General features: G+C 44.8%; 1 protein-coding gene and 1 long non-coding RNA gene across 13 annotated transcripts; one reads left to right on the forward strand and one right to left on the reverse strand.

Annotated features, from left to right (window-relative positions):
- Positions 1–21,263: 21,263 nt before the first annotated feature.
- On the reverse strand, positions 21,264–21,878 carry LOC128803611 (uncharacterized). The gene is made up of 2 exons (XR_008435775.1): positions 21,723–21,878; positions 21,264–21,591 (listed from the first exon to the last, which is right to left on the reverse strand). It is a non-coding gene; the product is annotated as an uncharacterized LOC128803611 (long non-coding RNA).
- A 685-nt stretch (positions 21,879–22,563) lies between these two features.
- TSKU (tsukushi, small leucine rich proteoglycan) lies at positions 22,564–59,585 on the forward strand. Of its 12 annotated transcripts, XM_053971159.1 has the most exons (4): positions 22,564–22,888; positions 32,356–32,543; positions 46,945–47,030; positions 58,348–59,585. In XM_053971159.1, the coding sequence occupies exon 4, from the start codon at positions 58,355–58,357 to the stop codon at positions 59,411–59,413; it is 1,059 nt and encodes a 352-aa protein (XP_053827134.1). In that variant the 5' UTR covers positions 22,564–22,888; positions 32,356–32,543; positions 46,945–47,030; positions 58,348–58,354; the 3' UTR covers positions 59,414–59,585. The 12 variants fall into 12 exon arrangements, 6 of the variants coding, with proteins under 6 accessions (XP_053827134.1, XP_053827139.1, XP_053827135.1 ...); XR_008435858.1 differs by lacking the exons at positions 46,945–47,030; positions 58,348–59,585 and adding an exon at positions 32,602–32,746 and having other exon boundaries at positions 32,356–32,482; XR_008435856.1 differs by lacking the exons at positions 32,356–32,543; positions 46,945–47,030; positions 58,348–59,585 and adding exons at positions 25,900–26,885; positions 28,339–28,567.
- Positions 59,586–71,623: the final 12,038 nt, after the last annotated feature.

The raw sequence follows: 71,623 nt of genomic DNA on the forward strand, positions 1-71,623 counted from the left end.
CTAAAATCAGTGTAGAAATAGTCTTGACTATTTAAAACATTTGGTAATGTGGAAATAAATGGATGGTAGGAACTGCAGGGGAGAAGGGTCTCAAGCTGGTATCAAGTGCAGTGAAGGGCACCAAAGGAGAAGGGTATAGAACAGAATGAAAAATAACAGCACACAGCAGGCACATGGGCAGTTCTGATTTAGGTCCTTTGATGAATGAGGCAGTGGTGGAGCTATCTGAGGAGAGGAAGGACTTTCTCTCAGTCTGTCTTTCAGTGAAGAGAGGGAAAGGATGGACGGGGAAAGGAGCACAGCTCTGCAAAATGCTAATGAGGCAGAGGTGATACTGTTTTATATAGGGTTGAATGTGCTCAAGTGACCGACCAGGGATAATTACCCAAAATTATTTTCAGAAAATGCCACTGAGACACTTCTGGCTCTGCACGGAGCACACAGCACAACACATCTTTTTGCAGGGAGATTGACACAAGGATGATGGATGTCAACAGTGAAAAAAATTCCCTTTAAGGGAGGGATGGTAATTAACTTTGGAAACAAGGATTGGGTCTGAAACAAGGGAATGTTGTGTATAGGGCTGGAATCAAAAGGAGATGGGTGAGATGGGTATGCAATACTCATGGCTATGTCTCTCTGTCCCAAAGCCTGCCATGCGATGCAGAGTTTACAGTCACGTCTTAGGAAATTCATGAAGTCCCATTTCTGACCCTAGCAATGAATGTGGATGGTCAGAGGTCTTAGTCCTTAGCTTCAAGTTCAAGCCCTAAAGCTGCAAATAACTCAAAGGGAAGGGAGGCTTAGCATGGCAAGGGAGAAATTGCTGTGCATCAGTTAGAGGAACCGTGTCTAGGCCTTCTTGAGCATGTGCTTTACAGTTAACACCTGCCTCATTAAAACACACAAATACAGAGATAAGGAAAATACATCATGCCTTTCCACTTTGCCAGAAGCCCATCCAGACAAACTGGCACTCTAGTGGGTATCCCAGGCTTTCTTGTATATTTAGTCATATCTAGAAGTGCCAGCACAGAGTTGATGCCTGTGTTAGGAGGAAAGAAAACTCCTTCACCTTTACCACACCTTATCAACAGCTGCAAGTTGTTTTTGAGACTTGACTTCAGCTGCAGCACCACCCTTATTTCAAACCCAAATAATTTTGCTTCCAAGTCCAATTTGTTAAACTAAACAACAGCAGAATCCACACACTTACTGGGAGGTCCTTCACAAAACACAAACATTCATCCAAATAAGTAAGAATAAGCTAATATCTTGCCCTACCACCTCAGAAAAAAAGAAACTCATTGTTCCCATTAAACTTCAAGGCGTGTGCTTTGCTGTGATGCAATATCATGGGGGGAGAGAAAACAAAGACTTATTGGGCAAAACCATACAGTATTTCACTTCAGGATTCATGTTTTAACATCTTGTAAATCAAAAATATCTTCATTGTTTTTAGTGTGTTTTGGAACCAGAGTTTTCCTTTGCCTTCTGTTTTCAACCCAAATTGATTTTGAAGCCAGAACTACAAAGAAGTACTAATGCTGGGCTTCGTTTCTGAAAGGTGATTGCATCTTTGCTCTGCTGATGCCATTTCCTGTTCGAGATTCCTGGCTGGTTTTGGTGGCAGCCCTGACATTCGTGGTGGTGGGTGGACATAAGGAAGACGCTATTCCCATTGTAACAAGCTGTGATTACTGCCTACCCTGACAGCCCTATTCAGTGCATCTATTGTCAACTCAGCTCATGTTCCTGCATGAATTGCCCTCTGAAGAGGTCCCTTTCTCTCCACTTGTGATCCTTATGACCTAAGCATACAAACTGAAGTCCTAGAGCTGAGAGCAGAAAGGTTCCTACAAGAGGTTTTGTGTCTCTGCCTGCATGTCTTGGAGGCATTTGCTTGGTTAATGCACCTGGAGATTTCTCCTTGATTTCTGCAATCTCTGTCAGTTATTTGAACAAATGTCAGGCTATGATTCATGTCCCCTAAGTCTACACATTTACCAAAAGATATGCATTTGGTCTACATGTTCTCTCTATAGGTAAGGGGAAAAGATGTCCAGAGGTTCATACACCTAATCCACTTGGAACACATACACCAGCGTAATTTGAGTCAAGCTGCACCACTGCCTTTCCTTTCCATGCACTAGAAAAGTAGCCTCAGACACTTTGACTACTGGCTTCCAAAGACAAAGGTATTTTCTATTCTGTTATTGTACATTTCCACAGAGATCTAGAAAGCTATTGCACTACCTTTCCATCTAATTCTCCTTTCCAATTATTCTGTGTACTAATGTAGATAGATAGGCTTTATTTTTAATGGTGAGCCAAAAAAAAAAAAAAAAAAAAGGAAACACTTCCAGGTAACAGCAGGACTTTTGGTTTAGAAATATGAAAAAATATTATAGATTTTCAGGGTTTAGAACAATGCTTCAGCTAAGCTTACTTTTTTGTCAGCTTTCTGTTGTGTAGTTCATAATTTGGAAATTATCTGCCCTTAGAGAGAGGGTGACCAGACTACAGTAAAATCACAGAATTACAGTTCAATTCTCTTTAATTCATTTTAATTCAATCTGAAGGCTGAAGCAGTTTATGTCAGTTAGGAAAAGGTCCTGGCTCAGATACCTTCTTTAGAAATGCATGACTAAACTATCCCAAAGCAAGCTCTTCAGAAGAAGCTCCAAAGAAATATGGCTGAGTTTGAATGCCCTGGACAAATCTGCAAACAGGGATGTCAGGAGGGCAATGGAGTCAAGGTCTACAGAGCTGTCAGCAGAACCTCCCAGCAGTGACCAGAAAGCCAAATTCCAATCTGACATTTTGGCACTTCTGTGTGGAGCTCATCTCAGATGGATGAAGCTGGGATTTCAGACTTCAAGGCACAGCTGTCATGTGTCTGAAGAAATTGTGAGTAGGAATTGATTCATATACAATCATCTATCTCTGGACACCTAGCCTCAAGGGGATGGAAGCAGAATTCTCCATTAGTTTGGATTATTCTGGGAACTTGGAGTGACTCCAACATTACTGGTGTAAAAGACATGAGACTCTAGTCAGATTCTCATAGTTTCTCAAGAGGAATAATTTGCTTTACCAAAGTGGTGAAGAAATGAGACCCATCTCCTTAAGAGATTCCCCATCTATGTGACCCCCTAAGTTCAACACCATGTTCAGTGCAAGGTCCAAAATTCCTCCACCCTCCTCTTCATGCAGAGCCAAAGCCCACCACATGCTCTACACCATGCAGCAGGGGCAGCTGCACTCTTCTGCTCACCCCTGGACTTCCTCTCTGGATCCTACACCATGAAGTTCTTTAGTTGTCCACTTCCTATTCATTTCAAACTCTTACATCCAACAGGTTGAGGAAGGTGATTTTTCCCCCTCTACTGCACTCCATTAAGAACCCACATGGAGTACTGTGTCCAGATCTGAGGTCCTCAGCAGAGGAAAGATGTGGACCTGTTGGAGCGAGTCCAAAGGAGGCCACAAAGATGCTCAGAGGTCTGGAGACAAGCTGAGAGTTGGGGTTGATCAGACTGGAGAAGAGAAAGCTCCAGGGAGACTTTCTTGTGGCCTTTCAGTACTTGAAGGGGGCCGGTAAGAAAGACGGGGCAGCCTTTTAAGCAGGGACTGCTGTGGTAAGACAAGAGGAAATGGTTTTAAACTGAAGGAGTGTCGATTTAAATTGAATATGAGAAAGAAGTTTTTTATTATGAGGGTGGTGAGGCACTGGCACAGGTTGCCCAGTAAAGTTGTGGGTGGCCTATCCCTGAAACTGTTGGCCAGGTTGCATGGGAATTTGGGCAACTCAATCCAGTTAAAGATGTCCCTGCTCATTCTAGAGGTGTTGGACTAGATACCCTTTCAAGGTCCCTTTGAAGCCAAACTATCTATTCCATGATTCTGAACTGGATATTTCTCTGTTCCTGGAAACTGTCTGAGACCTCCCACCTTCACGGTACCCAGGACCAAACCAACTCCCTACAAAGCTGCAAAAACACCCCAATGCTTTATTTTTAGCTGAATAGTAAGCTTTTCCAGGCAGCCCTCCTTACAACACCTACCTTCTGTGGATAGGCAGGCATACCACACAGAGCAAGGACTTCTCATGCATTTGAAAGAAGAATGAACAAGGGCCACACACATTTTCCATTGAACTCTACAGCATCCAGGTATGAAAGGGACAGAGCTTAGGGCCCTGGACTCTCTATGTGGCCAGCGCTGAATGGATGGAACTGGCAAAGCTGGATTTCACCAGGGCAGACACTTGCTAGCAGCAGTTACTTTTGTTTATCAAGTTCCTTGTAATTGTGTGAATTAGAGACTGGATCATTTGCTTCACAATGAACCAGAATGCTGATTTATTTAATGAATGTAAATGGTCTTTCGTTAGCTAATTAAATTAGGGAAATGAGAACTGTTGGCAATAAAATGGATAGCAAGGAGTGAAAAACCTTCTGTACCCCAGTGACAGCTGTAATATAGGTCTTTCCATGGCCAAGCCCCTCTGTAAAAGCTTCAAACCAAGTTTCTATCCTTGAGGGCAGCCTTTTACTACATTATCTGTGGTCAGACAGGGTTCATTGGAGGTCTGTAAAGGTCCTGAGCCAAGAGAAATGGTGCACCGTGCTTCACTTTGTAATTACACCTGGTGCACCCAGACTAAGATGAGTGGTCTCCTTGAGTTTATCAGTGTAAATACAAGCATTTGCATAATAAGTGCAAATAACTATTTACAGTAATTTTCACTTTTATCTACCATGACTCAGTTCCTCAGTGGTTTGGAAATTCCCTGGGTTGAAAACTCTGCTGTTCCAAACCACCTGCTTATGAAAACACTCTATGGTCCTTCTGCAGTCAAGTCCAGTATCCAGTAAATCCAGTCCTCACCTTGTAACTCCTAAGCCAGAGCCAAAAATAATTACCTTTACACAAGGGCTCAGGCTGGTGATTCCCAGCCATGCACTTCAGAACTGTAAAAGACCAGGTACCATACCAAGAACAGATTCTCTGTGTGTTGCAGCAGTCCTCATGTGTTAGGACAACACTGTGGAGGAATTTGAGGTGTCAAAGTCACCAAAACTTCCCACGTAAATAATATCTGGGAAAATTTCACCTTTGCTGTGCTGAATTACCAGTTAACTCCTTACTCCATATAAATTTCTCACATCAGGAGCTTCTTCTCCCACCTAACAGAACCACAGCAATGGGAGACACCTTCAATTTGGCTCCTTGTGGCCAAATGTTGGACAATAAATCTTACCCATGCCTTCAGAGGAGGCATGGGTATGTTTAAGATAATAGAGCTCATCGAGGAATGGTATTAATTTCCTGCCAAAGAACATAACTAAAAGGCAAAGTGCGTTTTGACAGGTTTATAATCCACCCATGTATTGCCATCCATGTAGGTCATACATTAATCTGGCCATATCTTACTCAAAACTCCTCTTAATATGCAACTTTTAACTTTTAAGAGCCTTTTCGTACACTACTAGAAAGTAAAACAATAGCAGAAATGGCACAAATCACTGTCCATCCAGAACACCTACAAAAAGATTCTTATTCTCAGGAAGTAAATCAAATATAAGACTTCAAGCATTAGGGAAATAAATTCCATCAATTAAACCATGTAAATGACCAAATTCTTAAAATCAAATTAAGCCAGCATAAATAAATAATCACAAAAGGCCAGTCCTTGGCCATAGGCTATGGAGAAAGTCACCACATTTGTAACTGTTATTAATAGGAATAAGTCTAAAAATCTAGATACAGGCTTCAATTTTCAGGTCTATATATCTACATGGGAGGCAATAATTGGAAAGCAGAGATGATTAATATGCCTAATTAATTGCACTATCAGAAGACAGGCAATGCAATTACAGAGTCTTTCAGACATGTGTGATCCTACACTCCATCACAAACCAAATAAAACAAACACAAACAGAATTAATCAAAAAGAAATTGGAACACTGAATTTAAGTAAACATATGCAAAACGTCAAAGACACCTTCATTCTGGATTGCTTTCACTATCAGCAAGAGAGTATAAAATTAAAAAGGTGAAGGAGATAAATTATGCATTCCTAGCCAAATTAAGGGACTTTCCCAGCACAGGCTCTTGCAGCTTCCTTTGGTCTGCAGCCTGGTGGTGTGGAGGGAATACAAAGTGGATAAAGCCATTTTCAGGGCAGGATGCAAAGAGCTTGTGGGTGTTGCCACTGGCCATGACTAATCAGGACTTTATCTCTTCCCAAAGCCAGCTTCTCAAAGACCTTTGGGCTGTGGTTGACCTCATTCAGTTATCCAAGACAGTAATCTATTCCTTTTGAAAAGGGGTTGCTGTCCTTCATCATCCCCTATCCCTCATCGCCCTTGCTCCTCACCCAGAGGGGAGGACTTCTCTCAGCAGCCAATGCATTCCCTCAGCTTTGTTTTTGTTGATAAAGCAGATGCAACTCCTCTCTCTCCACCTCTTCCCCATCCAAATGGACTTTCCCCAGCTGGCTGCATGGTACTATTTTGAGTCATTCCCCTGTGACAGGCTGGGGGTTGTATGTTAAACCTGTGAACTGATATGAGTTTAAAATAATATTGCCAAAAAAAAAAAAAAAAAAAAAAAAAAAGAAAAAAAAAAAAAGAAAAAAAAAGAAAAGCACTTTAAGAGGGTGAGAAGCAGCCCATAGAAGGGAATGGAATCCAGAGGAAAGGTGACAGCTGTTGAAGCTGGGTTTGGCTCCATAGTAAGTGCCTTTGAATCTTTGAAGTTCAGCCAAGTTAATGAGAGTGAGGGGTTGCATGTGGAGTATGGGCTTCCCATGCCCTCTGTACACCCATCTCCCACCTCTGCAGGATTTCTTGAGAGGGCACAATGAAACAGAGAGCAAAGCCAAAACCTCTTAGCTATGAGAAGCACATCTTCATAAGAAGACATCACACCAGGAAGCCCTACTTGGTGAGAAAAAGCAGCACAAATAGGTGACTTGATGGGAACTGCTGCCTCCTTCTTTGACAGAAGCTTGTGGTATCTATTTCTGTCCCAGTACACAGCCTTTTGCTCCTTATTAATTCATGTTACCTTTCCTTCTCCTCTCTTCACTGGACCCTGACCATGAAAATACTATGCTTTCCAAGAATATTACAACATTTTTAACTTTTTTTTTCGCCTCTAGGGTTTATTTAGTTGACCAATGTACATATTCCATCCTGTGGTCACAAGCAGTGGCAGCAGCTCTCAACCAGGTTCTGGTACTTCTATTTGTATGCTATTTCTTCACAGCGGGAGTTGAGTGTCAGTTCACAAACCTAACTTAAAAAGGGATAGGAAAAGCAAGAAAGAGCTGCTCAAATGCTCCACTTTCTCTGAGAGCCTTTTTGCAAAGGAATATTTCCACTGTCCGGACAACCTGATGGCTTTCCCAGAACATGGGAAGTTCATGGGAACAAGCAAGTGCAATATGTTGAATTTTTCATGTGGAAACCAGTTCAGCCCTTTCTGTGAAGCCCAGAAACCACAGAAGCAAGAGCACCAAAGTGACCATCAGAGTGATTTGATACATCAGGGACACCTTCCACAAGACCAGACTGGTCAAAGCCCCATCCATCCTGGTCTTGAACACTTCCAGGGACAGGGTAGCCACAGAGTAGTGTAGCATGCTTGAAGTGTAAGGTATTAAGAGTGGGAGTAAATCACAGCATCTGATTTCCCCTCTCCTATGAGAGGCACAAATCCCAAAGGGCACTCCAGGAGGGACTCATCCTGAAAGCCCTTGAGAGTCACTTATATTTGCTTCCACATCTTCATGTTCTCCAAATTCTGAAATGAATTCCAGAGTGCAGGTCTGGATTCCAGTGCAGTATAGTTTTCATGACAAAACCACAGAATTTGGGGATTTGGAGCAATCAATATCTGTGAAAAGCAACGGTTGCTGCTAAATGTTATGGGTGGGATTCAGGACAAGCCATGAATTCCCTTCATGTTGATTGATCCGTGTGTGTTTATGCAAAATAAATGGTCAGCAGGAAGGACTGCATGAGTTGCTAGTTGGAGTGAGCACTTTGTACTTAAGGTGAAAGGGACATGATCAGATCAGCCATTCCAGCCACCCAGTGGGGCTTTCAGACACTGATGTCAAAGCCCAAAAGAACAAGGACATACCTCCATGTGCCTGGTTCCTCCCCAGACACCTGTGATGTCCCTCAAGCTACCTGGTGGTACCTAAGCTGGATGCAGGACATGATGCTCTAGAGCTCTCTGTGCCTTTGGTGTAGAGTGGTTGGTGCAGCTCCTTGGGCAGCAAGGTGCCCAGTGCACCCAAAAATCTTTGGTTCTGTTTCCAGCATATCTGGCAGGATCCTGGAAAGCCAGACATGCCACTACTAGCCAAACATTTCCTTTATCACCAACAACTTTCTCAACAACCTTACCTACTGAGACAATGCCAAGAATCATAGAATCATTTAGGTTGGAAAAGACCTCGAAGATCACTGAGTCCATCTATTAACCTAAGACCACCAATGCCACCACTAAGCCATGTCCCCAAGCACAACATCTACTATGATTTTTGAGTGCTTTCAGGGATGGTGATTCCACCATTTCCTCTGCAGGAGGGAAGCTACTCTGTGGACCTCTGGGAGATTAGGAAACAACAACCTGATTCAGTCAGCCCTGACTCCTGAGACAATATATGTCCTACAGCAGAATCCTTGGGCAACTATGCTGTATCACAGAAGGGGAAGCCTTTTGCCAGTGTCACTGGCATTCATGAAATTCCTTAAATGCTTTGAAATGCCTTAGATACTTGCATATTGCTTCCATGCCTTGTTCAGCTGCACAGTAAACAGGAAGATGGGCTCCTGTTGATATCTGGGCTTGATCTGGAAGGATATTGCAGTAATAATCATCCAGGGCACTGGACCAAAATATTGTGCTAAGCCAAGCAAATTGGGACTTTTCCCATTCCAATCATTCGGCTGAATCAGCCCATTTCCCTGACCATAGTGTTTTTATCAGATGCTGTGCAGGGACAGTTGTGCCAACATTGCTGATTTGGAAGAACTCTTCCCTTCATCCCCCTGTCCCATTCCACACACTTCTTCTAACAGCAATCCAAGTCAAAGAACTCTGGGCCCTCAGAAAGAATGGGATATTTTCTGAAAAAGGGAAATAGATGTGCTAAAAGGAGGTTGACTGGGTTAAATATTGTGCATGAAGTGATGGTACAAGTGAGGCTGAGGAAAAGGAAGGGAAATAAGAGACATTTGCATGGAAGGAAAGTGTTCACTGCCAGCAGAAATATGTCAAAGGAGCCCTTTGTTTAAAGGCATGAAGAGGCTATGCAGTCATAAGACCCCTGTTACTAAAGAGAATTTGTTTTATTTTGTTTTTATTTTGTTTTCAGGGTTGGTTAAAACCAACAAGGAAGGGTTTAGCATGAAAAAGAAGGTTTTCTGCTGGTTTTTTCAAGACCTTTCTGGAGCTGAGCCATGCTTTGTTGTGCTCAGTTTTCCCCATGAGTGCACGCTTTTCTTTACAGGAATATAGCACTTCCTGAACTCCCACCATTCCCATAATGTTCTCACAGTCACGTTCCCCTTTTCGTGTTTTTGGATCTCTCACTTGGAGAGTAGCAATCAATGGCAGGGAGGGTCACACGTTTCTAGGCTTGAGTCCAAGTTTCCAGCAAATGACTTGAACAGAGGTGGAGCAGTTAGGAAAGGTCCCTCGGAGAGTGATGCTTCAACAACAACAGCATTTTGCTGGGAAATCAAAGGTGTGAGACTCAAGTTGAAATACAGTCTAGTGAACCCCACTGAGCACGTACTTAGCTGTGAAGCAAGGGAGCCAAAGGTGTTATGTTGCCTATCCAGCATCTCCAGATGCACTTGGCTACTGTTTTTCCTTAAGGACATATCCTTGGAAGTTGTATTTGAGAAAGACATATGAGAGCACAAGTGAGGTCTGCTGATCTAATAGGAATGGATGCACTAACCTGAAGGTAGAGACAGAAATAACAAAGAAGTGGTTAACTGTTGGAACACATGAACGTTTTCTTTTGGAAATTTAAAGTTGATATTTTCTCTGAAAATTTGCTTAGGCCAATTACAATTTACTGGGCTCAGTTCAGAAGTAAGGCAGGATATACCATTGCCTAAGGAATTCCTCTGAGATGAGCAGCACAGGAACAGGCAGCTCAGGACAGTGGTGGAGTCACTAGTCCTTAAAGGGCATGAAGATGTGACATTTGGGGACATGGTTTAGTGGTGGTCTTAACAGTGTTCAGTTAATGGTTGGACTCCATCTTCTTAGAAGTATTTTCCAACATTAATGGTTCTGTGTTTCCATGAACAGGTAGAAAACCAGGGTTTAATTTCTTTTCTCTGGTGTTTCACAATAAAGAACTAGGGAAGTGCCTGATCTCACTTACCCAAAGGATGGGAACTGCCAGAGGATGGGAATGGATCTAGATGTCTAGCTGATCCTGAGTGAAGATGATCATGAGGATAAAAGGAGCACCACAGTCAGTTCTTTATTGAAGATAATACAGGATCCATGCTGCTGGTTTGGTTTTTTTTTTTTTTTTGGTTTTTTTTTTGTTTGTTTGTTTGTTTTTCTTTTTTTTTGTTTTCTTTTTTAAAAAAAGAAGGCAGTTAAGTTGCCAATCTTTTAACATAAATTTCATCTGACCATGCCAAGCAGCCATCACGGTTAAAACCTAATACAGCTCCAAGTTCTTCCCACTGTACTTGCAACAAGCAACTCTCTCACATCCCAGGGATGTGGCTACTCTGAGCCAGCACAATTCACAGTCAGTCAGGGTTTGATTTTGCAAATCCTTCTATAACCAAAGCTTTCACACACAATGAATCCTTTGACCTCTCAGGGCTTGATGACGTGTGTCCCGGGAATTTTGATGCCTCAGTCCCTGACCTGCCAAAAGTATGGGAAAGCAAATGCTGCCCTCAAGGGCATTTCTATATAGGAAGACCAAGGGACCTTGAATGCTAGAAGAGGCCCACGATTTTAACGCTGTGAATGAAGTCTCTGTCGACCATCAGCAAAGAGCACTCTGACACTTCAGGGCTTTGCTGTCGTCAGTGTAAAATTAACAGCTTCGTCAGACAGATAGCGTATATTTGTCCCTTTTCATTTCCTTTTTTCCCCCTCTGAGTCCTCACTGAGATTTCACTAAAGCAATGTTAAACCAGGGGTGTTAGTTTGCAAGGCTGAAATAAGGTATTTGCTGTAACCTTGGCTGCCGGGCTGAAAGACACTGTGAGCATATTGTCAGAGAAATACTACATGGACTGTGGAAATTATAATTTTTCCTCTGGAAGCTGTTCTTTGTTTGCATGAGGACTTCTGGAAAGTATGTGTCTTTAATGAGCATAAATCAGGTTGGAATCTCCACATTTCACAGTGCCATGGGCAGCCTGTCTGCTGTGTGACTGATGCTTAAGAAAAGGGAAAGATGCCTGTGGGTACATTCCCACTGACTCCAAACTGGAAGCTGAGGAGGTTTAAGACCTGAGGGCATGAATGCATTGGGGCCATATTCAGGGCACACATTTTGGAAACTGGATATTCTTGACAGCCAGGGATGATTCAGACCAGACTATCTCTGTCTGCCAACTGGGGTGAAGTTAATACCTACCTGAACACCTGAAAAGGCATTCATAGTGTATTTCCACAGGCTTGTATCCACCCCTGCTTGGAGCATCAGGTTGGACTGGAACCTCCTGAGGTTCCTTGCAGCCCAAATTCTCCTATAATACTGAGGAAGGTGAGACCTTCAAGCTGAATTTCTCCCCTTCCCACAATTGGATTTAGGCATGTCCTGAAGACACCAGAAAGGGTGTCATTCACTATCAGCCTTATACAGTGAGGCAGCAAACCTGCACAGGAGCTTATTGCTAATGGTGGCTACAGAGAGGCATGAGATGACAGCTCTTCACGGCCCCCAAGGGAGTTTGGGTCATGTACTGTACATCAGCATTGTACAGACATGAAGACAAATCCCTTCTGCACTCCTCAGGCTGCTGAGTCCACAGATGTGGGCTCCTGAAGCATCAGAACATGTGGGAACATCATGTGATGTTTCATTTAGGTTACCTTTTTGCTAAAACTTGGTTTAATTATCTTGAAAACAGGATGCAGTTATTTTGTAAAATATTCCTTCTGATATGTCTCATTTTCCTTCAAAAAACGCAAGTGTTTTACAGCTAAAGATACTCTGTAGGTCCACAGTTAATTCCTGGTGATTAAAGAGCTCTCTATGTTGTCATCAATAATTGAAAATGTGCTAATAATTTTTAAATTGAAGTTTTGTCTGAATTTCCCCTTGGCTTTCCAAAGGAGCAGAACCCTGGTGATACACTTTTGGTGAACTGTCCTGACAAGGCAACTGATGATTAAACAAATAGGACTTCCCAGAATGACCTTTGCAGAGGAAAAAGTCCTTGTCCCACCACTTCATCAGCAGAGCTGCCTAGCAGAAAAGAACCAGCATGCTCAGACCACTTGGAGCTTTGCAGCCTTGAGCAAAATGCTATATTTACAACCACTTTATTGTCATCTGAATCTCTGCAATACAATTGTTTGATACTCAGACATGTCATTGACCTGGCATTTATTACTTTGTAGTCAGTAGAAAGTAATGGGTGGTTCTCAGCAAAGGGAACTGGCTGCTATGCATGACAGGCAGCTGATAAAACTGAATTTTGCTATTAGTTCAGAGATAACTCCTTTGATTACCCAAAAACCTCTGCTTTTTGACCTCTTCTCAGCTAAGGATTGGGCTATTGCTCAGTGAGACTATCACAAATTAACCTTTAATTTGCTCAGATCTCACCAAGGTACAATGTGCCTAGATGCCACCAAGAGTCATGCAAAATGAATGGGAATGTCGGTGAGAGCTTATGTGCCCCAAGCCAGGTCACCCAACCTGGAACTGGAAGGGAATACTTGGAAGTCATAGAGTCATTAAATGGTAGAATGGTTTAGGTTGGAAGGGACCATCTAGTTCTAATCCACCTGCCATGGGCAGGGTTGCCACCCACTAGATCAGGTTGACCAGGACACCCTCCAACCTGACCTTGAACCCTTGGGGCAGCCGCAAGCTCACTGGGCAATCTGTGCCAGTGCCTCACCACCCTCACACTAAAGAATTTCCTCTTAACATCTAATCTAAATCTCCCCTCTTTCAGTTTAAAACCATCCCCCTTTCTCCAATCACTTTCTGGACATGTAAAAGTCACTCTCCATCTTTTATATATGCCCTCCCTTAGGTACTGGAACATTCCAGAATGTATCCCTTGAGCCTTCTCTTCTCCAGGCTAAATAACCCCAACCCCCTCAGCTTGTCTTCACTGGACATGACTCCCGCATCCCATCAAGCCCCAGTGTGCCACAGTTCATGTTTTAAAGTCTATCTCTTTGCTCTTTTCATGCAGAGTAGGACATTTTGGTGACTTGTCATCTAAATCCCACTTGGCATCTTGACAATTGAGGTCACAAATGCAAGGGCTGAAGATTGACAGAGGTTAACCTAGGTTGTCCTAACAGAGTTGAAGGCACGCAAATGACATGAAACACCAAATCAGCTGAATTGGAACGGGTTTGCAACATGAGCATCGCTTTATTACCCAGCTGATATAGCTGACACTGCCAGATATGGGGTGCACCAGCTTCTTTAAGGCTAAAGTGAGAGCAGCAAACTTTGAGAAAAAGTGTTTTGCATTTAATCAGAGTCAAATTAAACTACCTCCTACCTGTAGGCACCTGTAGGGTAGAGGTGAAATTAATGAAGAGAAAAAGGTGCTTATTTCCAAGAGATAGAAAGGGTACACGGAGAGGAAAGCTGAGATTGTGCTGGCAAGTCAGCTTAAAAATGCCTGTTGGACTGGTAGAGTAGCTGGTGTTGCATAAAGCAGCATGATTGTACAAGACATATTTTCAGTGGAAATCTCAAGACCAAATCTTGCTTACTCATTACTTTATTTCTGTCATAAAAAACTTCTTGTTTGCCAGAGAGCCGATGGTGTGACGCCAGCACTTTCTTATCAAAGAGTTTTATTAACTAGTCAAAATATTCTGTATATCTCTGCACCTACCTTTTTTTACCCCTTCCCTCATGACTACCCAGGTATTTGCCTGACCTTTATTCTTCTCTTACATAAGTACTTTGCAAGCGTTTACAAACTCACTGATAGTAAAATTTTATCTTGGCAGAGTGAGCACAGCAGTGATTTCACATTCTGCTTTTATCAGCTGACTTCAGTCTAGAAACTTCACAGCTTGGGGTTAATCGTATATCTCATGAACTTCATAATCTACAGGCCATGGGTCAGGAAAGTTCACCACCATTTTTATCGGTGTGGGTAAATGCAAAGTTCACAATTGGAAAAAAAAGCCAGCACTGAAATACAGCACATACAATAAAACAAGGCTCCTGAAACAGGTTCCTTCAGAACTGCTTAGCTACAGAGGGGGATGGAAAGGGTAGGAAGCATTTTCACACCAGCTCTTCTGATTTTACCCTGTGTCTAATGAGCCTGTAGGATTCATATCCACAGGAATCATTCAAGGATAACTACTACACCGGTATGACTAACAGGGTTCAAAGTAGGATTAGGCATTTTAAGGGAATGAGAAATGACAGAACTACAAGATTTTAATAGGGCAAAATGAAATTATACCAGAATGGTTTCAAAGGGAAAGGTGAGAGATTGAGATTATATATTAGGAACAAATTCTTTACTATAAGGGTGGTGAGGCACCAAACCATTCCATGATTGTATGAAAGTGTGAGATCAGAGGTGTGCAGAAAAAAAATGCGATGGCCAAAATTTCATAAGCACCATAGGTGTTGGTACACTTTGGGCACCAGTAGCAGCCTCTGTGCCGCAGGATCTGCTCTCTGGGTAGACTGTTCTGGCAATACACTCCAACTGAGATCTTTGGAATAGCCAAAAGAGTGAGGAGGATCTTTACCTGTGACTATTTATTCATGCACATTCCAAGATGTGAAGGTCCTGACCTATCATTGCTACCTTGAAGGTGTTCACGACATACCCCTAACCCCAATAATGGTACTTAAGAGGAAACCCCAGAGACGATCTGTACTATCTGCATTGATCTCCATGACTGCAGCAGACCACACATCTTCTTTGGGAGATGGGGCTCCATTCCTAGCCCTGCCACAAGTCTCATCTTGCCCATGGGCCCCTCATTTGCCACCAAGGCCTCCAGACATTTTCCATGCTACAAATAATAACTCAGCTCCATGCTTGCAGATGCAGACTTTCTTACTAGACCAAGTGGTGTGTGAATTCCCAGTGCACCTGCAAAGATGTGTAATCACCCCAGAGTAATTTTTCTTGAGGGCATTCAGGGAAGGAAAGCATGGTTCCACCTAAAGTTTCCCCGCTTTCGGCAAATTCCCACATATTTCAAAGGGAGGAAAAAGAAATCAAAATGAGAGATTAATATTTGCTTAATGAATCTGCAGAAGTACATTTCTTTGTGGGAAACTTATTAAAAGTTCCTTCCTCGTGGATATGTGGCTGGTAAGTGGGTACTTTGTCAAGTCTGAAAGGAAAAATAACCCAGATCGGAAGTCTAATCACATTAAAACCACATGTGCAGCATATGTCAGCAGTTTCAGAGAGCTTTAGAAAAAACAGCTATGAAACCTCAGCTTCTGACTTCAAAGGGGTTTGAAAAGAGCCAAAATGTTGATCAGTAAATTTTTTCCCATTAGGGAAAAGTCATGAGGATTTGTGTGTGTGAGTATGTGCATGTGCACATGTGTGTGTGTGTGTGTGTGTGTGTCCATCATTGGGAATGGTTTTGCTACAGAAAACTAACTAGAGGTTCCTACCATAACAAAAAATCCTCCCAGAGCTGGCTTCCTCCCTGGGACCCTACAGAATCTCAGCACACACTGAGTCAGTTTTTTTCACAAGCCAGGGCTCTGTCTTAAAGCACAGTTCTGCCTCTGAAAAATGGCTTTATTCAACAACAGCACCATGGGGCTCTGTGTTTCCTGCCTCCCCTGGTTTCAATACGAAATACACATTGTTTGCTCTCACAAGGGTAAATGGTCTTTCCATCAGCTGCTGAGACCAAAGACTCATTGTGAGTTGGAGGAGTTAACACAGACACTTTCCCCTTTCATCTACAATCATCTCTCAAAACACTTCAGCATGTAGGTTGGTGGTAACGCCCCCTTCCTGGCCTTGATCCTCTTCTTTACTGCTATGGAGTACCTTTAATGAAGGAATGCATGAGTTCCCAGCACAAACTGGAGTTGTTGTACTGGGTCCTGCAGAAACAGGGGTGAAATCCCTAAGCCAAATACTTGGAGACCTAAAGGCAGAGTGGGGGCAAACTCTCCTTAACTCATGGCTTAGCTGTCATCACATGCCATCTGTGTCTGCACTCCAAGCAGTCCTTGGCGATAAGGGTCAGGCTTAAGTCCTCCATGGAAGCCTGTGGATTGCTAAAGCAGACTTGCCGCTTCTGAGGCCCCAAGCAGGAGAAGGTGCATGAGGCGATCCCAGCTTCCCCATCAGCTACAAGCTTTCCCAGGGAGAAGAAAAATCCCCTTTCCAATAGGGTTTGACAGAGATGTGAGAGACATGGGAAGGTGCCAGCACAGAGGTGTTAACAGCCCAGCAGGATGCAGCTCTTTGGGAAAACTGGTCCTACCAGGGTGGTGCAATCCCCTTAGTTCACACACAACCCTTTTTCCTCCCACCTGCTTCCACTATGAGGCTCCACTGGGCCAGTTGCATATGTCTGTGAACTGGAAAATAGCAATTAGAAACTTCTTGAAAAAGAGCTGGTGGAGAAATCAATGCAGGTACGTAGTGCTTCTATGAAGCAGGCTGCCTGTGTATGTGTGGGTGTGTGGATTCTACATCACAGAGCTGTGGCAAAGGACAGATTTGGGGGGTCACACTGGAGCAGACAGGATGGACAGGCAACAGAAACTTGCCTCCTAAGCAGTCCCACTGAAATACTTGATGGATACAATTCAAGATGGGGCTCCTTAGTACTCTGTACTGGCAAAGGGGTGCAAGGAAAGGCCATCTTCTCTCTCAGGGGACAGGGCCTGGGAAAAGAGGTTCTGTCCTTTCTCGTGTGGCAGTTCTCCAGCAAGGTCCATGCACCATTCTCTCCTCATTCAATGGCTGTCAAATATGAAACTCCCTGATGTCCCAGATAATTTCCCTCAATGCACACCTTTTAAATCCCTACACAGCACACACCACAGGAGAACCCCATTTGATCCTTGCTTCACCTGGACCCAGCTTTGTTCCTCTCTAACATTGACCTCCAGCACACAGACCTAAAATATCATTAAGTACTTCAGCCCAAAATAAGGACTTAGTGATGTAGGATTTTTTCTGCCGCTGTTTTCAAAGCTCTTGGGAAAGCCTTCAAGTTGAGAAGCTACATAGAAGTGTCCCTGACATGTACTACCTCACCAAAAATATTTGTAAATTCAAGCTGGTGGGAAATCTGAAGTGCTAACTCATTCAGTAAACTACATGACATTTTGTTTAAAGATCCATTTTCTTGATCATCTGCAAACATTTGCCTTACACTAGGAAAATGAAGGATATATCAACCATTGAAAACCACTGAAAAATAATTTTAAAAAAACTCTTGAGGACCCTTATGACAAGAAAGACATTGAGGTGTTGAAGTGTGTCCAGAGAAGGGCAACAGAAATGAGGAAGGGTCGGGAGCACAAGTCTGATGAGGAAAAGCTGAGAGAGTTGGGAGTCTTTAGCCTGGAGAAAATGAGGCTCAGGGGAACCTTATTGCTCTCTACAACTGCCTGAAAGGTGGGTGTACCCAGGTGGGGGTCAGTCTTTTTTTCCAAGTTACAAGTGATAGGACAAGAGGAAATGGCCTTAAGTCGTACCAGGGGAGGTTTAGATTAGCTACTAAGAAAAAATTATTCCCCAGAAGGGTTGCCAAGCACCAGAGGCGTTGATGGAATCACCATGTCTGGAGGTGTAGGTGTGGCACTTGGGAACATGGTTTAGTGGCGGTCTTGGCAGTGCTGGGTTAGTGGTTGGACTCATGACCAACCTCTTTTCCAACCTGATCAATGACATGATTCTATGGTTCAAGATCTTGGTGAAGCTTTAAAAAATAGTATCTTATTTTCACATTCCTGTTTTTGTAAAGAAAAGCTGTAACCTGATTCATGAGCTCAATGCACTTGGGAGCTGAATACACTTCAGTTTTGGATGTGGTCTGCAAGATTGCAGAAAGAAATTTGAACCAGCCAAGGAAAATGAGTTATGGTTGTGACTCACACGAATTCTAGAAAATTATTTTGCTTGTTTAGCCTAGAGAAATAAGAGCAGATAACACCATACAATCACTTCATGTGCAGGACTGTGAGCAGAGGGAGAAGGGCTGTGCAGGTTTAGCAGTGGTGGATCGAGCAAGGAAGGGGAGATTGAATTTAGCTGGATATTAGGAACAATTTCCTGAGAGTGAAGACAATTAGGCAGTGGAACTGTTTTGCCTAGTGAGGTAATTACTGCACAAACACTAGATGGACGCAAGCCAAGATTAGATAAGTATAGTGGAAAATGTAGTACAAGGTCTCTCCTGATGAGCCCAGAGGGGCTTGCTTTGCTGGCCGTGTGCCCAGCCAAGCAGTTGCAGCAAACTTTCCCTGAAGAGTTCTTGAGACAACAGGGGCTTTACTGGGACAGGGACTGCAGGACCAGAGCTGGCTTTTTCGTCAGGGCAGAGGGCAACAGAGAGCAATGCATCAACCCCACCTGCCATAAAAGCCCACAAAATATCTGAGGAAGTTAAAAAATGAAAGTTGAAGAAAAAAAAAAAATCTAAATAGCAAGTTTTGTGAGGGAGTATGAGAGTATGAGCCTTTGTTAGGCTTTGTAAAGCCCCTTTTTGTTTCATATGGGGCTCGGATGTTTCTGCACTTGTTGGTTCATGTTGGCTTTTTTCTCTTTTCACTGACACATGCCGAGTGTTTGCTGAGTCTGGAGCTGGGACAGCTTCCAGAGAAAAGAGGCAGATTTTTGGAAGAGTCACAGGGCTGAGAGCAGAACACTTAAAATTTTGGACTCCGTTAGTATCTCTCAGAAGGAGGAAACAGCTGAATCTTCTCCAAATTATATTTTCCTCAGCTATGACAATATAGGGTAACTCCTTCCCCTGTAACTAGGGTGAGGAGATGGGAGAAAGACCCTGACAGACAAGGCTTCATCTCAGCAGAAGATTGTACCCCACCCATGGCGCTGTACCATGGCTGAAGTCTGGAAGCAAAAGGCAATGTGAGGAAAGGAGCAAGCAAGTCATTTTGGGCTGAAAGAAGCACAGAGTGATACTCTTGGGGTACCCATGAAATCCATCTGGATACCACACCAAGGTAATCTAACCCTGGGGCTAAGCTCATTCTCACATGTCATTGAGAAGTCCCAGGAGGGCAACAGGCATTCCTCCCCTTCAAGGACTACTCTCTTATGGGAGCATTCCTGGACCATACCCTGATATAATACAGTTAGAGGTTATCCCAGCTCAAAAACTGTCTCTGTAAGACAGAGGAGATCATGAATGTATAGGACACCCACCCATACACCCCAAAAAATGGAAGCAGAGCAATGCTCAGTGTCAGCCCTGGGTTTTATTTGCCAACTATTTACTTAATGCAGTAAGTTGTCAGGTATTTCACAGTGGAAATTAGGCCACTTAATGAAAATGCTGTGTTGTCCAGAGATGCTTAATAACAGCATATTTGCCCACTATATTGGTAATAAACCCCTTGATTTATTTACCTGCCTCATTAAATACGTGTGACCCTTCTTGGGGAGGGGAGAGAGGTAACTATTGCCCACCACTGTCACCACTATCACTTCTCTGTTTAGGGAAATTCCTCCTGAGTGGAAAAAGCAAGAGCTGAGCAAACAGGTTAAAGAATGCTGAGTGGGCCAGGAGTCAGGGAACCCTGCTTCATCATGCCTTCATCTCTTGTACAGTACCATCCCAAGATTTGCACATGGGTATTGTTCAACCTGTAGGCTGGAGCTGCAACTGGGCAACCTTCAGGCTAGAGTCTTAGAATCATTTAGGAAGGAAAAGACCTCCAAGGCAATCAAGTTCAACTATAAACCAGCACTGCCAAGCCTACCACTAAACCCTGTCCCCAACTACCACATCTACATGCATTTGAACACTTTCAGGGATGGTGACTCCCCCACTTTTCCGGGTAGCCTGTTCCAATTCCTGACAACATCTTGGGGAGGAATTTTTTCCTAATATCCAATGTAAACTGCCCTGGTACAACTTGAAGCCACTTCTTCTGGTCCTGTCACCTGTTACTTGGGAGAAGAGACCCAACCCCCACCTGGCTACAACCTTCCTTCAGGGAGGTGAAGCTTACAGAAATCTAATGTCCCTTCACTCCAGCAGGGCTGGTTACAGCAGCAACAGCATGTTGACCATGTCTAATTCCAGAGGATGCTCTTTCCCACAGTCCTGACACTCCATTACCTTCTACCTTCAAGCTCAGACAATGATTAAGAACTCCTGTCATTGCCTATGGTGCAATCACACCAAAGTGCCTGGGATGTCAAATTGCTCCTCCAAGCAGGATAGAGCACTATTTAGAGCAGTTAGCACCAAGCATCTAATGTGCAGTGTTGCCCTCAGAATGCAATACAGCTTCATCACTGCTGTCTCTTCTGCTCCTAACTAAGGCCTGTTCAGACATTTCAGGGATATTTTTACCATGATCACAAATTTCTTTCCTGGCTAGTAGCCCCTTTTGACCTTCTTCATGTAAAGCAGATGTTTCCTACTCCAGTGCATTAGTCCCAGATGCTTCAGGGGCTGGATTCATTCATTTTGTCTGTGCTGGCTTTCTGTTGATGTACATCTCTTGAAACCAGTGATGTTACTCCTCTTTAAAGTGTTTAAACAAGGCTTATGTGACTCATATGAAGTTAAATCAGGTTGAACAGCCCAGTGTAAAATACCAGGACAATTGGAGCTCAGCTCACAATCTCTCGAAACCCACACGGAACCTCATTTCCATGCCCTGGTATCCCCTTCCTGTGACTCTGCCATTCCCAGTCTGGGGTACCCAGGAGAGGCATGAAAGGTGAAAGATCCAAGGGACCTCTCCAGTCACCCCCTTTCCATGCACCCTGTATTTCTCCCGTGCCCCATCTCACCATGCAACTCATCCTACAAGGAAAAAAGGGACCTGCAGGACCTGAGATTGTTCTTTAATCATTACCTCACTAACTTGTGTTTTATTTCACTCATATGACACCCATAATTTAAGTCTAGACCTAATAAACTCCTCTGGAACACGGTGATGCCACGGCCAGGCACAGTGAAGGCAAAAATGGGAAGCAAAGTTCATGCGTGCTTGAAACTATTGCAAAATGTCCTGAAACTGCTTATATAAGAAAGTAAGAGCTGCCTGTTCATTGTGGTCATCATTCGTCACCACTGTCTCAGCTCTTGCCAATTTACAACCCAGGGAGACCAGATCAGGCGGGTTCAGGCAATTCATGATGTGAACTTTACCTAAGCAAATACAGGCTGGGATGAATAATTAACAGAAAGCTGTAATATTGAACTGTCCTATGAAAGGTGAAAGGGGCAGAGAGAATAATGAGAAAATGTCAGTCTTTTAAAAAAGCAGCATTTTTTCTGACCTTCACTCTAAGCCTGGACTCGACCTGCTCTGCTCTTCTCTGATCCAAGCAAAAGCTCTCCTTCAAGGATAAAATATGAGGAGAGACAGAAGAGGTGTTTCTTAGAGAAGAGCTTTGCAGGACATCCACTGTGATCAGCATATAGCCAGGTTTCCCCTGTGCAAAGAGGCACAAAAAGGAGGTGTAAAGATTCTCAAAACTGAATTAAGCACCCAAGTTCACATTTACCAACTTCTGGTGGGGCTGAATCCTTTCTTCATTCCTCTAGAGAGCTTTTTCCCTGAGCTGAAGTTCCTGTTAAGGTACAGCCAGGAGGTACCTTCTGAAGTCAGCTCTGAAAGGCTATTGGCATGAGAAAAATGCTTGAGCCAAAACCACCAAGCTGAATATTCTCCTATTCTGTGCATTGTGTCTTTGCTCAGTTAACTCAGAGCCCTGGTTGTCTCCCCAGCAGCAGGAGAGGTGTCTATTTACTAATTCAGAACAGCCTGAGCACTCCTGGTGAGGTGCTTGCTATGTTTTGGAGAGCCCCAAAACTTCCACAGGTGTTCATGATAGGAGACTGCTGTAGTTGAAGGAGGCACCTACCCACCCAGCAGAGCAGTTTGGCTCTAAATAGTGCTCAGATGGATGGGACTTTGAGCGATCTGGTCCATTGGAATGAGTCTCTGGCAATGGCAGGGGTTTCAGAATGAAATGATCTTGAAGATTCCTTCCAGCTCAGGCCATTCTATGATTCCACAGTTCTATGATTCTATGGCTCTATGACACAAGAGCTCATGACCTACTATCAGCCAAACCATCCAAAGGTGAGCATGTTTCCCATCTTTGGCTTCAAGGCCTGTGTCCCAGGGCCTGAGAACAGGCAGGTTTTGACTTGATGTCATCTGCAAATTTCCTGATAGTGGACTTGATCCCATCATCCATGTCATCAATAAAAACATTGAACAGAACTGGCCCCAGCACAAAGGGGCCAGTACACCACTGAGGGACACCACTGGTGACTTGCCCCAGCTGGATGCAGCACCGTTCACCATCACTCTCTGGGCCCGGCCATCCAGCCAGTTCCTAACCCAGCGAAGAGTGCTCCTGTCCAAGCCGTGGGCTGCCAGCTTTTCCAGGAGTGTGCTGTGGGAGACAGTGTCACAGGCCTTGCTGAAGTCCAGGTACACAACATCCACAGCCTTTCCTACATCCACCAGGTGGGTCACTTGGTCATAAAAGGAGATCAGGTTGGTCAAACACAACCTTCCCCTCCTAAACCCGTGCTGCCTGGGTCCAACACCCTGGCCATCCTGTAAGTTACGTGTGATGACACTCAGTATAAACTGTTCCATCACCTTACTGGGTACTGAGGTCAGGCTAACAGGCCTATAACTACCATGATCCTCCTTCCCACCCTTTTTGTGAATGGGTGTCACACTGGCCAGCTTCCAGTCCTCTGGAATCTCACCAGTGAGCCAGGACTGTTGGTAAATGATGGAGAGTGGCTTTGCAAGCTCATTTGCCAGCTCCCTCATCACCCTGGGATGGATCCCATCTGGGCCCATAGGTTATGGACATCCAAGTGTCTCAGCAGTTCTCTGACTGCCTCCTCATGGATAACAGGAGGCCCATTCTGCTCCCTGATACCATCTACCAACTCAGGAGCACAGTCGTCCTGAGGACAACCTGTTTTTCTGTTGAAATTCGATGTAAAGAAGGTGTTAAGTACCTCTGCCTTTTCCTCATATTTAGTTACTAAATTCCCTGCCACATCTACTAGAGATGGAGGTTGTCCTTGTCCTTCCTTTTGCGATTAATGTATTTATAAAAATATTTTTAATTGTCCTTACAAAAGTGGTCAGATTGAGTTCTAACTGGGCTTTTGCCTATCTATTTTTTTTCCTACATGACCTAGCAACTCCCTTAAACATTTCCTGAGATACCTGACCCTCCTTCCAAAGGTGATACACCCTCCTTTTTATCCTTAGTTCCTTCAAAAGCTTCTTGCCCATCCAGGCTAGTGGTTTTCCTTGACAGCTCATCTTTCAGCACATAGGGACAGTCTCTTCCTGTGCCTTCAAGATTTCTGTTTTGAAGCACACCCATTCTTCCTGGACTCCTTTGTTTTTAAGGGCAGCTTCCCAAGGTATTCTCCAAATAAGTCTCTTAAACAGGCCAAAGTCTGTCCTCTAGAATTCCAGTATGGAAGTTTTATTGGTGTCCCTCCTTGTTTCACCAAATATTGAAAACTCTATATGATTTCATGACTTGACAATGAAAAGTAAAAAGCAATCAAAATACAGGAAGCAAATGAGAACTCTATACTTTCTTTGCAATGTTTTACCAAAGAGGCATATTTAACCTATTTATCTCCTTATTTCAGACAGACACTATGGGCTGGGAACCCTACACCTTCTCTAGCATTTGATGGTGTATGTTTTCAGCTTGGGTACTTGAGTCTGTTTCACCACCTGAAAAAGGCAGCTTTCCTTTTGGAATGGAAGGGATCAGCCATGGCTCTTCTCAGATTTAAGAACCTAAGAATTGCAAATATTTTCTATAAAGAAAAGCAAAACCCCTGTGTAAGAATTTTCCAGTGTTTGTCTTAACACTTCTACACATGTGGAGCTGTACAGATTAGTGAAGGGTTTTGATCTTGTTTTACTCAGAGTCTGGGTGACGCAGTCAGAAGTAATAAAATCACAACTGCTTATGCTCTCTCTCTTTTCCTCCCTCCCTGCCTTCATCCATCCACCTCCGTTTCTACCTATCACTTGTGCTGTTCTTGCATTAACTGAATCCTTTCCCATAAATTCAGTGGCAATGGAGAGGTTCCCAGTGAGTGTCCTGGAGTTATTGGAAGGATTGATAGGATTAAAATACCTCCTGTGGTCACGTTCAGAGCTTGTTCATTAATTTTGTTCATTTCTTGCTAGGTTTTTTTTCCTAAAATCAGCCTACAGAGTACATTCATGTTTTACAGATAATATATATCCATTCTTAGATTCATACAGACACCAGGAGGATTTTATCTAAGATCCTAAAGCAAACTCCTTGATGCTGGTCAGATGAAACTGTGTCTGGTGGGAAGTCTCCCCACTCTTGTGTTTGAGGACCTCCCACTTCTCTCTTTGATGTTATTCCCTGGGGAATTTCCACTGCTCTTCCTATTTCCTTAAGGTCTGAATTTCTCAAATTTCAGTTTGGCAAACTAAACCAAGAGAAAGAGCTTGCTGAGATTGGTATCAGTTTACACAAAGGTGCCAGGGTAAAAAACACACAATGTTTGAGTATTGAAAACAGTGAGGACTGGTGTATAAGAGGTATCAGGGCAGGGTCTAGTAAGGAAAGATGAACATCAGGGTTTTTGTTTTCTTTCTGTCACTTAGAAATAGCACTTGAAGGAATCAGTGAGAGGTGATGTGACCTAAAATGTGTGTGCAGAGAGTTGCACCAAACTTGGAAATAGAGCTGAACAGGCTCTGAGATGCCCAAGATGCCCAGATGAGCTCTGGCTGGGCTCTGTTGGTAACCAGTGCTTGGCTCTGGAGCTTTGTTTCAGAGTGGGATCCAGTTCTTCCTTAGGACTGCAAGAAAGGATGGGAACCAACAGAGAGACCTTCTAACAGCTGCCCTCCTATTCCAGCTAATCCCTCCTCTATTTCCAGCCTTTTGGCACTGAAGGTCTTTGCATTTCAGATCTTACTAAATATGAGCAAAGGGGCGAGAAGGCAGAGGAGAACAATGGTGGGAATGGTGTCAGTATTGGGATGCAGTAGGGAGGAAGGAATCTTGAACAGCTAAAGCTCTTTTTCCCTTCTGCTTCTGGACTTGACAGGAGCATCTGGATTGAATCAGATATAACCCCTGTCCATCTGGGCTTTTCTTCATGCATGTCTCCAAAATACCAATACACAGATCTGACTTGCCTCCAGGATGCCAGGGATTTGGTATGGATATGCTTTGTTCCTGCTTTTTTCTCTGGGATGTGATGAGGGAAGGTTAGTAAGAACATAAAGCACAGGAGGGGGGTAAGAAGAGAAGAGAACAGTGAGTGTTAGAGGAGATGCAAGGAATTCTTTGTAAATGGCAGAATTTTGTGGCTGCAAAAGCAAAATGTCTTTGTGTGCATTGGCCTCGAAAACAAAAATATATGTGACTGTTTCTCATTTATTCTTGATTTGGTATCTAGTGGCAGCTCTGGCTCTGTGAAAAGCTGGGAGCAATGTTCCTGCTCCTGGTATATGAAGATGAACTTGTGGTTGAGGGCCAGGCCAAGGAATTTGGCTCTTCTGCCAGGCCCTGAAGCAGACTGCCTGCCTCAGACACACAGCACCACAGTGAGAATCCCTGTGCCTCAAATGTTTAACCATACTGGGGCATCTGGCTCCAAAGAGATTGAGGAGAGGGAAGGGGCAGCTTGCCCCTGCTAGTCTGGAAAATATTGAGTAGTGGATTGAAAAAAGCATTTTCCTGGTGAGTTGGACCCTTTAATGATGAGGATTCACAGCACCTTTGGATCAAAATCTTCACCAGCATATATACTGACTTTGGGCATCATTAAATTTAAGAGAAGACTCTCTCTCCACTCTCTTTATGAAGGTAAGAGCCTAAGTTCAGTCAAACACATCAGACACCTAATTCTCTTAGGCTCACCCGTCATTTCCTAGACCCCAACCAGGCTTTCCTGGCCACATCCTAGTGCTCCAAAGCTGAAGGGATCTGGTAGGGATTCTGATAGATGCTGTATTGTACTTCATATATGTATTGATGAGTCATCTTTTGTCACATTAATGCTTGCAAAGATCTTGAGACCCTTGGGTATGAAAAGGATTTGGGGATCAGGCAATCACACACTTTGCAGCTATCAGTTTGCTGAGCAGGGAATGGATTTAAGCCCACATTTAAGGGAATTCTAGGCTTTAATGCATTCTGAAAGCATCCCAGATTGCTGATTTTATGTAGTTCTGCTGTAACAGTATCGGCTGGGATATTGTTCTCTGCATTAGTCAGGACAAAACTTAGGAGATCCCCATATCTGCAGAGTACTACAGGATGGTATTTTTGTTTTGGTTTCTGTTTCAATTCCTCAGTCTTTACACAAGTTGTTACATGAGGGCTGCAAGCTGCAGGCTGCCTACCTTCCTCTCTTGCTAAAGGCACCCCTGGTTACTTCAGGTAAAGCTTTCCTTCTATACATTCTTGCTTTATTCCATGTCAGCAGCTGGGTTAATTTTGAAGGGTTTGATCTGCATGGGGGTGAAAGAACACAGCCACGCAGCCAGCGAGATTTCTGAGCATGGCAAGACAAAGCAATCTCTTCTTTCTGTATGCCTTCCTTGGATTTATTGTCTGCATCAGCCAGGCTCCTGGTTCCAGCTGCAAGTTTTTATTATTCCAAGAATAATTGTTTGGCTAACAGAGACCTCTCCCTGCAGACAGAGGGAAGGATCAACCCAAATTGATATTTCAGATGGAAGTTTGCTTGGAGCAGCTCACAATAGCACAGAGAAAGCAAAAGAAGCACCTACCTTATTTTCCCCTGGTTGGCCTTTCTCCTCTCTCTCTCTCTCCCCCCTCCACCACCTTGAAAAACAAAGAAAAATAAGTGCAGAACTATATGACTGGAAGAAAAGCAGCGTAAAGACAGACTATCAGGTTCCCTAAAGTGCAGATTCAAACCCAGTGGCTTATAGCATATTTGGGTCAGCTCCTTTGGAAGAAATGGAGAAGACACACAAAGGAGGCACCTACAGCATCAATTTACTCATCCACTTATGGGTTATTGTGAGTCCTGAAATGGCAGATTGGCTTCTCACTTATTGAGCTGAAGCATCAGAAAAGGAGGCCTGAAAATGGCCTTTTTGCCCCAATTTCTCACCCATCAGATGGGATTCATCACCAACAGAGCAGTGGGCACAGGAGATAGGAAGGGTACCATTTACTCTGGCAGTCAGGCAATATGGGAGATGACAACTGTCCTGGGTATGGAAACATTACTTGGTCTTGTTTGTCTTTCTCTAAATATTTGGTTTTACTGACGAGATGAATTCCCTTTGGGCGAGGTTAGCGTTAATCCAGAGCAGCAGTGCTTCCCTCCAGAGGACACAGCGAGGCTTCTGCCATTGTCCTGGGGAGCAGAATATATGTCCAAAGCACAATGCCTGTCAGCCCCAAACAGGTTGCTCTGCTGACAAAACCACCCAAAACTTCACTTTTCCAAGAGCAGTCTATAGTGTTGAAGTCCCCAGTGCTCAGTCCTGGTTATGGTTGCTAATATGAACTCTACACTTAACCCACAGGCCCCAGTTTCTCTCCACAAGGCATCCAGATGCATTCCTAAGCTCCACACACTCCACTTTTCCAGTCACAACTGCATGACTCAGTGCTGCGCAGCAGTTTTCATTTCCAAAGCATTTTGCAAACATGAGCTGACTAAGGCTTGCCAGCAGACCCCATTCCTTGCCAATTGTATTGAAAGGGCCTCTGAGGAGAACGGCTGCAGCTCAGCCCAGAGGTGCAATTTCATTTTCAATTGTATAAGCATTTGGGGGGAGGTTGAGAGACGAAAAAAGTTGTTGTTCAGTTGCCACTGAGATTTTATGCTTATTTCATTGCCGTGTTTACTTAGGAATGAAACAACATCCTAGGTGCTGATAACAAGCTCACCTCAGAGCATGGGACTTCTGGGCCTTGAGGGAAGACAATAAAGGTGATAGTTAATGTCTCTTCAGTGTTAAAATCTGTGACTACGAGAAAGATGATACGCTGGTTCTAAAACTGTATGCCATCTTCCTCTTCCCACTTCTTCCCCTAAGGCTGGAGGGAATTACAGCAGGGGTTGAGTTTGCACAGATCAAAAACTCTGGCTGCAATAAATTTAAACAAAAAGTAAGTTCTGGTCTGTCAGTCTTTTCATGCCATAGGTTTCTCCTCTCATATTACACCACCTGGAGCCCCTCTTCGTGCTGCAGTTGGGGGTGGCATCACACAGACAGAGGGGTGATGTACTGGGAACAGGATAACATGGGAAAAGCATCTCCATTACATGCTTTCACAGTTATTCCATTGAATCACAGAACTGTTTGGGTTGGAAGGGACCTTCAAGTTCATCTAATCCCCAGCAGGGACACCTTCCACTACACCTGAGCTCCATTCAAGTTGGCCTTAAACATTTCCAGAGACGGGGCAGCCACAGCTTCTCTGAGAAACCTGTGCCAGTGCCTCATCACTCTTACAGGGAAGAATTTCTTTCTAATATCTAATCTAAACCTACTCTCTGTGAGGTTAAAGCCTTTCCCCCTTGTCAAAAGTCCCTCTCCAGCTCTCTTGTAGCACCTTTAGGTACTGGAAGGGCTTCTAAAGTCTCCCCACTGCCATCTCTTCTCCAGGCTAAACAACTCCAACTTTCTCAGTCTGACTCCCTGGGAGAGGTGCTCCAGCCCTCTGAACATCTTCCTGGCATCCTTTGGACTTGCTCCAGCAGGTCCAAGTCCTTCTTATACTGAGGGACACAGCAGGATGCAGCACTCCAGAGCAGAGTAGAGGGGAAAAATCATCTCCCTCAACCTGCTGGCCACACTTCTTTTGATGCTGCTCAGGATACAGCTAATTTTAGTCTTCTAACAAGTAGTGAATTTCCAAGATGTAATTACGCTGAACTTGCATAAAGCTTGTCCCATGGTGTGATATAAGCATTTTAGAAAATTTAAATTGTGGATCAGTCCTAGGAGTTCTGAGGTGGAGATAGGAGAGTTAAATACTCAAGTCCCAGGGAAAGAAATTCTTGGACTTTAGACCAATTACTTTGCGTTTCTGCAAAGAGCTGGAATTTTCCAAACCTTGGAATTTGTATATCAACATCTGTTTAACTAGGAGACAGGCCAGATGCCCATAAACCTCTTTGAAAGCTTCTACTTTTGATGTTATGCTTTATTACTTTTAACATATTTTGAAGAAAAATGGAAAAGTGTCACTGAAGTCCCTTCTTGTGGAATGCATGAACCTTCCTTGTCAACCTCACCATCCCAGACAACACACATCAGCATTAAGTGTTGAGCTACCAGTGCCTTGCATATGGAAGTCCAAATGGTCGGATGCCATTAGGGCCTTGAGTTCTCTCCTGCCTCTGTTGGGATGGCTCAGTTTTAGGATCTGTGAACTGCAGCTCAGGAAAATGGAAGTGTTTGTTTAAAACACTCACACAAGATGTAAATTCATCTAAGAGAAAAACTCAGTTTTTTCAGAGAAGACTTGGCCTGGGGAAGAGCTAGTCTAAGCAAACCATGGTCTGGTCTGTACCATCTTGCAGTCCAAGCCAAAAAAAATCTGTATCTTGGCTTTGCAGGACATGGCTCAGAAGCACAAGTCACTCAAGGTTATAAGCAGAAAAGAACACTCAAGAAAATCACCAGAAGAGGAAATCATATGTTGGCATCTCCCCAGTCTGACCATGGTTTTACTGATTGTTACGTGCTATAGAGTTGCTTTGGCATTTTGATAAATGCCATTGATTTTCCTAAATGCAGACTCCAAGCAATGCATCTTTGAGAATAGTCTATCAGTTTCTCTCATAACTATTGACTAACACAGCGGTACTGACTGTTACTGTAAGAGGCTGTGAGTCAGGAGTGGAAGTGCCTTAGAAGAAATGCTCTGCTATAGTCAGTCCCATATTTGTGAGCTTCATAATAAGTGAAATTATATTGCTTTAATGATGCAGCAGGTAAACTTAATGATTATCCTAGATAATCATTTAAGGTAGACCCTTTCAGCTCTGGGATCTCTGAATCATTGGCTATGGTTGGTTAAGAAAAAACATTAGCTACAGATGGTTTCATCCTTTGTTGTCCTATTTCAGCCCTGGTTAGTCCCACAGCAGGAATATTTTAGCTGTAAAGGAGGGAAGGGGATTTTCAATCAATATACACATTGGCATTAGCAGTTCACAAAAGAGAACTAACTCTAATCGCAGAAAGATCACAGCTGATCTACATTTGCACCACTCGCTTTTGATGTACTTCTCTTGAGAAACACCACTTGCACATTGATTTTTCTACACTGAATGTGATGAAAGATGGACAACATGCTCTGCTTGTCACATTTCAACTCTTTCCTCCATACAGTGTTTTCAGGTGGGCTTCAGTTATTCAGAAATGCCATCAGGAATCACTGGTCTTTGTGGTTTGCTGTGCACATTGAACTCTACAGTCTGGGATCCCAAGGAGTATCTGCCTGCCAGGATAACAGTTGGGGCTAGTAGGAAATTCCCAGTGAAATTCTTAGGGAATTAATAAAATCATAGAATGGTTTGACTCGGAAACGCATCTTGAAGAGCACCTAGTTCCAACCCCCTAGCACTAGCGCAGGTTGCTCAGAGCCCCACCCAGACTGGACTTGAACATTTCCATGGATGTGGGAATCAACCTGAACTTACTCATTTGCACCATGCAAAAGGAGTACCAAAGACCACCATTCTGGCCACGTCTCATATGGTTTTGCCGTGGTTTAAATGACAAAACTAGGAGTAATGCAATGGTGATTTGGGTTTGGTTGTTTCTGGGAGAATTCTACAATGAGCTACTAAAAATTTTTATTGAGTGTCCATTCTAAATGAAAACTCTTGATGTCTTGGATGGTAACAGAAGAAGGTTAATTTAAGCTGATGACATCATTCTTTGAGGCAGCTGACCTCCCTGTTGCTCCTTGGTGAGGCACATAAATGTCTCTGTGGCAAGTGAGGGCGCACCACAACCTGAGGAGCTTTGGTCTGCACAGTCAATAGGGCTGCAAAGGGATTCAGTTGCCTCTAAACCCCAGCACCTTTGTTTGGTTAGCTGGATCTGGACTACATTGATGGGGCTGCTTAGAGGCTGAGCTAGTGCAAATGAAAACAACAACAGCCTTTTGAGGTGGTATTGGGTGTCTGACACATCCTTGTGGTGCCAGGTGACATGATACAAGACCTATTCGCTGCTGTGCACTACGGGAGTGGCAGCTGTAGGACAGCAGGAAAGCCCAGCCAGCATGTCACATAGCACTGGATGGTTGTACCTGGGCAGCAACTGTGTTTCTGTTCCCTGCTTTGGGAGCTCAGATGTACATCTCACACACAAACACCTAATGCAGACAATCTAAATGTAGGCACCTTAATTTCAAACTCAACCCAATCATTTTATAGCCTTTCTGTTCAGTGTGTTTTCTACCTCAGGATATTTCAATAAACATTTTGCTACATATCTTAAAAATTAGAGGAAGACAGGTTGCTTCTGTGCTAGGATACAGATGCTTAGTGTCTCCATATGTAGGTGATGGATGGCAATGACCCAAAAATGTTACATCAAATATTACTAAATAAATTTAACATATTTGTTTAAGCAAAAAAAATTAACAAACAAAACAAATCAAATCAAATCAAATCAAATCAAAACAGCTGTATCATCTGCTAAAGAAATTCACTTCAACATATCTGAATAGTGTATGTAAGTAGAGGAAAAGTTAGATTTTTAAGTCAAAACAATCTAAACTTCATTTGTTGAAGGCAAGCTATGAAGGTGGCACCCATGCCACCAAGTCCTGCAAAGGATCGTGAGGCTTTCACATATACCAAACAGGCATCACCAGGTATTATATCCATAACTTGTTGCAGGAAAAATTTTGCAATTCAATCTGACTGATGACCCAAACACATGGAAACAGTCATGGAGGTTGGGGTGGCTGAAGATACCACATGGCTTCTGAGATGGGCACCTGGACCTCCCTCTCACCCCAGACCAGTGAGCACCACAGCTGAGCAATAAATCCACAGCTGCCAAACCAGACACCCTGGACACAGAGGTAATTCGGATATCATACTTATTTCTGGGGTTGGTTGGTTGTTTATTTGTTTTTCCAGATGAGTAATATTGCCTTTGTGAGCAAAAAGTGTAAGGATTTCTGTGAACAGGAAACTCATGCCTGACAGGATCATCACAGCAATATTTACTGCAGCCTGCAGTGATCTCTGCCTGGCTGTGATTTGCTGTTTTGCACCAAAATAAGTTGCAGGGAAGCAAAAATATAAATTTTATCAATATGGTGTCTGAAACAAGGCCTTAGCTCATGAAGCAGTTGTGAAGGTTAAAGTTGGAAACATAGAGGAGGAAAACAGAAATAAGCAAAAGAACATGCTGGGCCATATGGGAGGAGGTGGACAGGTAAGAAGCAGAAGCAGTTGATGTGGGGTGCATAGTCTGGTCACTGGTGGCATTTGGGTCCCTCATGGACTTGCACAGGGTCACCAGCTGGTTACACACTGAAACAGATGGACCACATGATTATCTGGAAAAGGCACAACAGAGTCACTGCTGGATGTGAAAGTCTATAGCGATGCTGAAGGGCAGCAGCGATCATGAATTACTTATTGAAAAGATGATGCATTAAAGCCCAAGGGAAAGACGGGTGACACTGGAGTTAAATTTGATCCTGCAAAGTTAAAAGGCAAGTCTTTGAGAGAGACAGAGGAGGTAATGCTTGGGGAGCATTTCAGGCCATTAGTGCTGAACGATAAAGAATTCTCAGTAGAGACCAGATGGGAAATATTTAAGGAAGCAATAGAGAGCACAGTAGGGAACTTATTGGGAGGCCTAAGCAAACAAGGAGGAGCTGGACAAACATCAAAACAAAAGCATTAGAGGGAAAATGCAAACAGAGCCAAGGATTATGGGAGAGTGGAAACAAAAGCACAAAACAAAGCAGAGGAAAATTTCCAAAGGCAAGTAAACCGCTTTAGGTTATTGAGAAGCACCAGGAAAACAAGGTGTGAAACTGAGATGGAAAAAGATTGTGTTCAATGGGAACAACAGAGCACCAAGAGGAATCCTCACGGCCTACCAGAAAAGGTAAGAGAGAAGGTGGAGCCATGGAAAGAGCAAGTGGCTGAACACTCTTATCACCATCCCTGGAGGGATTTAAAAGATATTTAGATGTGGCTTTTAGGGATATGGTTTAGTGATGAGCTTGGCAGTGCCAGATTAAGTTGGCCTCAATCACCTTAGAGGACTTTTCCAACTAAAGGATTCTATAATTTACCCAGATACAATCACCCCAGACCAAGAGTTTGGCTTGTAAGAAAAAGAATGGCATCAATTCTGAGCCGATGACATAAAAAGGACTGTACACAGCCCTTCCATCCTTTTAGCAACATATGTTGCCACAGAACTGTTAGAGATCACCCTACAACTAAGGAAAATAGGAGGGTTCAAAATTAATGCACGTTACTGCCACCAGTGGAACTACAAAGACATATATTAAAGCGCAGTGGGGAAAGTCCAATGGATGCAATTGAGGAATGGTTAAAGCAAATCGCATAGGAAGAAAACGGTGAAAAATGCTGAAGTGTGGGAAAGGATTAGATTAAATATCCATGCTCTGACTATGAGTACAAAATGAATAAGGATGGTGATTAAAGGTGCTTTTGATGATCTTTATTTTGCGAGATGCACCATGGAAAGTAAGAAAATCAGACATTTTCCAGCTAAAAGCATTGCAACTACAGTTGCTCTGTGGAGCAGTAAGAGTAAGGAGGAAGTTAAGTAATGGCTTCAAGTCAGAAGACTGCTAAGGTTTCCTCATCTTCCCACATTGTGTAGTAACAACCCAAACTGAGATGAATCTCATGACAATGGGTGTTACACCATTAAGATCCTTATCTTATTGAAATGACACCAAGCAATTACACAAGTTTGCAATAATCGCTGAAGTGACTGCTGCAGGAGTAAAGACAGCAACTGGAGAGAGAAAAATGCAAGAAAATACCTAAAATATTAATTTGTATTTCTCAGGCAGCACATACATACCTGATATCTTCCTCCAGAAAAGGTTTTTAAAGGCATATTCCTTCGGTAATGCTGCTATGCAGAAAACTACAGGCTCAGAGACTCAAGTGTCTTCATGGAGGTGTATTAGCCTGAGATACCTACAGCACTGCCCTGGGCAGCTGGATCACCTGCCCTCAGAGAAGCATGTATCAAACAGAAGGAGCCATGGATGTCTTTGGGCAAAAGCAGATGCAGAGCAGAGCCATTTTAAAGTTATAGACAGATCCAGAAGAAAATCATTGTATTGTTCTGGGGAAAAGATAATCTGTCAAGACACATGAGCTTTGTTGGCAGTACAACCTCATTACAGCTGGCACAGACAAACACAGTTTTAGATTAGCAGGAATAATAATCACAAGCCCCACTGGCACAGCAAAGTGGCACTTCAGGTGTCTATATGTCATTCACAGTGCTGCTTCCTGGAAATGGGCCTCCCTGTAAAACAGAGCTGCCTTATATTCCTCAGCTTTTATCTTGGGGTAACTCAGACACTTCCACTACTGCCAGAAGGGAAATGCAGCTTTTCTCTCCCGTGGAGACCACTCTTTGCTGTGCAGCTCCCTGGAACACTCTGAGTCATCAGTATGCTTCAGAGGAAAACAGGGGGCTTAGGGTTTGGAATTTGAGATTTGGGTAGACAGTGATCTCCTGGGGAGCTTTGCTGCAGGCAGGAGGGCAGAGAAAGAGTAAAAGGAAGTGAAGGATGGAGATGAAACTGACCAAATAGGTAGGGTTTTGCCACAGATACGAAATATGGTAATCCTCAAAAAATCAGCAAAACCTTCTGGGCCATTATATCTATGCTTTGCTAGCTTAATCCCACAACCTGAGACAGAAGACGCATTTCCAGCTGTAAAACCTTTCTGCCCCATCATATCCAGTTGTGTGGAACTTTATCTTGTGTTACAGAGGCAGGTTTCATTCTTCCATGGTCAGTGTTTGCATCCCCATACATTTAGAAAGAGCAACTCTGTCTTCATTCAGTTTTTCTGTTTGGCAAGCAAAGTCAAGACTCACACCTTTGACCCACACATTTACCTCTTGAGGCAGAGTGGATGAATAAAAGGAAGGCAACACACGGAGCTCAGTGCTCAGGAGGGAAAACAAGAGGACCATTGTTTGCTGCACCATGAAACCAGCTTCTCATTGCTGGACTTCCTCAGGTCACCCTTGTCAAGGCTGATGTTAAGTCAGGATTGAAGCGATACGCGGAATAAATAAATAGACTCCACAACCTGGGGTAGTTATGAAGTGGGTATGTATGTCCGCGGCCGACACAAGTGAGATAGCTCTCCAAAACTTGTGCCCCGAGCCTCAGTCTGACCCACACTTTTATTCCCAAAGATGTTCCATATGCAATACATTGCACAACTTTTCCATGCATCTTCAACCCCCGGCCCTGCCTGTCCTCACCTCTCATACTAAATAGGTCCACGCCCTTCTGGGCATGCGTGGTTTGCTGTGGTGGTTGCACAGGGGGGGTCTCAGGGGTCTTCTGAGGCTGAAGATTTTAGTCTTCCTCATTACTGAACTTTTGAAATTTTCCTCTCTGCACGTGCGCTTTTGGTCCTTTGGTGCTTACCTGTGTATGTCTGACAGTCTTGATAGGCTTAGAGACAGAGAGGCTTCTTTATCTGGGTTCTTTGCATCCCTGGGTATTGTTCTTTTATGCAAGAAGCTTCAGAAATTTGCATTTTCTTATGCCCTTTGAACCATGGCAGAGGTTTCTTAAGTAAATGTTAAAATTCAACACATAACCCTACAAGCTAAAATATAAATGCTTAATTCATTTTGTTAACTTAAATGGACTCCAAAAATTTCTCTTTCAGGATGATGTCAGGGGCTTCAACAAGCCCTTTTCCTCTACATCCTCTTCCCATCCAAAGATGTGTGGGCCTGTTCCTGCTCTTCACAGAAAGCACCATTACTTATTAATCCAGCTATCATGTCAGTGGGGGCTTCTGCTGCTCTTGTCTCTTGCAGCAGAAATGAAGTCTGTTTGCTGATGAAGGACTGCAAGGCTGGAGACAGGCTCTGGTAGCAGCTAATGCCATCCCACACATTCTTCTGTGAGAAAGACCAGCTTCTGAATTTATCATTAAATCTTGGGCTTTCTCTGAAGCTCACTCTTTGTAATACCATAGAATCATAGAATGGGGAGGGTTGAAAGGCACCTTTAAGATCATCTTGCTTCAACCCTCCTGCCGTGTGGGGACACCTTCCACTGAACCAGGTTGCTCCAATCCCCATAGCATCTTGGCCTTAAACACTTTCAGGGGATGGGGCATCCACATCTTCTCTGGGCAGCCTTTGTCAGTGCCTCACCTCCCTCACCATAACAAATTTCTTATATAACTAATATCTAAACTAAACCCAACCTCATTCAATTTAAGGATGAAGTAAATCTTCCAAGCATTGCTGACAAGTGTCTGCTTGTTTCATTACAACTCCATCCTTGGGTTCACAAGGTTTCTGGTATTGATGCGCATACATTTTGGAGCATGAACAAACAGCCAATGGATCAATGTTCGCTGGGACAAACTTGCTGAGATGAAATACTGGCTTCATTTGTTAAACTTTAATGATTGACCTGCTTGGCAAAGCTACGAATGAAATAACTCCCATTTCTCTAGGTAAGTTTATCTATTGGGTAATTACACTTTGAGCTCAATGAACATTGTTTCTTTAAAAGCATTTCCTTACCACTCAGTTAAAAGTACCTGTAATTAAACCTCAGAGGAACACATCGTAGATTTAAGGTCTGAGGTTTGAATGACAGTTTCCCACAGCAGCTTCTTCCTGCATGGAGATGCCAACTCATGGAGTCAGCATTTGTATGTCCTTTGGGGAACGGGGCAATCAGAGGAGACTGCAGCCTAAACAGAGTATCTATTAAAGCAGGAAAAGATGCATATGTCATCTTGTCTGAGATACATACCATGCTCGGTTACCATGGCAATGGACATTATAGGGAGCTTCAAGGGAGGGGAAGAGTGATTAGTGGACAGAAAAGGGGGAAGACTGTGCTGTGTCCGCTCAGGGTGTTTTCATTAAGATTATAAGAAGCAGGATCTAGATATTAGACAGTAGGTGTTCGCATTCTCATCCTAGTCTAACTTTAAAAGTATGAGTGACAGGGGCATCCCTTGTTTCCCTCAGCAGGCAACTCCACCAGATGAAAGATTTTCCCAGTATCTGGCCTCCTGTTGTCTCTATTTCCCACTCTATAGTGCTTAATCTTCTCAATTGACAAGCTGAAGCGTACCAAATCAATATTTTCTTTTGAAATTTGGCTGTTCAAAGGCTAACTTCATTGAGTAATGATTTTGTGCTTTGGGCTAAAAGCTTGCTTTGAAGGCTTCATTGCACAGGTGAATTATTCCTTTCAAATTAAAAGAAAAAAAATTCATAATCATTTTAGATGAGACTAGAGAAAGTAGAAGAATAGAAAAAAATGCTGCCTTTTACTGGGACTGTAGTTAATTCTGTCTTTTAGCCTGGTTTGCGAACAAAATGATGTCTATGTGGTCTTTTGCCTAGCATTTAAACATCAACATTTTTAAGCATGTTGGCCATTATCACCCACTTTCAGAAAATGGTCATTTCCACTCTCTGGGGGTAGGAAGTTCCTACAAGTTTCATTAATATCATCAACCAGGGAAAAGGAGAATTCAAGGCAAATTAAAGGAGAATTAAATGCAAATTAATCTATCTTGATGGGTCCCTTAATGGAAAGGCACTTTCTTATTCATCCTTCATGGCAGCAGCCAACTAATCAGCCAGAAAACACCTACTGGTCCACCAGCCAGTACTCAGGGCCCTACTAGCATGGCTGTAGGCTGCTCTTTCCTGACCAAAACTGTAGGGGACACTGGGAGAACTGCAGGATGCAAATGTTCATGGGACCAGGAAACCAGGTTTCATTGCTCATGCAGCAAGACAAATATGTCAACAGATTTCTCCAACAACAGCATTCAAAAAACAAAATCATCTAAATCTCATCTATCGTTTCTTTTTTCCACAATACATGTTGCTGCAGTGCTTGTTTCAGCAATGGACTTGCACCCACACATTTAACAAAGGCCATGGGTGCTTAGTGAAACCCATGATCCTCTAGATGTGAAGTCAATGGAGCTTTAACAAATCAAAATATTATGTGGGTTTAAGAGCTTTCTGGGATGAAAGCTGGACTTTGGAGACTTGAAGCAAAGAACTCCAAAGGTCTCTTCCAGCCTAAAGTTTTCTTTAAGTTTGTATCTTAAGATCTGTGTCTGTTGTCTGTATGCACAGTACACAGCTCTTACCTTATTCCTCCTTGGTCCTCACCTTGTCAATGTAAATTAGCCTTATTTTACAGACCAGAATTCTAGGGAATTTTTAACTCTCTTTTTTTTTCTGGATAAAGGACCTCAACCCATTCAGCAATAACATCTTTGGGGATGAGATGTCCAAAGCATCTTGCAGCATCAAGTTGGGTGCAAATTTCCTGAATGCACCACTCAGACTCTTTCAGTGTGAATTGGTGGATTAAATATGGGCCAGACAGTCTGGCTTTGACTTCAAAGATTTCCACCTTCTCAAAGGGATTCTGATTCTGTCCATTTTATATGGGAAATAGAGACAAAGGAATCTCTGAGTATTTAGGATCTGAAGACATGGAACGGAATAAAAATCTCAACAGGGTGTTAGAAAGATGCAAACAGCCCTTCAATTTACAGTTACAAGTTGATTTCTTTATACCAAATTGAAGCAGTTCCAAAAAACTGAGAAGAAAAACAAATATAAAAATCCCTGGGCTTTCTTTCTTTCCTTGTGTGACCTTATGAACCTTCATGACTCCAGGTAGCATTCGACATAGCTGAGGATGTGACCTTTCAGTAGCAGAATGAACTCAATCTAACTTTCAAGGTCTTGAAAGTATGATAGGGTTTTTCCCCTTGTTGGCCCCAGAGCTTAACCATGGATCATAGTAGAAAAATCTCAGGATACATTGATTTGAACCAAGCAAACCTAAATATTTATTAATTGAAGAGCTAAATATTGACTTCATGTAAAACTGAAGTAAATATCTGCAACGAGAGTCTCAACATTTATAAAAAAGAAACAAAAATTCTAGTGAGCAGCTTGCTAGGAAACAACCACCCAAGAGCAGCTAATACCAGCAGATGGACAAAAGCCCACACTTCTCTTGGGTGGGCTATTTAGGCTCCACAATATCTGAAAAGAAGATGCTTGGCCCCAGTGTGGTAACAAAACCATCATAAGTGCCCAAACGTCCTCCACTGTCCATGGAGAGAGAAATCTAGTACAAGGGCATGCAGTGAGAGGACAAGAGGGAATGGTTTTAAACTGAAAGAGGGTAGGTTTAGAATAAATATTAGGAAGAAATTCTTTACTATGGTCAGGAACAGGCACAGTTTGCCCCAAGAAGCTGTGACTGTCCCATGCCTGAAAATGTTCAAGGAGATGGAGAGGGCTGGCCTACTTTCCTGATGCTGAATTTTAATCAAAATGCATAAAAGAAGGTCTCCTCAGCTCAAGGGAGTTGAAATCCATAGACCCCACTAGCCAAAGCAGTGTCAAATCCACCAGGCTGTGGAGCAACTGGGGTGAGGGGGCCAGGGGATAAACAATGAGGATGAGGGTCTCTTCTGTACCTCTTGGTCAAGCTAAGTCACCAGGGACTAAGGGGAGCAAAATTCAAGAGGCCAGGCAGTAAGAATGAGTAAGAGGAACCTTGACCCTTGCCAACAGCCATGGAGCTTCTACCAAGAGGAGCTGGCTTCTGCCTCTTTTCCCAAATATGTGTATTTTTCCTACCGGCTCTCAATCAATTCAGATATAATCAACATAGCGAGCAAAGAGGGGTCAATTTTCCATACCAGTCCATTGGTCAATACAGACCAAGCAAGTTGATTGCAGTTAATTACTGATGATGGGCTCACATCCACAGGACATGGTCCAATGACAAAGGGGGAGGATGGACCTACAGAAAAACCTGTCATTTTGATCAAGGCTGTACAACTAGAGTGCAAAGTGTATCCAAGACTTCCACACTCTTCTGAATGAAATAAAAACCACAGCTGCAAGTGGTTGTTTGTTTGTCTTACTTGTTACAGGAGTTTTAAAAATCTTTCCTTCTAATTCTGAGTTACTACAGGACTCCCATAAGGATGGGAAACATTCCCAGGGCAGACAGGTAGACCTCCCTGTTTCATTTTTTCCCACTGGGAACTGATGATGTTGTTTGCTGCTGTTGTCAACAGTGTTTTATTTAAACCTCTTGCAATAACTGAACTCTTTCACAAGTAATCCCGCTGGCTGCTGCTGTGGGTTCTTCCTTCTGGGAAATCACATCAATGGCAGTCGAGCCTGGACAGCTTCCTAAGCCATCTCTTCCATCTCTACCACAAAGGAGAGAGTTCATGAGCAATCCCTTGCACAGTAGCCAGGGAAGGTTTCCTCCTCTGCAGGAGTACTCTCATGTGGGAGAAAAGATCAGAGTAGGGGATTGCCAGCCACTGATCTGGCTTTGTGGCTTTTCCCAACAGTTTGGTGCATGAAAAACCTCCTTTCCTGGGATTGCATAATTAGAGGAAGGGAAATGAGATCTCAGGGAGGGACTCAGAGATCATGGGGCAAAACTCCAACTCTAGCTCTTCTTACTAATCCGGTTTATGTCATCCTCATTCTCACTTTAACTTCTTTTCTCTAACAAGTCTGAATGAATTAGGATTCATTCAGGAGAAATGAATTCAGGAGAAAGTCAGAGTGACTCAGACATCTCTCCTTTAGCATAAGAATTCTCTGGATTTTAACAAGTCCAACCAGCCATGATGTTATCAGACATTGAGAAACACAGAACTGAGCTGGTGTCTTCTGGCAACAGAAGATCTGAGGAAAGTTCAGCATGGTCCTGGAAGAACCTAACTGGGAGATGTCCTATGGTTCCCAGACCTGCTAGGGTCTCTGCACCAGCAGTACAGGAGGGCTGTTGGAGAGACAAAACTGAAATTCCATTTCCATCTTTCACCCTTCCCTGGTGTCCCGAGCAGTGAACTGTTTGAGACACATGGGGATATTTGTCTGAACACAGAATGGCTGGTTTTGTGTGGGAATGTTCAGTCCATGGGACTACACATTTCTGGGGAAACCCTGTTTTATCTTTACAAAAATAAACTCTCATGTGGCAAAGAAATAGAAATAGTGATGGTGAGAAACATGACTTTAAGACTAAATGTGCTCTAGAAATGGTGTTATCATGATAGTTAACTCTTTGGTCTGCTGGAGGGTGCTGGAGGGCCATAAAGTTGCTCAGAGGGCTGGAGCATCTCTGCTGTGGAGACAGGCTGAGGAAGCTGGGCATGCTTAACCTGGAGAACAGAAGACTCCAAGGAGCTCTTAGAGCACCTTCAAGTGCTCTAAAGGGGCTACAAAAGAGGGAGAGGGACTTGTGACAAGGCCTTGTAGTCACAGAACAAGGGGGAATGGCTTCCAACTGTTTGACAGGGGGGAGGTGTAGATTAGAATTTAGGAAGAAATTGTTGTGAGGGTGGTGAGACACTGGTACTGTTGTTGGTTGAAGTAGCTAAGAATCAGATGGATGCATAAATAATTTTGTGTTAGCATCACATCAAGTCTAATCCCTATCCCCAGATCACCCAGAACTGCCAGCCCTTGTCATGACTTTGGTTAACTACATCAAACTGGGCCTGTATTATATCTACATATATAATATATAGATATTATGCATTAGCTGGATCTCGGCCAATGGATTTAATTCCTAATTTCTTCACCTTTGAACTGGCATTTTGTTTTACTGAGGCCAACTTTGACATGGCAAAAGCCTAGAATAAAGCATGGAAAAAAAATGAACAAAATGGAAAATTAAACAAAAGTTTCCAGCTCAACAACTTCCCCTACTCACAGCTATAAAAACTGAACAGTGTAAAGGCCCTACTGAATGGATCCTTACAAGAGACTGTTCATATCTGGAGATATCACTGAGACATAATTTACATGGAAAATTACAATCCAGACTAGGGGGTTTTCCCATGGTTTTTCCCAAAAAGCATTTGGCTCAGCTGAATCCTGAGCACACATTTCCTCTCTCTGGCTCCCTGGGGCTGGTCCTTGGCAGAGCTCTCAAAGTCTGATGGTGATTCCCGAAAAGCAACTCCCGAGACAGGGGCAGAGTGAGCATATATCCTGGATAAGCCACACTCAGAAGTGCAAGGGTGGAGAGGAACAACTGGGACATCTTCCTGATGCCCCCAGTACCTCCTGCCTCGAGCCTCAGCCCCTCTGACCAGAGCTGTATTTGCTGGGCAGGGAGGTCACCCAGCAAATCTTCATGCAGTGACGTTCTCGGAGAAAGCAGCTGCGCGGATCAAGAACAAACCGAACCCTTTTCAGCACTTTTTCATCACAAAGAGATGCTAAATACAAATCTCAGCACCAGGCTTGCTTGAAGGTTCTGGTCTGAGCAAACCCTGATCATCAATATGGGGCAAGTGGGGTATTTCGGTGCTACTAAAAGCAAACAACAGGATGCCTGATTGTACTTTCTTAACTTAAACTTTTTAAGAAACAAGCAACCACACATCTTAAGACCTGGCACAGGCCAGTCTTACAAAAAGGGTGCAAAATCCTGAATATCAGAAACTGCAGCAAGCTATAGGATATGTTCTCTGTGACCCATGGACCCTTGCAGTCCCTTTTGCCTTTTCCAGTGTCATGGCACAATGACATGAGGCACTTGACCCTGAGGTAAGCTCAGTTGGTTTGAGCCTGGTGCCAAGGTTGTGGGTTCAATCCCTGTGTGGGCAATTCACCTTAGAGCTGGACTTGATGATCCTTGTGAGTTCCTTCCAACTCAGAATATTCTGTGAATCTGTGACTTCTGATTCTCTTTCCGGTACCACCATCATGACTAAAGCCACCACTGGGCCACTATATCTAATAGCCAAGAAATTCTGATGCAGGGCTTCTCACTCACAACCCCAGACACTGCCTATCCTCCAGTGATGGGGTTCAGACTCTCTGTACCCCACACTGTGGATTAATATTTGGTTTTGTTTGGTTTTTTGAGTTTTTTTTTTTTTTGTTTTGGTTTTTTTTTTGTTTTTGTTTTTTGTTTTGTTTTGTTTTGTTTTGAGTTTTCTGGTTTTTTGGGGTTTTTTTTCTTTATTTATTTCAAGGGTTGGACCATGCAATTTGTAAGCCCCAGTCTCCTGCCTGCTGGCATTGCTCAAACGTTGGTGTTGCCTTGTCCTACCTACACCCTGGGGTGCCAGAGCTGACCTTGGCGCTAAAGGCCTGGAAAACTGAATGAAGGCAGTGTTCAGGAATAGAACTCACGTCTGCAAATACAGCCCTGCAGAGGTCAGAGCTGGAAACACGGATGTGCTGAAAGGGCAGCTCCGGTGTGATCCCTAAGAAAGCAAAGGAACGACAAGGAATTTTAGCCAGCGGGGATGCAAGGCAGCAGGAAGGGGGACTCTGTGTGTGTGTGCAAAGCCAGCTCTACACCTCTCCTCGCCTCTTCCCCTGTTAAGGGGGGTCTGCCAGCTCAGGAGTGGCACAGTCTAGCGCAAGTCCTGCCTCCTGCCTCCTTCCTCCTCCTCCTTCGCCTCCTCCTCCTCCCAGATGTTCCCTTGTGTGCAGCCATCTGTTGAGCTCCCTCCTCCCTCCTCCTGCGGGGAAGGGGGCAGCCAGCTTGCTCGGCCAGCTGCACGCCTCGGACGAGAAGGAGGAGGGAGAAAGAGGAGAGAAAAAGGGGATAGCCGGCCCCAAGCCCTGCTGCTGCCGGCTCCCGGCGGCGCCCGCTCCCGCCGTGGGAAGCGGCGCTGCGCGGCCGCCCCTCCGTGGGAACCGACCCCGGTCGCGGTGAGTCCCTCCCTCTGCCCCCATCCTCTTCCTGACCCCCACATCCCCTCTCTGACCCCCACACCTTCCTTGCGCCCTCCATCCCCTCCCTGGCCCCTGCATACCTCTCTGCACCCCCCCCAAACTTCCCCGTGTGTGCAGAACCGTGGGGCTCATCTTTGGGGACGGGGGAAGCTGTACCGCGATGGGCTGAGCCCTCCCTGCCGCCTGCCCGGGGATGCGCAGGGCCAAAGCCGGGGGTCTCTGCTGCGGAGCCCTCCCCAGCCTCAGAGTGCGGAAACTTTTTTCGGTGTGATGAGTTTTTCTTCGCGAGGGGGTTCAGCGGCCGGGGGTGCAGGGTAGGGGGAAGGACAGAGGTCTCGGGTGGAAGTAAACTACTTTTTTCCCCACCTCTGGTTTTACCAGAGGGGGAACTTTGAGATGCGGTGGGTGCGTACGAGCCACCAGCTCTGCTCCCCTCCCGGGATGAAGCGTCTCTAGCTGGAATCCCTTCTCTTCGCCTTCCCCCAGTGGAATGGTGGTTTCTAGAGGTCTTGGGATCGCCACGGCTGCAGAGTAATCCGAGCAGCAGCTGGAGGCTCCGCACCGCCTCCCGTGCCCGGCTTCGGAGCTTTGATTTCACACAGGGCTCCCTGTCTCCCCTCCTCTCCCTCCTCCTCCTCCTCTACGGGCCCTCCCCTCAACTCTCGGGAGCGAAGAGAAGCTTTTCAGTGGGTTTCTGGTGCTGGGAGGCTCGCAGGGTTTGGAAGCTTATTCAAGGTAAGGAGAGAAAGGAGAAGGAAAGCTTAGAGGGGTCGGCTGGATGGGGTGTAGAAGCTGGAAGGTGCAGGGGGGGGGTCCTTTCCCCCCGGGTTGCATTGATAAAAGCATGGCAAAGGCATTCCTGACTGGGAATTTCCCATCTGTGAGTAGATTAAGCTGACGGGGAAGGTGTGTTTGGGAAGGGGAGAGAGGAAGCCGAGCAAAATTTATTCATTCTCTCATTGAAAAAAAAAAAAAAAAAAAAAAAAAAAAAAGAAGGAAAAAAGAAAGAATGAAAGAAGCTGCTGGGTGTGACTTCTCAAGCAGGAGGTCAGAAAGCACGGGGTTCCCCTGATAGGGCACACACTCTGTAAACTTTTAGGCAGCTCCCAGGAAACTTGTTATTAATGCTGCAGTCATTAAAAGGCGCAGCCCACGGCAGATTTATTAGCTCAGTAAACCACAACACGTGCCAAGCTCTCTGGAAACAAAAGGGTCTGTCAACTTCACTCCTCTTGCTTGGGATTTGAGAAGCCTGGGCGGAGAGCGGTGGGGATGGAGCTGGTGGCTTTTGTCGCGGGGAAGTGGCATCGCCTCCGTTAACCGACGCTCGCCAGCACGGTTCGAGAATGCAATTCCGTGGCAGCGAAGACATCGGAGCACGGCTGCAAGGAAAGCACAGCGAACCCTGCTGAGCTCACGGTGCTCGTCGCGGCAGTGGGACGAGCAGCCCCTGGTCTCCCGAATGGAAAGCTTTCCCCGTGTGCCTGCCATGATAAATCAGTTGCCGTCCTCCTGAATAACAGCATTCACTGAAGTTACAGTGGGAAACTTGTCTGGCTGGACACTGTGCCATTGCTGTGCGGAGAGCAGCCGGTGCCGATCGCTGGCGTCGCGCTGAAATATCGCATTGATTGCCGCTCCAAAGCTCGGCTGGCAGCACCGGGCTATTGCAGCCGTGAGGAGCAGGGCGAACACCGGGAGAAGAGGCGCCGGGGAAAGGCAGCGTTGGACCATCTCGCCGATCTCTCCGGGAATAAGAAGCACGCTGGATGTGTTAGATGCTGAAAGGAGCGGAGGAAGCTGGCACGTCCCTGGGAGGATTTGCAGGCTGAACTTGGCTGGGGGCTCGCTGTCGGCAGCCAGGCGCTCACAGGCAAAGCGGGTCAGTGTGTGCCATCGCCCTGGCGCGGGGCCTGGCTCTCGTCCCACCGTGACCCAAGGGAGCCAGTCCCAGCTCCTGGCCCGGAGAGGACGGGGGAGGTGCCTGCTCACATGCGGGTTATAAATGGCCCGACGAGGAGCCAGCACTTCCCTGCTCCGGAGGCGGTGGGTGCGCGGGGTGAGCGGTGCCTGACACTGGGGCAGGCAGGAGGCTGGGTGGCAGCACTCAGACGGATTTTCCCTTGCGGCATCCTGGAGCAGGGCAGACGTTGCTGATTTGTGAATGAATTTGACCAGCTGCTGTCAGAGGCAATGGGGAGCAATAACAAAATGCCTGGAGGGAGCAAGGACGTGACAGACATCCCAGGGGTCATTAATTTCTGATGACAGGCTGGACTGGCAGAAAAGGCTGCAGGGTTGGGATGAGGGTCTCCTGCACCCCTATTCTTTAAAACTAAGTGCAAGGAATAAACCAGCATTGACTGGATGAGAGAAAATTGGGAGAAAAGGGGAAAAAAAAAACATGCAGAAGTTTTTAGGGGATTTTGTGGATTTTTTTTTCTTTTTATTTTTTTTTCTTTATATAGGGAAAAGCATCTTGTGCTCCTCAGGCAGCCACCCAGTGAGCACCAGTGAGTGTCACCCCTGTGCAAGCCCGAGCTTGGAATAAAAGGTGAGCCACCGTCTTCCAGAGGTTTAGAGTTTTCCCTCCATCCCTAACTGCTTTTTTTTTATCCTCTTACAGTCTCTCCTCCTTCCTCCTCCTCCTTCTCCTCTTTTGTTAGCTGGTTGGTGGGGAGAAGCAGAGACTGGAGGGTGGGATGAGACAAGGCATCCTTGTCCAGCAGGCCTCCTGACCCCTGGCACCCCCAAGCTCTGCACGGTAGCTGCAGCACTGGCTGCCTTGGCAGGCTATCAAAAGAAACTTCCAAACACGGAGATGTTGAGGGCTGGGAAGAGATAAAGGCTGGCTTGAGCAAGCTGTTTCTTGTCTTAAAACTTGGCACCTGGACATATTGAGGCAAATGTATGAATGGCTCAGCCATTCATTACAAGGAAATCTTGATATTTTAATTTTTATTGCAAATTTTTTCTTGGGGGGGGGTGTTAATTTCCTGGGAGTTTCTATTGTATTCATGGTGTGCAGCAGGGGTGAAGGAAATATGTGCTCTGGGGATCACCCCAGCCTTCCCATCTGCTTGCAGACCCTGCAAGAGATTAAACCACCCTGGCTGCCTTAGCATGGGACATTCCTGAGTTGCATTAACCAGGCTGGAAATCTCCTGTCAGAGCAGTGGCAAACTGGAAAAAGCACTTTATCTTCACCATAGCAGACAGAGGGCCACGTGCTGTGGGTAATGTCTGAGTGCCGGTGTCTGCAGGCTTCCTTTTCCTTCCCCTTTCTCCCTTCCTCATTCTTTTTGCAGTCTATGTCTCTGTGATGGTGATTCCTCTCCTTTCCCCTGATTCTTGCCAGCAGCTCAAACCCAGGGGTGGGGAGAGAAATCACGTAATTGTTTGGGTTGGACCTTAAAGATCATCCAATTTCAACACCCTGGCTATAGGCAGGGACACTTTCCACTAGACCAGCTTATTCAAAGCCCCATCCAACCTGGCCTTGAACACTTTCAGGGATGGGGACTGTATTTTCAAGGATTTTTTTTTTTAAACTTCAAATAAGATAATCCTCCTCAGGAAAAATTAAGTCTTGAACTCCTGTTGTGATTGATGGGTCAAACCAGATGTGTCTGAGGTGACACATGTGCAGGGGGCTTGTTTCACCTGTCTCCAAGTGGGGCAGGACATGTCCCTGACCCCAAAAGTGCCTGTTTTCCTCCCATCCTTGAGAAGGATATGTCTGTAGCAGTTGGCTTGGTGAGGCCAAACTTCACAGAGCAGGACGGGGGAGATCTTTTCTCCAAAGCAATTTAATCCTACTGCAGAAGTTCAGTTTGTATCTGTCCAGGACAAAAGCATTGCAACTTCTTGCAAGCAATCTCCAATTCAAAGAATTATAGAATCATAGGGTAACTGAACCTGGCCAGTCTCATCCATCCTCTTCTGTCTCCCCTGGCCTGACTGCCCATTTTGCAGAGGGCAAAGCAGGGTTGCTGTCCCTAGAGTGTCCAGGAAGGCAGGAGCTGGACTTGGTGCCCAGGGACTGTGGTAACATTTGGCTAAACCAGTTACAGCAGTGGCAGTGTTGGCTGGGGACTTCTGTGTGGGGTGAGACCCACAGGACTTGTGCTCCCTTCCCAGTTAAACTAGTGGGAATTAAACCTGGGGATGGGGGTGAGTGAACACCTGTCAGACCTAGTACGAGTCAACCTTAAAGTGTCAGGAGGGAAACTGAGGCACTTAAAAGAGGCAGCATAGCATCAGTGGTGAGAAATTGGTCCTGCTGGGGAAACGGCTTTCCCAACCCACTTCAGATGATCTTTCTCCAAAATCCTCTACCAGATAAGAGGGACTGGAGAATCCTGAGCCAAGGAGGGGAGGAGAAGAGCTGAGGAGATATTGCACATCATGGGGGCAATGAAGCATCATCTGCAGTGGGAATCATGGTGGGGATGACACACTACTGGTAAACCCTTTATCAGCTTTACCTACAACCCTTCTCCTCCCCAAATCCCCCCCTTTCCAAACCTTGTAGGAAACCCACTGGGTCTAGTAAATGTCTCATATGCTTCACTGGGGTGAGGGCATCTCCTGAAGCCCCAGCTGATGCTCCACCAAGCAGTTTCACTGGCATTCATTGTTTGCAGCATCACGATACAAGACTTATAGAATTATATGGGGGGCGGGGGGGGGGGGGGCAAAGAAAGGCCATGAGGGGATTGAGATGGGAGTCTCCAGCTGTGGTGTTTGCAACAATAATGGCCAGGATTGTGTTTATGATCTCCTCAGTGGAGGGTCTGCAGCTGCACGCTGTGAGCCACAGACAGCAAAGGGGCCCAGAGATTATTGTGCGTGGAAAAAAATCTAACCATAAAAATAAATAAAAAGCCCACAAAGAATCTCTGGGCCAGCTGGAGCAGTGTCACCCAGATTAACTCCCAGTCTCCTCGTTTTGCCATTCCTCACTGAAGTCAGGAGCCCCTCAGGGATGTTAGGAGAAGGGAGATTGGCAGCTTCTGCATTTCAGAGAGCTAATGCTGCATGGGGTCCTCTTAAATTCCTTCTGTCAGGGCTGAAGGTGTTGCCCAGCCAGGTTGAATTTCTTTTCCCTCTGCCTTCTCTTGATTTTTTCCAGTGCTGGCTGCGCCATGATGAAGGCATGCTGTTGGAGGCAGTACTTAAACCTGATCTGCAGCTGTCTCTGTTGTAATGGATTCAATTCTCTTAGAGGTCTTTTCCAACCTTGATGATTCCATGATTCAAGGAAAAAGAGCTGGAAAACCATTAGAGATAGAGGATGATGAGGCTGTGATGAGTTGTTTGCTCTTGGTGGGATGTGTCTCACCAGGAAGAGCAGAAGCATCACCCTGGCATGTATCACCTTCTCTTCCCTCCTCTCTCTTGTTTCCTTCCCCCTACCTAGCTCATCTTCTCTGGGGGAACCCATCCATGTCTACCCATGCAGCATGGTCTCTCTGCAGCTCAGGCCAGCCCCCTGGGGTGATTGGAAGCAATCCAGATCAGGGATGTGGGGTGCATCCATAGGCATCACGCCTTTCCCTCACTGACCAGAGAGCTGCTGGTAAGTCCTTGCAACCTGCACTTCCCTGGCACAGAACATGCCATCCCAGAGATGTGCATGGCATGCGGCGTTTCCCAGCTGGGCACAGTGGCATGGCTGATCAGCTCATCTAACACCTAAAACCAAGAAGTATCCGATGTGGGTAGGATGTTTCCTCTCCCCGTGCTGCACCTCTTAACGTTCCTTGCTGGCATATGGTGTTCATCCTGGAGTGCATTCCTCTGGAATTATATCATGTCTCTGGGAGCTGGAGTGCAGCAAAAAAGTATCATCATAGCAGGAGCCAGCACAGGAGCTGTCTGGGGTTGGCTGTCAGGTGTGCGTTGCCAAGGGCTGAGGCTCCAGGAGGAGCTTGCTGGCATCGTTTTCGCTTTCAATAATTGACTAGTTAAGAAAGGAGGAGAGTTTAATCCTCTCAAGGTCACTGCTGTGATTTGGGTAAAGCCTGGGTACTCGCAGGCTACCTTCGTGCCTCGCAGTGGGTTCTTGGGCACTGTAGGTGATGGGGCAAGTAGCTTCACCAGGTCATTCTACAGCAAAATGCACTAGGACTGGCATAAAACTTTGTGTAAACCTCTCCTTTGGCTATGAAGCACCATGTTGAAGGGCTGGTCTGTTCCTGAGTTTGTGCCAAAATGACGGAGACCTCCCATTCTGGGACATGTCGCTATGATAAAAATTCTATTCAGGCTGAGTTTGAGATGGTTAAGAAAATATTTGTGTTCCTGGCAGAGATGAAGTCTCTCTTATACTCAGCGAGTGCCAGGATGGTGAGGCCTCCTGCTCTTGGAAATGCTCACAGTTAACAAGCAGAGCAGGGAGGACAAGAAATAGGAGTTAGGGGTAAAAGAATTCAGGGTGGTCATGCTGAAAGTGAGCAGGAGAAAGTTCTGTGCTCTTCCATCCCTTGCTGGCACCTGTTTGGCTGATTCCATGCATCCCAGGCTGCTGGGAACCGGTTGTGGCTGCCAAGCTCCCAGTTTGAGTGGTTCTGCAGCTGGAATAGCCAGGAGGCAATGGTGGGGCTGGGATGCTCACATCCTGTCTGCTCCCATAAAACCCTGTGAATGCCTCCTGGTGCTGCACCACTCCAACACCTGCCTTTCCCTGCTCACAGCCACTCAGAAGGCCTGGCAAACAATTTCCTCTTGGGAATGCCCCCTCTGGGCACACATGCAGCTTGACTTGAGGCTGGAGAGCAAAATTGCTTTCAAAAGCCACAGGAGACTAATTCCTCCACCTGGAAATAAACTGCTATTAAGCTGACAGCTTTCTGGGCCGAGCAAAGAAGTGGGAATTTTGTGCAAATCCTGATGCCACGGTGATTTAATTCCTAATTTTTCCTGTGCTGGATGTGGCACCAACATTTTCCCACTTGAGTAAAAATTCCCTGGAGTTGGGCTGATCATCATTCACAAAATGCATCTTTTCAAGGCACAAAGCTTTTAGTGTGGCAGAAATTGTATTTCAGCCACAGATGTAAATGAGCTGGAAGTTACTCTATGGGCCGGCAGATCTGCCTGCACATGTTTTCCTTTTGTCAGATCCCAAAATACACCACCCTGCACCTTGATTTCCTCCTCCAGGAGGAATGAGGGATGCCTGAGGGGGATGATTGCACAAGAGGAATAAACTACTAGCTGTTTAAGCACTAGGATGATAAATTATCTGTGGCCTCTTGCAAAGCAGGTGGGAATTGTGACATTAACAGTTGTAACAAAGTTTGTTTTAATACGTCTTTCCATTTCTTTATTAAATAATGGATTTTATTTTTACATTAAAAAAAAAAAAAAAATAGAGCAGAGACTTTTAGCCAAGCAAGCATTTCAGTGTCTTTTCCCAAGTAACAAGCAATAGCACAAGAGGAAACAGCTTCAAGTTGCACTAGGGGATGTTTATATTGCAAATTAGGGAAAATTTCTTCACCAAAAGGGTTGTCAAGCATTGGAACAGGCTGCCAAGGGAAGTGTTTGACTCACCATCCCTGGAGGTATTTAAAAGATGTGCAGATGTGGCACTTGAGGACATGGTTTAGTAGTGGATTTGGCAGTGCTGGGTTAACAGCTGGATTCAATGATATTCAAAGTCTTTCCTAACCTAAATGATTCTATATTTGAACACAGATCCATAGTGTGGAGCTGTAGGGTTTGGAGGTGCTGGGTTCCCTCTAGGTCGATCCCTCACGTCTTCTCTGCAGCCCTTGTGGTGACTTGAGAGGCTGCTTGGCTTTGCCTTTGGGGTTGTGAAATGCTTTTGATGTTTTTGATGCTTAATTTAGCTTTGCCTTTGCTAATCTTATCTATCCCATCCCCTGTAACATCTACAAAAATCTCCCTAAAGGATGGAGATACATGTTTGAATGCTGGAAAGTCATTGCAGTTTTGGCTCAGCAATTTCTGTCCAGAGAGGAGAAAAGCAAATGGAAATAACCAAGACAGAAAAATTTGAAATGGTATATTGTTTTTTGTTCTTTGCCCCTTCTGGCTGTCCACAACCTTTATTCCATGGGGTTTGGTGAGATTCAAGTCTTGCAAACACAGACTTTATGCAGGGCAGTGGGGCTCTTGTCCAGATCAGGAAGCAGCATCTTGTCTCTGTTTATGCAGTTTCTCTACTCCTCACTGGTTTCCACTTGAACATCAAGCTGTTGACTTTAACTTTTTGAGTGTGACCACCCAGCCACTTCCTTATCCACTGAGTCATCCAACCATCAAATCCATGTTTTCTCCATAGAGATTAAGATGTTGTATGGATTAGTGTCAAATGCTTTGCGCAAGTCCAGGTAGAAAATGTCAGTCGCTCTTCCCTCATCCACCAAGACTGTAACTGTGTCATAGAAAGCTGTGAAATTTGTCCAGCAGGATGTGCACTTAGGGAAGTCATGTTGGCTGTCACCAACCACCTCCTTATTTTCCATGTGCCTTAGCAAAGTTTCCATGAGGATCTGCTCCATAATCTTGCCAGGCAAAATAATTAAAGCACAAAGGAATTCATAGCAAAATCTTTTCTTTCTTTTTCTTTTTGCATTCCTTACATTTCATTCTGATTTTTCCCAGGGAGCAGGAACATGGACCAAAAAGCACTCAGGCACCTGCAGGATGCCTTTTCACTCCTGCTCAAGCCCTTGGTGTCTCTTTACATTAAACCATAAGGGCTAAAGTCGCCACCCCAATGGCTGAGCTTTCCCTCATCCAAATGCTTGCATGCACTGGTGAGGGAAATAGAGTTGCAAATCCCTGTATTTATATCCTATTGGAAAATTTGGGATGGCTCTGCTGGTCTAAGCAGCTTTGCAAGTCCCACAGATAAAAAACCATCAGTGTGAAGTGAAGGGTGATAACTTACCCTGTAAAAGTGATTTGTTCAGTGTCTCCTGATGGAGGCCTCCATGAAATCAGGTGCAATTTGGAAGAGCCAAGGGTCTGATTCTCATCCTGCTGAGAGAGTTATACCAAGAGTAACTCCATTGAACTCTCTCAAATCAATCTAACAAATTCAGGATCAAACATAAAAAGCTGATACTTCTTGGATTCCCATTAGCTATCCTCTCCCTAAACCCCAGAAGTCTCAAACACTGAGTATAAAACCAGGACTGTTTGCAAAGTGTCTCCCAAACCAGCAAACAACAAAATGTAACAAGCAGGTCAGAAAACACTGTTCCCATTTACACCAACATTTTTTGTGAGATTTAATAATATTTATCAAGAGCTCTTTGCAGCATTTATGTGGGGAAGCCTTCTGCAGGAAAAGCTGGTCGAAGCAGGCAGAGCAAAAGCCTGAATGACCTTTACTTTCAATAGATTCACATGAAAAAAGCCAACAACAAAAAAAAGAGTAACCTTGTCAGCAGCAGTCTCTTTATTATGGGAGGGGTGTGTGACTGCAGCAAGGGTTTAATGGTCTCTGGCTGTAGTCTGGTTTGAGCTAGTTTTGCTGCCTGCTCAAATTGGCATATGGGATCTGGAGACCCGACCGCGACTGCATCTGTGGCGTCATTTGGGCTCAGCCGGGAGAGTCCACACTGGAAAAGTGTAGCTGCTGCTAGTGCTGCACTTTAGTCGGTAATTATTCTAATTTTACAGAATAATTAATGGGTGGAGAAGGGGGGGGAAAGGTCTCTTATGCAATTTTGTTGTCGAGAAGCAGCTCTGGAGCATTCTGGTGCTCTGAAGCTGCTGTCCCAGCTGCCACTTAGCCTCCAAGATATTTAAAAAGAGAAAGAGACAGCGGCAACTTTCTTTTTTTTTTTTTTTTTCCTTCAGTCTGGAGGATTTATGGCCTCTATCATAACTTATACACTTGTTTCACTTTCCAATAACGTTCCTTTTCCCCTGACCCCAATTACTGCTGGCAGCCAAATGGGCCTGGTAAGCTTTGCTATTAAGACTTTGTTTATTTCTTTACTTGGCTGATACAATAGACAGAAGACAATCCCAAAATTTTCCTCCTGAAATTTTGTTGCTAATACAACTCTTCTGTCCTTTGCTAGAACAACAACTCTATTTGGGACAGGTGGACTTCAGCTCTTCCTTTTTGCCGTTTTTCTTTGAAATTTGCTCTATTTGCTGCTAATGCCAAATTAATATTGGTAATAAATGTAGAATTTACCAGGATCTGTCCACCATGCCTTACAGATTCATGTCATATCTGATATGGTCTAGTTGTGGGTTGCTGTGGAAAAGACAGATTCTGTTTTCCACACTCCTGTGTGAGAGCTCATAACCCTATGCGTGGTCACCAGAATTTGTTGGAAAACTGACCCAGCAAAGGGGAAAGAGAAAGATAAGAGGGGTTTCTGTTGGATCAGTGAGTCAAACTGGTTTATCCAAGTGCACCTGGTTATTGGGAGGGACTAGGGTTTGGAAGATGCAGCCAAGAATGAGGTAGGAAGCAGTAACCAGGGAGACTGGGCATACTACTCCATCACGGACAAGGGAGAGAGGGACATCTCCAGGGATGTGTATGGTCTTAGGTTGCTTTCATCCCCTTCTGGAGCAATTGTATTCTCTTCACCCCACCGTAGAGACAACCTGGTGTTTTGGGGTTTTTTTTTGCATTTCTCACCCATGTACCTCAAGCTTCATTGTGTGAATTTGGGCCTTTAGCCCCAAACCCAGCTCCATTTCAGATGATGCTTTGTTCGGAGGCATGTTTGAGGGAGGCTGAGGGAATGAAGAATGGGGCAGCTGTTTCCTGACTCCATCAAACAGCAAACTCTGAAACACCTCCCCTAGTATTATTTCTTTAATTAGTCATTGATTTTTTGCTACGGGGAATTCCAGCTTGGTGGTTGCCAGGGCAACTGGAGGTAGCCTAGGTAGCATCCTCTTAATATCCGCATTCCCAAAGAGGGGGACCAGTCCCCAGGCAATGGGCTTTCATCCAGGGAGGGATGTGTCAGCTGATCTCCCTATTGAGAAAAGTCTTTAAGGAAGAGGAGAAGGAAGAAATCAAATGCAGTGAGAAGCGTGAATTTGCAACAACACAGTAACAAAGCTTTCCTCTCTCCCACCTTACTCCCTGACCATCATCTGAGGCCTGGCATCCCTCTGCAATCTGCTTTTAATGTTGGGGGCTTTTTGGCTGAGCTTTGTGTACTGCATTTCAGCTGTGTCATGATTTGTCTGTACTGCTGGCTGAAGTGATGGATGTTGCAGTGAGAGTCACTGTATCTGCCCACTTCTGGCAATCATTTTTGAGGTTGATCAGGAGGGGAATTCCCATGTCAAAAGGGTGGGAGCAGGTGCATATCAAAGCCCAGCATCAGTTTTCAATCTTCTCTCAATTCATAGAATCATAGAATAGCTTGGATTGGAATAGACCCTTTAAAGGCCACCCAGTCCAACCCCCCACAATAATCAGGAACATCTTCAACTAGTCCAGATTGTTTAGAGCCCCATCCAACCTGGACTTGGATATTTCCGGGGATGGAGCATCTACCACCTCTCTGGGTAACCTGTGCCAGTGTTTTATCACCTTCATCATAGAAGACTACTTCCTTAGATCTAGTCTGAATCACCCCTTGGTTTTAGTTTAAAACCATTACCCCTTGTCTTACCACTACAGGCCCTATTAAAATTCTGTTCCCATTTAAATTAGGGCTTTGGATTTTGTCCTCTTATTTTTGTTCAGATGCTCCATAAGGAGCCAATAAAGGTTTTAGCAGTGCTCAGAAAGTAAAATTTCACACTGGTGCGTCTTTGGACTTCCTGGTGTATAATTCAGCTCCCACCAGAGCTAAAGCAATTCTATGAGGAAACTGCATTTTTGAAGGAGAAGTTGGGAGGTCCGTTCCATATAGAGACATCAAGTGGGAATAGCCACTGGGTAGAATTTGGGAGAAGAAATACCAGTAGACTGGGCTGATACCAATGTAGATACTTCCCTGTATGTGAGATATTTAACATTTGAGGTTTTGCAGTTTTAGTTTACAATGAACTCCCCACTGCTGTAACTTCCCCTGGTAATAAAACATTTCGGTGCAATCCAAATGCAGCTTCATGAAAAAATAAAAATAGTAGTATTTATTTTAGGAGGGACTGCAGAAGGCAGCAAGCTATGTCTGTCTGCACAGAACCAGAGGGGATCAGCCTTGATGTCATTAGGAAAGGGATATCTGGAAAAGTGTTGGCAGAGAAGAGCCCTCCCCCCTATGTCCTTTCTGCACACATATGTGTTTTTTCAAGAAACAGTTGAGATGGGCTGAGGCTAGGGCTCATCTTACCAATTTTCTGTTGTTTCTATAAAATAATGGACCCCAAAGGGGCCTTTAGCAATGGTTTAGTTGCAGGCAAGTTGGCCAGAGTCCCAGTCTCTGCTTTCTATTTGCAGGAGATCTGGGAGACACTGCCGTACAACTTAAACAGTGACCAGGACGGTACTTTTGCAACACTTTTCCCCCTTTGCGCTTTTTTTGCACATTGGCAAGTAGTCCCCAGTCAGTCTCCTGGGAATGAGAGCAGGGCCAAGAACACTATGCTGAAAAGGGAGAGAAACTGAATACAAAGGGTGGCTGAGGGGAGATGAAGTGTGAATTTCTAGGAAATGGTCTTGGGAAGGTGCAAGGGCTGTGGGGAAGGAATCTCAGCCAGATCAAAGGGTGTGTGGGAAACATGATACTGCAAGGAAGTTAATGAAATGCTTTTAAACAGTGGTGGGAAAGGTGAGAGACCAGGGAGGCTGAACTGGGGATGGGAACCTTCATTTAAAGGGATTTATTTTTCTTGTTAAATGAGCAGTTGGCACATGAGTGTCTGTTTATGGCCAGCAGCATAGCCAAGGATCAGTGCTGATAGATCTGCTTGTCTGGCTTGGTGAGATATTTTGTTTCCCGCCTTCTGGAGACCTTGTTTGTAAGGCATGGGGAGTCATCACCCATGACTGCAGTGAGGACAATCCTTGCTGCCTCTGCTGACCTGTAGGATGCTGACATGCTCCTATGTACCCTCTCCAGAGATGCAGATCTAAAAATTGTTTTGGCTGTCTCTTGAAACCATGCAGCTGTTTTTGCCCACTGTCGTGTGGGTGAGTTGTTAGGATGCCATCTAAAGAGGTTCAGCAAACCTGGAGCGTGCAGATCAGCTCTCTGCTTCTCTTGTATGAGATGATGGAGAGACAGAAATGTCTTGGAGGGAGACAGGTCAAAACCAAAACAGTGGCGAGAACTCCTTGCTTACTGGCATTGTTAATCCCAGAGAATACTTAATGCAATTAGCAGAGGTTCCCCAAAGACTCTATATTAAGCAAATTGTCTCTCTCCACTGTGCAGAGGGCTGGGCCCACCAGAGCAAAGGCTGGGTTAAACTAAACAAGGCTTGGTTCCTCTGCTCTGGTAGGAGCTGCCACCAGGCCAAGGAGGGTTGTTTTTAGCCACCTGATACAAATCCAAACTTCTAAAATTTGCATCTCAAGTCCAAGGAAGGGAGATGTGATATCCATTTGGGCAGTAAGGAGCTGTTCTTTTTTTCCATGGTCCAGTCAAAAGTTTATATGTTTGATAGATCATGCTTTAAGGCAGCCTACTGTTCTTACAGCTCATTTTCAATTTTGCCTCAATTTGGCTATGTGTGTAAAGGCTGCTGACCCAATTTTTTTTCTCCATTAAGTTCCCACTGGGGTTCATAACACGAGAGAAAAGGGTCTTTGGGATATCCATGCTATTTAAGGGTATGCTTAATCTCTCCCTTTGTAAAGAGAAAGGACAAGACTGCATAAATCAAACAGTTACACATCCTTCATAAAGTAATTTCTACAGCAATTAAATCTGCTTTTCTATTTTCTCATTTTCCAGGAGAACAATGCATTTCCTGGCCTGGTTCAATTTGCTGCTTCTCCTTCCTTGCTTTGGTACTACAAAAACCTGCTTCCCTGGCTGCCACTGCGAAGTGGAAACCTTTGGTCTCTTTGACAGCTTTAGCTTGACCAAGGTGGACTGCAGTGGAATAGGCTCACACATTGTTCCTGTCCCAATCCCTCTGGACACCTCCTACTTGGATCTATCATCAAACAAACTGGAAACAATAAATGAATCTATGCTTACTGGCCCTGGATACACTACCCTGGTGAGTCTCGACCTGAGCTACAACAAAATTGCCAAGATTTCCTCCACAACATTCTCCAGGCTTCGGTACCTGGAGTCCTTGGATCTGAGTCATAACTCTCTGGAAGTCCTTCCAGAGGACTGTTTCTCCAGTTCTCCTCTAAGTGACATAGATTTGAGCAATAACAAACTTTTGGATATAGCTATTGACATTTTTGCTTCAAAAGGTCAAGGCAAATCCCTGAATGTGGATCTATCCAATAATATGCTCAGCACAATTACAAGACACCATGAAAAGAGTATTCCCAACATCCAGAATTTAAATCTTTCTGGAAACAGGATAGCATTTGTACCAAACCTTCAAGGCATTCCTCTCCGATATTTAAATCTTGATGGAAACCCTCTGGTTAAGGTTGAGAAAGGAGACTTCACGGGGCTGAAAGACTTGATTCATTTATCCCTCAGTGGCCTGCATGGCTTTAGAGAGTTATCTCCTCATAGCTTCAAGGAACTCCAAACCCTTCAGGTTCTGGATTTATCCAACAATCCCAACTTGAAGTTACTGTCTGCTGAAGTTATCTTTGGTCTGAACTCCCTACAAGAGCTCAACCTCTCTGGGACAGGCATATCATCCTTGCCAAAGACTTTGCTGAAATACCTGCCTTCCATCAAAAGCATAACCTTAGGGAAGGACATACAGTGTCTTAAGACCATCAAAGAAGGACAGTACCACCGACAAATTGGGCTGACCAAAAAGGAAGTCCTCAGTTGCCATGACAGCCATGGATCCGTAGCAGCAGCACCTTATGTTTTGTGATGAAAACTGGGCAGAAGAAGGGGTGGGGCAGGGAGGGTGGGGGGCCATGGGACTTGTACAGGTGTCGGACTGAGGTGGCTTGCAGTGTGCCTTTTGTAAAACTGTCAATAATTTATATATTTGTATTTGCCAATAGTTGTTTGTTTGTGGATTTTATAAACTCTCAAATCTTGATCCGCGTTACCTGCAGGCTCCGGATTTTACCCGGCGCATTGAGGTCCTCACTCATCCCGTTGGCTCAGGAGCGGTGATGCTGAACAATGCGGGGACAAGTCGCTCTGCAGGTCCCAGGGCAGAACACTCAGTCTGGAGCAAACTCTTCATGCCTCAGACACGTTTGTAGGAGCAAAGCTACACCTCTGCAGAGCACACACCAAAATGTACCAGCTCTGTAGCTGCTTGCTTACAAACCCATGCATCATCCTTCTTTTAATTATTACTCCCCAAAATGTGCCTTCTGGATGTTGCCTTCATTAGCAGCACCCTGTTTTCTGTCATGCACTTTCAGTCTTGAAGAAACATTTCCAGACAAACCTGAATACAGGGTGCACCTAATGTGCTGGGTTTTACATGTTATTTGCATAGGTGTGCAACAAACATTGAGTAAGTCAAGACATTTTCCCACCAATTTATCCTTTTTCCACCCTGTTCCTTTTAATGTCTAATTAACTTAGGTCCAGCTTTGGCAACCTCCTGTCTTTTTAACCTCAATGAGCCATTGGTCCGAGATGATGTACAGCAGAGGAAGGGAAGCAGAAGGGTCTGCTAACAGCCACATCTCACCCAGGAACTAGCCTTTGATGAAGGAGGTTGCAAAGGGAAGAGAACATGTAGCCTAGCTCAGGAAAAAAAAAAAAATGGAAAAGAGTCCCTCCTCCCTTTCTGGGGAAGCTTGGAAGGAAACTTTGACAGGGCTTCTTTCCTGATGACCTTATCAAACCAAGATGCAGTCCTAGAGGATATGAGAGTAAGTTGTTTCCAGGCTGACATTCCTCATCTGAACACAACATCTGCAGCTCATCTGGGCATATGTGAGGCAACTTGCAGTGCCAAAACACTTCTGAGAACATGCCAAGGGAAGAATTAACACTGATGTCAGTGGCCCTGGAGCACTTTGCTTATCGGAGAAAAGATCTTTGGTGTTTTTTTCCAGAGCTGTGGCTTTTCTTTCTCTCACACAGCTCCTTGGTTGCCAAGTGAATCTGATAAACTGAAATCAGATAAAAAGCTTAGTCCTCAAAGTTTTACTGATTTTTTTCCCCTCCATTGTTGAAATGCTGGCAAAGGGGAACCCTTCTGGACCCTCTTTTTCTCCAGTCTAGGAGGAAGCGGGAGAAAGCAGCACAACAATACCATGTGTGAAGCCTTCAATTTGCTAATTAAGAGCAGTGGAGGTGACTGCTGAGGTCTGGTCCACATCTGGCACGCTCTGTCCGGGGGGATGGGATGTTGTGGATGGGGGTCATGCTCAAGCTGATCTGCAGTTTGGTCTCTAAACCCAACCCTGCATCTGGGCCACTTTCAGTGTTTGATTTAGGGAGATCTGTGTAAAGGTGATGCAGATATAAATTCATCTCACAACTGTCCTTGGGAGTGTTGGAAGAAGCTCAGGTTTTGTTCTCATACCCCCAAAATTCTTGGAAAGTGGAAACCCTGTTGCCCATACCCACTGACTCCATAAAACAGTCAACACCTAACTTTGGATACTGAAATTTGGTACTGAAATACTCCCACATTTCCATCTATCTCAATTTCAATAATTTGTTTGGGTAGCTCAGGGTGGGATTTTCACCCCTCCCTTCAGTTTTGGGGATTTTTCCCCTCTACTGAGCCTTTGTGATGTTTGACCAGCCTTCACAATCACAGAAAACGCTGATTTTCTTAAAAAGGCAATGGGGCTGCCTATGGGCAGAGATCTGGAGGGGAACAGAAACAAACTGCAGTGCAGGACAGGGGCAGTTTGTGAGGAAAGATGTGGGGGTTTTACTGGATTTTGCCTTTTTAAGAGAATTATTTTCTGCTGGCGGAAAATGTATTTTTTTTAAAGAAAGCTGTTTACTTTTTTAAGCCTGTACATAGATGAAATATTACGGTTATCACCTACTGTCAAAGTTACTGTCTTTGCAGCACTGTGGTAAATTTAAAACCCAATGTGACAATCAAACTGAAGACTGCAAGATTTCCTTGTGTAATCTCATGCTAGCTGCTAGCTAAACTAGTCTTAGCAAAAGCTGGCAAATACTGTCGCTGTGTTAGTCTGTTTTTTTAAAGAACCTCTGCAGCATTGTAAGGCTTTGTGATTGCTCACAATATAATAAAGTGATTTGGAGGAGAATAAACCCAGATCCCCTAGATTTATTGCTTTAATGCTGAGCGGGTGGCAGACACAGCTTCTCTCCTTCTCTGCCAATCCCCACTGCCCCCATGGGTGCTGCATCTCCAAACTGGGGACAGGATTTGTCCCATGGTGCTTGGCTTACTGTGCTCTTCAGTGATGGAAAGACTTGAGAGCTTCTCTGGTTGACTTGAAGGGAATTAGGAACACATGGCCATGAAGCAGCAGAGAGCATGTGGTGCAAATTCCCTGCTCCAGGACCTGCTCCAAAGCTTGTGGAGCAGATGGAGATTTCTTTGTGGATTTGACCAATGTGGGACATGGTCTGCTAGTGTTGAAAGGCTGGATTTGCAGCAGGTGGTGTGATGTGGGGGGATACCACAAGACCATGGAAGTGTTCAAGAATATGTAGATGTGGTGCTTAGGGAGACGGTTTAAGGGTGGACTTGGCAGTGCTGGGTTAAGGGTTGAACATGATGATCTTAGAGGTCTTTTCCATCCCTAAAGTTTCTATGATTCTGTGGGGGTGGAAGGCAGTAAAGGGGTGCAGAAGTGATGCCACAGCACAGAAAGCTGAACACTGCCAGACCACAGAGCTTCTGGCAGTGAGACACACGTAATCCAGTTTCAGCATCCTCCTCTGCAGAGCTGGGGCTGCCGCACAAAGGGCTAAGACCATGCAGAGCCATTGCACCTAAAGAATAAACAGAAACCTCTCTGGAGCAGTCTTCCTGCTCTTAAATAGCAAATTTAATTTTAAAGGCTTATTGGTGATGTGTATAAAAGTGGTGCAATCAGAGACTCACCAAGGAAACTGCCTATAGGAAGTTTTGCAATGTTCCTGTTCCTCCCAAGCCTGAAAGAACAACTGCATCTTCCACCCAAGCAGGCAGACTTGCAGGCTGCCTGGAAGAGGCTGTTGGTTCTTTACCTGTTTCCCGAAAATGCCCCATCCTCCCAGATGGCACACAAGGTAGCCAGATGATAGCCTGGGGTGTGAGATCACCAGGGAAGGCCAAATCTTGCTCATAGAACTGTTATGGACTGCAGGGGAAAAGCACCACCAGCTGTTAAGAGACGGCTGCTCCTCTGGTATCCACCACAAGGTTATGGCCATGAGGCTACACCACCACACCCCTTTGGGGTGGAATCACTTCTGCCTAGGGGTGTGGCTCAGTCAAAGAGGTGGAGAATGTCTTCCTCTTCTAGGGAAGGACAATATCCTGGGACCCAAGGGTCTGAAGCTGTATTCTCCCACCTCCTTGTGAATGCCCCACATACATGATGCTCCAGCACTGTGTTAGATCTTGTCTCTCCCAATACTCCTTTGTGCCCTTGCCTTAACATCTTATTTTGCAACTGCTTTTTATTCATTATTTAATTAATGACTTAATTTATCATTTGGATTTTTGCTAATTAAAATATTGTTTTGGTTAGTATTTATTTAAATAACCTTTCCAAAATCCTCTGAATGGGAAGAAACAGGCAAGCCTCTACCGGAAACATGAGCCCTCACATCAGCCATGTGTGTCCCCTCTGCACCAGTGGGGCATGAATACCTGAAACAGCACTGATGTCCCTACAGAGGAAGAAGGGCACACTGGGGCTTGGATGAGTTGAGGAGGCCCTCATTCAAGCTTCCTGTCAGCTTGATAACAGGGTGTGATGGACCTGGTATCAGGCATCAACAGCCACCCATGCCAGGAAAGCAACCTGTGCCAGAAAAGCCATCCATGCCAGGAAGGCCAGCCAGGTTGGTTAGCTGCAAGCTTTGGCAGTCTCCACAACCAGCTCAGCTCTGCAGCTGGATATGTTTGCCCTGGCAAGCAAGATGGGTGTTTTAATTACAGGCTCAACATTTTTAGAAGCAGGAAAACCTCAGCAGAGGCTCAGCAATAAGGCTAGGCTGGGTAAGGGAGGAAGAAGTAGTGAGTGAGCTTGCATTTGCTTGTGGTGTTCTGTCTGCTGAAGAGTTATCAGCATCTCATCCCTCCTTTCCAGCACATGGGGAAAGACAGTGAGGGTCACTTCTTCCATCTGCCTTGTGCCCAGGGCAGCACAGGACAGACATTCTTCTCTTTATTAGAGAACATGCCCCTCTCAGTACCCAAAAACTCTCATTTTCTTCTCATCAGTCTGCTGGAACCATTTGTCCTGGCAGTCAGCTGTCAGCCCACAGAAGTCCCTTGCTGACTGATTATGTGGCTGACTTCATAACAGCAGTAGGTGCTGTCCTTTTCAAAAATAGCTGCTCCTCTGTACATTTTCCATTTTACAGAAGGTTTTTATTTCCAGCACGTTTGTTTCACACAACCCTGGCTTGGTCAGGCAGGAAAGCACAGATGCATTCTTGCCATGCCAGAAAAAAATGTTGCATGGCTGGGCATAATCCTTCTGCCTGTCCTGGCATCTGCCTCCTAGGGAAGTTTTGGGGCAGCGAAACCCTCTGACCCATGCATGTTTATAGAGTATTACTCCTGCTTCATCACCCTGAGATTTCCTCTTCCTTTCCTTTTTGAGTGGACAAGGAGACCTGGGAACCTGATTAAAAGGTGGAAAATTGGAGCTGAAACTAGGCCATCAGATAAATCCTTTCCTGTAATAAGCAGGGAGTTGGAGTACCAGCCCTTAATCACAGCCTTTGTCTCTCAGCATTTGTATGCCTGTGTGCACCCATCCTCACCGCCAAAACAAACCCACCCCCCTCTTGCCCCATCACCACCCCTGCACTCACTGCCTTTCATTAATGGGATTAAAATAAAAGTGGTTCATGCTGCCACAGAGGAACACCCTGGAGAAAGCAGCAGCCCGCTGTGCCAGGCACTGTGCATCCCTAGAAAAAGCCCTGCCAGACACAAAGGGGTTTGGGCAGGGGAATGTGCTGCCACCCTACCCAGCTCCACCCATTCCAGTGGTCTGGCCTCTACTCTGGGCGCACCACAGAAGGGTTAATCAGCCTGGAAAAAATCCTGGTAACTTTCCCACCACCCTGGTGATGTCCTTTAACCCCCCGCTGCCTGTCAGGACCCCTGTGCCACATGCTCCCCTCCTTCCTCTTCCTTGTTAGTAGTAGAAGTGTCACAGGACTTGCTGATAATTGACTGGGGCCGTGCTGGGAATTTGAACCTACATTTCAAAGAGATTGTTATCCTCCTTTTCCAGCTCTTTGAACTGCTTTGCTTTGTTGTAGGTTAAAGGAAACACATGGTTTCTTCCTCCCAGAGTCTCTTTTGATGGGAGCATGGCACATCAAAACTTGTGTTTTTACCAGCCATGATGTTGGTAGCATGGTGCTGCTAAGTGGCATGTAATGATGCATTTTGGGGCAATCAAGCTGCCCCTTAAATTTAGAGGTGATTAAACACAAAGAAATGGTCCAGAGGTAGGCAAGGGACTAGCAGAAGTATGTGACATCACTGTCCTGACATTATATGGGGGGATTTCAGCCAATGGAGAACCTAGAAAGGGACACAGGTTATGGGTTGCTCACCCAGAAACTAGGTTCAAGCCCCTCTACCATGCTGGACTTTCTGGATGGGCTTAGATACACAAATGACAATTTTTATGAGGTGTGTTTGAATGCGTGGTCTAAGTTACCCTGTGACTATAGGACAGTAGAGAAAAGTTGTCCTGACCTTCCTCTACATTACACAAAAACTGGAATTTGTGTAGCCCTTCAAAATATCAAAAAAAAAGATCCAAGATCACAAGTTTTCAGGCAGATCAATGAGTTAAACCATCCCATCAGGCCATGCAGTCACTAAAAAGAATGCACAGCTTGAAGAGGATGGTTGTCTACAAAATGAGCACCCCAAGTCCCTCTTCACAATAGTAACTCTAAGAGTGATGGCTGCATCCACCTTAGGTTCAAAACAGATCTTCTGAAGGCTCCCAAGTACCTCTCAACATCTTGCCTACTTATAACCTAAAACTTGGCCCTGGCTGGTCTGCTGTGAAGGGCTGTGAGCATGTTGGACTATTAGGTTAGAAATTATCCTGAAAGACAAGCTCTGCATCATCAGACCTGTCACCTGCATTGGTAGCTCCCCACTGACCACGGGGGTCCTCCTTAGGCCTGTGGTAATTCTCAGACCTGTTAATCTGCTGTCTCTGTCAAAGGTAAGAAACTTTTGAAGAGTTTGAAGAGGGCATAGCTTTTCCTGTGAGATTCACTGTGGGAAACAGCTTCTAGTTTGGTGCTTACCTGCATCCTCCTTTGCAGGAACACAAGAAGCAAGGCTTTCCCCTATTTTGCTCCTAATCCTAATCACTAGTGTAAAAATTCTTCATTCCCCCCAGAAATATTCATCCATGGAATTTTTCTCATTTAAATTTTTAATGAAGTGATTGTTTGCCTTCCAAAACTCCCCCGCCCAACATCTGCCTGTTTGTCAGAGTACCATCTGGGACCTGCATGCCAGAGACTGTTGAGGTGAAAATCCTCTTGAATAAACAGGAAAGGGGCAGGGCATGGAACATATACCTATGATATCCCATGAGAAATTCCTGGATAATCCATGGTGGCAATCATGTCACAATGCTATTTTTACCACAGTTTGTTAAATGTCCTGTGGCAGCATCATCAACCTCCCAATGCAAGCACTACACCATGTCTAAATTGGAAATGATCCTGCCCCAGGAGTCTTGCAAACAATATCCAAACAAGATATTGTCACAGAAAATATGAGATGATTAATACTGTGTTTCAGTTAGTTTTCCCTAAAACTCATCACAGTGTTGTACTTGGTCATTTTAGGAACCCACAATGACTCCATCATGTTCATATCTACTTGCCCTGAGACTGCCCTAATGGTATGCCAAACCTTTTGACAAGTCCAGTGGGCTTCTGCCTTTGGAATTGATTTCCTAGCTGGGTTTGAGTTCCACAGTGAGACACCTTTTCAGTCTAAAACATTCCCCATAAGAATATTCTTGTCTCTACTTCTGTTCCTCAGCACGTAGAAATCTACATTCATACTCAAATCTGTGCTCCACAGAAAAAGTGAAGATGCTTTGTGATGCCAGGGACAGAGGTGCTGTTCCAGAAAAAGAACACAACCAGCCTCTCAATAGGTTTGGGGATCATTGTTTTGTGGGGAAAATAGTGCTTTTCTGAGGTGACTCTGCAGATACAGTTTGTGGTGTTTTGGCACCCCAGAAAAGCAGTGGTAGAGTCATAAAATCATAAAATGGTTAGAGTTGGAAGGGGCCTTAAAGATCAACTAGTTGAACCTCCCCTGCCATGGGCAGGGATAATTTCCATTAGACCAGGGTACTCAGAGCCCCATCCAGCCTGGTTTTGAACATTTCCAAGGATGAGATGTCAACAACTTCTCAGGGCAACCTGTGCCAGTGCTTCACATCCTTACATCTTCCCCCTTCCTGAAGCTAAAACTCAGAGCTATAAAATATGCATTTTTCCAGTATCCCAAAGCAGAGTGGGAGCCCCACAGCTGGCAAGGATCCCATCCTAGTGTCACCAAAGAGATATTAAAATTACAGTAACAGCCCCAGCAGCATAATGGAAATGAGGTGGCAATTCCTTTCTTTTCTCTCTGCAAGCCACAGCAGAGGAGAAAGCCCCCAGGACAATCCTTGTGTCCTTGTGTCCATTTCAGTGTCACAGATCCCTGTATTATCTGCTGCAGAAAAGAAGTTAGTAGCCCAGTCTGAAGCAGCAGTTTCACATGGCAGAGCAGCTATGCAGTTTCCAGCAGAGCTCTGGAGCCAGCCAAGCACCATTAGCCTAGTTTTTCAGTCAAGCAAGGAAGTCCTGGCTCCTGGCAGGCTTATTAGCTTTGGCACTGAGCTCCTCTGACACCCAGCCAAGGCATTCTGGCTGCAGCTGGACCTGCCTGGCTTCTGTCCCACAAGCTTGGGTCTCTCCTCATCACACCTCCCTACATTCTTGGTTCAGTTTGGGAAGTGCAAGATTGTGTGCCTGACCACCTGAGCAATGGGAATGGCTACAGACTTGGGATTGGAGGGGCTGTTCAGATTCCAAACCTCTCATATATTCAAGGATCCCTGAGGTTCAAACAATTCCAAGCAAAATACTTGCTTTTCCAAGAACAGAGATTTTCTTTCCATCTTACAAAGGTGGTGCTGGGCATAAGCAGGGATGAATTTGTTCTATTTGCTGTTATCACTTATCTTCCCTCCTTCAAACTCTCAAGATATGTTTGAAATCCTAAATAAAAGCTGCATGGCTCTTCCCAGGGATTGAGCTAATCTCAGAAGCAGTTGGGAGAAAGGACAAAATCCCTGAAGCTGACAGACTCTGGAGATCCACTACATACTAGATCTTCCCTGATGATTGTGAAACTCTGCACTCAAAATTGATTCACAGAATGATAGAATGATTTGGAATAGACTTTAGAGATCATCTAGTTCCAACTCCCCTGCCATGGGCAGGGATACCTTCCACTAGACCAGGTTGCTGAGAGCCCCATCCAGCTTGGCCCTGAACATTTCCAGCTTCCACAGCTTCTCTGGGCAACTTGGACTACTGCCACAGCAGCCTTATAACAAAAAAAGTCTCCTTGTGTCTAATCTGAATCTACTCCCCAGCCTCTAATCTGAATCTTCCCTAGCCTCATCCTGAGCAGGCGACTTCTCATCTTTACCCCCGCCAATGTGGTAACGAGGCCACGAAATTAATGAGACAAGGAACAATGCTGAGCTTCAGCTATGTGTGAACTGCTGAGCTCCTGCTGAAGTCTGGTTCCCTCATTAACCACCTTCCAGCCCCAGGCACAGCCTGGGATGCAGCAGATAGTGGTTTTTATCAGCTTTGCAGAAATTAACTGGGGGATCTGCTCTTCTCACATGCACCTGCCACATGCTGCAGGTAAAACAGGGAGCAGACAGCATGCACAGAAAACAAAGGGGATGCTCTGTTGGGAAAAGATAACAGAAATTGCTGCATGATAGTGATCTTGGTCACAAGTTGCCCTGTCACCAGGTAAATAGTGCTGGCAAGAGACAGAGCTTCTGCTGATCTCCCTGTACTGGGACAGGCAAAAGTGAGATTCTGGAGGGAATTAGGGTCTGGTTAGTGTGGCAGCCTCTGGATCTATCCCCATCACAGCCATGGCAGCAGAAGTGGTGCTGCCACACACGGAACTGCTAAGAGGGACGTCAGGGTGAAACAGTTTGTCACTGCTTGTTCAGAAGTTGCATGCATTCAGGGGGGAAAAGAAATTATTAGATATCACTTCTTTTCATAAATAGTGAGACTTCTTCTGTCCTAGAGATGACTTTGTTAGGAAACCATGACACTGCACCTCCTCATGGTGGTGGGTGCCACTTTGCTGCCAGGAGGAGAGTGCAATGTTAGCATCACCAGGGATGCAAGTCATTGCAAAATACAGAGCATGGCAAGTCTCTGGGAATTCCCGAAGCAAAAGCTTGGAGATCTCATATGAGTGTTTGCATATCACTTGGTCAGGCAGTGCCTGTCAATTTCCTGTGATATCTATATTGACATAAGTCAGCCAGACCTCCAGAGATGTAGCACAGCCACCAAATTCATCCATGCAAAGACATGGCACTGCACCAGAGACAAACATATCTATCAGAGCTAAAGGCAACAGCACTGGGAAATGAAGGGGATCATCCACATTCTTTCCACCCCAACAACAGGAAAAAGCCCTTTCCTTCTGATCTTTCTTGTCCAAGGAGGACTGATTTTGCTGGGGATGGGGAGTGAGCCGTAATGAAGATTCAGCCTTTGCCTCAGGTTAACTTCTTTCTGGCAGAAAAGTTTAGGTGAGCATGTGTGTAAACTGCTTTAAAACCAAGCTCATTCCATAGATCCTTGTTGGGGCAAGGCAGTCTGGCTCAGGCTCTGAAAGCTCCAAGCCTGAGGTTCAGAGGCATCTTTTAAAATATTTCATACATACAAGGGAGCATAAGGTCAGGATTGAGCTGATCACTGGATGTGCCCAGCAGGATCACAGGGAGTCACTCCGAAATCCTTGACAGACCTCTCTAGTCCCTGTTTGGAAGAAAGCAGCATGACAAGGTGGATGGAGCTGAGAGCTAATGATCTGCAGCAAGGGGAATTGTCTGCTGTAATGGCATCCAGCCAGGATGGCTCCACAGCCAGAAGCCATCAAGAGATGACCCAGAGAGCCATCAACATGAAATCTAGCAAGCCTTGGAGAACTACAGGGAGAAGGAATGGGCTAGCACAGGGCTTAGGTCATGGCAATATTGGCAGAGTAGAAGGGGACAACCAGAAGGGTGAGCACCATCAGTTCTTAGCCAAACAACAGAGCAGGTAATTTGGGATTTCATCGACGAGTTTGCAATCTGGACATATGCCTATAAACAGTCAGATGGCAGAGCAAGAAACCTTCATCAGCATTCATCACACTTCAGCCCCTGAGCCTCTGCTGATAAAGGCAGCTGTGGCAATGTCATACCTTGCTGTTCCTCCAAGGTATTCTGCTCTTTTCTTCTAAACTGCATTAGATGAGATTAACAAAATATGCATTAAATGGTGTCAGAACTGGCCTCTTGACAGATCTTGAAACATGTGTGTAAAGGGATCGGGTTGTAAACCTTTTCTTAGAGAGAAGGCTGAGTGTGGACAGCCATGGAGAAGCAGACAGAAGCAAGTCCAGGCATGGAGGATTAGAGGGTTCAAAGCCCAGAGGCAGGCTCAGGAAGATGGGTTGGGAAGGAGGCACTGAAAGGAAGTGCAGAAGCACTTTAAGGGGACTGAGAAGCAAGTGGGGTTTTAAGGAGCAGTTCAAAGGTCTGTGGGATTGGAAATGTACTGGGCTGATATATAGGTACATCCAGAGAAGGAGAGTCAATAGGATCTTAATCTAGGAGACAAATACCCTGACAGAGGCTACTTCATCCCTAAAGAGTGAGAAGCTGCCTTGAACTGCAGCAAGTTGGGGATGGATGTGTGCCAGCCAAACTGATGTGCCAGAAGAGGCTGACAAAGATCTTGGGGCATCCAAAACAAAGAAAGGTCTCACAGAAAGGACTCCTTCCTGCCTTAGTAGACAGCAGGCAAGGGCTGCTGGGATGTGATGGGTCAATTCTGCTGGCCACACACCAGGGGCTGGGGAACTTACAGAAGGCCAGAAATTAGCTGCACACATGTCAGCATAAAGGTTTAGGAACATAACCTTATTCATCAAAGAGAAGGCTGAAAGGGATCACTACATATGGGTATTTACTTAGGGAAAAGCTGTTTGATAGTGAGGCAGAGAAGGGGAGGTTCTTCAGCTGTGCTGATAAAGGGAACAAGACATGATAGGTGGAAGATAGAGCAAGATTAATTCAGTCTTTGAAGTGGACACCAACTCACTGCTATGAAGGTAATTAAATATTGGAAAAGCTTATCAGGGAGGCTGCCAAGTCACCAGGGCTTCCTATGTTGAAATAAAGATTAGATATCTACAAAAGGAGATGCTCCAATCCAATTTCTGAGAAAAGTCTATTTTCTGTATACATAAGGTCAGATAAGATGATCCTCGTGGTGCCTTTTGAAAGTACAGTCTGTGAATTCAGGAAGCATAAATTCCCCTGTGTGAGGAGCCATCTTCATCTGGTACATGACGTGTCAGGCCAAGGGGAAATACATAACACAGGCTGAGATCCCAGCTCATAAAGCCAAGAGCATGCAGCCAATGGTGGGAAGAGAGCTCAGAAATTCCTGGCTCTTTTCCCATTAGCCTACTGGAAGACAGATAAGCCTCCACATTTCTTCAAACCTCATATGAATTGCAGAACTACTTAAAAGGGGTTGGTTTTGCCTGGTATATATATATTGCAACAGCAACAAAGAGATGCAGTCTGACTGTGCTGAATTGATAAAGGCTGGAAAGGGTCCTCTACCTCAAAAAAAAAAT

The sequence above is a fragment of the Vidua macroura genome, chromosome 2, assembly GCF_024509145.1.
Source record: "Vidua macroura isolate BioBank_ID:100142 chromosome 2, ASM2450914v1, whole genome shotgun sequence".
Taxonomy (NCBI): domain Eukaryota; kingdom Metazoa; phylum Chordata; class Aves; order Passeriformes; family Viduidae; genus Vidua; species Vidua macroura.

What these genes read in the sequence shown, in the direction of transcription:
- TSKU (XM_053971159.1), top strand. Translation starts at nt 58,355, where the DNA reads ATGCATTTCCTGGCCTGGTTCAATTTGCTGCTTCTCCTTCCTTGCTTT.